Source organism: Silene latifolia, chromosome 9 (assembly GCF_048544455.1).
Source record: "Silene latifolia isolate original U9 population chromosome 9, ASM4854445v1, whole genome shotgun sequence".
Taxonomy (NCBI): Eukaryota; Viridiplantae; Streptophyta; class Magnoliopsida; order Caryophyllales; family Caryophyllaceae; genus Silene; species Silene latifolia.
The window spans coordinates 99,782,730-99,854,818 of NC_133534.1; the positions used below are offsets into that span (position 1 = coordinate 99,782,730).

Sequence of the window (72,089 nt, forward strand, 5' to 3'; positions counted from 1 at the left end):
TTTGAAAACAAGAGAAATGAACAAAGCTAAAGGAGGTGTAGGAAACTCACAATGGATTGTGGCATCCTCCAAAAAGCTTGCTAATCCTCAATTGTCGCCCATGGTGACATCACTATCATCATCATCGTTATCCTCATTATCCTGATTGTCATCATCATCCACCTCCATGGATCCGGAGGCATCACCATCATCACTTGAGCTTTGAACCTCTTCTTCCTGTTCTTCATCACTCTCAATAACAATCTCCTTCCCCTTGATAACCTTACCACTCATGCTAGCATCTCTAGGAGTATTAGGAAAGAACACTTCACTATCCGCCCAACTAGGCAAAATAAATGATGGATCAAGGAGTCCTTGCCTAGCTAAGTGTAGGAGGAGAGGATATTGGGCCCGGTAAGCATTGAAGCGGTCCTCAAAAGCTTCCTTATGCATGTGTTGCACCAATTTGGTCAAGTAATCGTTACCTACCTCAACATCTTCGGGTCGAAATTATTGGTAGGTAAACGGGTAGGGTGGAGTCACGATGGAGGAGGAGGAGGGCTTAGTAACGGCTTTCCTATGTTGTTGCATGATTATCTCGGCTTCACCGGAGAGTGGAAAAAGATAGTTTGTGCTTCGAACATTGAGACGGCAAATCTTGCTTGGTAGAATGAAGGACTTGGCATCTTTGGTGAGCCACTCAAATTTATTGTCAAGATTATCGTTCTTGACCCAATGAAACTTGTTAATCATAGTGCTCTAGTCAAGAAGGTGGCCACCTCTAACCAGTTTATAAGTCTCATCCTTGTTTAAATCCGGGTTAAAAGTTTTTGGCCAACCATGTAACCAAGCCTCCATTAACGATGAAAGCCGCTCCTTCCTTACCATGGTCAATTGTAAGCCACCTTTCAATTAGGAGTTGAAGTATGTTGTATGGTTTGGTGAACTTTTTCTCGACATTCATGGTTGATTCAAGGTAGATGCAATCGAGTTCGGTGAAATGATTAGTGCCCTTCCTTACAATTAGAGTATTTCCCACAACCTTATGCCATACCCTTATACCCGGATGGTGGAAATAAAGGGCACGACACTCATGGAAGGATTCAAACTTTCTTCCAGTTATTGCTTTCCATAAAGGGGCGGGGTCAAATTTTGAAGGCTTCTTCTCATAAGTCGAGTCGATCTCAAGACCGAACACCTTGCCAAACTCTTCCAAAGACAAATTTCTATCTACATTTTCAAGGCGGAATTCAACATTCCTTCGAGCCTCTACCTTAGTGATTTTCAATGAACTTAAAAATTCCATGGTGAGGGAGGGGTAAGTTAATTCTTGCATGTCAAATAATGTAAGCAACCCCATGGACTCGAAGAAGTTCTTGGTCCTTTCAAGAAAAACCAATTTGGCTAAAGCATCTTGACAAATAAACTTGGTAGGCAAAATGGTTTTCTTAGCAAGAGATATAAAAGCTTTCCTATGAGAATCGGATCTGAAAGTTACCTCCGGATATTCATGTAATTGCTCAATACCCGGAATAGGAGTAGTAGCTTCCTCCATAGGAATAGGAACCTCTTGAATTTCCACTCTTGCTTGTTGTACCACCATAGCCTTGGAAGCTTGAAGAGCTTTTTGCCTCTTTGAAAGATTTGATTTTGTGGGTGCCTTGTTTCCACCTATAGTCATTGCCATTGCTCTTCTCCTTGTTAAGAATGTATCAACAAAACTTTGCTTGAATGCTTCTAGTATCCTCAAGCTTCTATGAATCCCAAATTGATTTTTCGGATTTTGCCTTGAAACCTAGAAAATCAATTCACTTTTTGCGGATTTGGATGTTTGGTTGGTGTCTTGTTGATGAACGAGTATTTTGATTGTGTATTGAGGAAGTTTGGATTTGATTTGGGTGAATTTTGTTGAGGATTTTGAGTTTTGTGGATGAGGGATTTGAGGGTTTATGGGTATGTGTTTATATTTTCAAAGAAGGAAATGAGTTGGGGAAGAGGGGTTTTAATCCCGTGTTTTAGCTTCAGCAGGGGGAGACGAGCGGATTCCCTTTAGAGACGCTCGGATTGTAAGTCAGTCAGCTTTGAAGTTCCTAACTCGTGCTAAGACGAGCAGATTCCGCAGGAGACGAGCGGATTTCCCTGGAGACGCTCGGATCTTAAGACAGTGAGAGATTATAATTTTGAGAGAAGCCAGGACGCGCATATTCCAACTGAGACGAGCTTCTTCAGACTAGGGACGTTCAGATTCATAGTCAATGTGGATTTTTGAGTTCCCAGGCCTTCCAAGACGAGCGGCTAGGTGCCTGAATGCTCGGATCATGCCCAAGACGAGGGGGTTCTCATGGCGACGCTCATATTACTCATGTACCTCACGGGTTCAGTTCCATCCGTGGGGATCTTCATATCCAAAGTCATTTCTTCTTCATTTCTTTGGTCGTCATTGTGGGTGCACTACGAAGGCTCGGATAGCCTAGGCAATTGCTATCCCCACACTAGTCCAAACACTTCACATCAAGAAACATTAAAGTACCTCCCTCACTTCCTCTCATAATGATAATCTTGATCAAAATGTACAAATGTAAATCCAAAATTGACAAAGAATGCAATACAAGAAGTAAAATGCAAGTTAAGGGGTTAGAATATTTACAAATGGTGGTTTAGGGAGGACTCCACCAAACTCTCACTCTTGAGATGAGATTACAAGGGGGCATAGCCAAGGTGTTGTTGATGTTTCTCAACACCTTGTAGAAGTAGTCGAAGGCTTGTTCATTGTCATTATAAAGATCTTCAATAGACCTTTGCACATTTTGTTCTTCATGATGGTGACTTGAGTCAAGATGGTCACCAAAGCCTTGGTCTAATGTCATAGCATTGCCTATATAAGGATTGACCAATTCTTCAAATTCGTCATCCCATAGACCACATACTTCACTAGCTTGCTTCCCAATGTCTTCTCTTTGATGCTTGGTCATTAGATGTGATCAATTTAGCTCCATTTCGCCATGTAAATGCAAGGTTAGCACTCCTTTCCTACCAAAGGAGACAAAACCTCAAAGAATATACAAAATGGGCACTACTACAGATACAGGCTATAACAACGGTCAAAAACCGTTGTTATATAAAAAAGCGGACGTTGTTAATGCGTCCGTTGTAGAAGGTTTTAACAACGGTTGGCTTACTTAAGGAAACCGTTGTTAAAACTATTAACAACGGTTTTATGTATAAAAACCCGTTGTGGAAAGTGTGACACAATTTTGGGGGGAAAGTTATAACAACGGGTTTTAATATACAAAACCGTTGTTATAACTAAAGACAACGGGGTGTTATAAAATAACCGTTGTTGTTTGTTCTTAAAAAATTAAAAAAAAATTAAATTAAATATTACTAGATGCATGCATAATTACGGCTGTTAGAATTCGATGCATGCATTATTACCGACATCCTTTGTACATATGAACGGATAATATGGAATTAGAAGGGTTAGTAAACGGATTTGAAGGAGCATTATTGAGAGATATATGATGATGATTATGGCACAACTTCCTAACATATTTATTAATTAAAAAGCAATTAACTCAACCCACACACATTGCTTAGTATAAATACATTGCATATCTCAACTAACATTTCCATTATTATCTCATATATTCATCTCCAAACTCTAACTGTTAAAACAAACTCTACTTAATCTTTCAAATCAAACTCAAAAACTCTAAGAAAATGAATGATTTCATCCTAAAGACTCTTACCATGATCGAGAACAACAACAACTTCATCCGCCGGTTCCTCCATATTGAGGAAAGTTTCAGGAGCTACCTTGTGGAAGCTCGAACCGCATCGAAGCACGCCAAAGAAGATGGCTTGACGAGAGCGGAGCGATTTGCGGCTATATGACGATATAGCAAGCTGGCGAACGGAACCTCCAAATAGCCAAGGAGGAGAGGATGGATACGATAGAGCACAATAAGATCCTCCATGAAAATATAAGAATTGCATTTTTACATATGTAATTTTTTTTTTTAATTTATGTATTTATAAATATATATATATATATATATTAATTATGTTTATCTTACTTCTTCATCTTGCTTCTTCATTGTTTTAGTAACTAATTATGCGAACAATACTTAAACAAATAACATAATGGTCGATAAAAACACATATATGCAAAAGAAATAAATAGAAAAAGAAAATAATGACGATGAAAACAATGATTTGGCGAGATTTACCCGATAAATACGAACGTAATAGACGATGAAATCAACAAAGTGATGGCGAGAAGAAGCGACGATGAGAAAGTGAGAAAGAGAGAAAGAGAGTGTGTGTTTTGTGTTTGTTTGTCTGCTGTGTTTGTGTTTGTGTATTAAGGGTTGTGTTTTGTGGTTGCAGCAGACTTGTGTTTGTGTGGTTTATAATATGGAAGGTATTGACAACGGTTATTAAACAACAACCGTTGTGAAATATGTTTTAACAACGGTTGTAAAAAATACCCGTTGTCAAATATGTTTTAACAACGGGTTTCAAAAGTAACCGTTGTGATTACTTTTCACTAACTTTGCGCCAATTTTGCGCCAAATTATTAACAACGGTTTTGCATGTGTGACCCGTTGTTAAAACTAATAACAACGGTTTTTATAACCATACCCGTTGTAATTTATTTTAGTAAAATTCGCGCCATACATTCTACAACGTCTATTGTGATTTTCGTGAATAATCGTTGTTAAAGGGGCGTTGTAGTTGCCTAAATTTGTAGTAGTGGGGAAACTAAAGATAGTAAATGACCCAATTATGCACTATAAAGCATAGGAACGAGGTTAATTCGGGGACTAAATGTGCTCAAATATGAGTCACATCACAGCTACCCTAGCATCCCTTTGTTGAAGATCTTCCTCAAGCTTGCTTGGACTTGCCTTTGTCTTTGCTCACATGCCCTATAACATTAAAGGGGTTGAGAATCACAACTTGTATCTAAATACCAAAGTTGGGATTTATTTCAATAACACAATAGATTAGAGAATTTATTACCTACTGGAGTCACACTTCCAGCTTTAACATCTCCTAGATACTTTGGGCAATTGCTTTTCCAATGGCCCGTACTACAACAATAGTGGCACTTATCTTCGGAAGTAGCACCCTTTTCGGGCTTGGAAGAGCTATTCACAATAGTTTTTCCTTCCCCTTGTTGGGAGTGGGTTTCTTACCCTTTCTAACGCTTTTCTTGAATTTCCCTTTGCTCTTATTATAAATATTGAGCACATCCTTGGTCGTACTCACATTGATACCCATGTCTCTCTCGGCTTGTACAAGCAAGTTGTACAATTGATAGAGAGAGGTTTTCATGGTTTGCATATTGTAGTTTACCCTAAACTGGACATATGCTTTGATGCTATTCAAGGAATGGAGAACTCGGTCAATAACGAGTTGTTCGGGAATTTCAACCTTTTGCAATTTGAGCGTCTCAACATGCTCAATCAATTTGAGCACATGAGGGCTCACTTTTTGACCCTCTTTGATGTTGAGCTCAAAGAATGCGGAGGCCTTCTCATATTGGATAATTCTAGGAGCTTGTGAAAACATGGTCACAAGTTTGGTGTAGATCTCATAGGCGGTGCCTATTTTAATTGCACTCCTTTGAAGATCGACATCCATAGAGAAGATCAAGACATTCTTGATCGCGGCCGATTCCTTTAGGTAAGCCTCATAGGCCTCCCTAACCACGGCGGTGGACCTAGTAGTAGGTGTAGCGGGAGCGGCTTCGGTAAGGTAAAGAAGCTTGTCGTAAACTTCAGCGGCCAAGCGGAGTTGCGTATCCCAATCGGCAAAGTTAGTCCCATTCATTTCAAGTTTACATCGATCCATAAAGGATCGGAGCCAAGAAACATTAGTGAGTGGTGGAGCGGTTCCACTTGTGGAAGCGCATGAAATCGGAGTTGCCATTGCAAATTAATCAAATTGACTACAAAAAGGAATTGAAGGAAACAATTAACATTTATCATTTTACTTGTAAACTTATTTAACAAAGTTTTAAAAATATTCATTTATATAATGACTTCGCACCTAAATTATATAAATGATTCCGAGATCCATCTTTACACAAACATGGGCACGGAAAACTGATACAACCCATACTTGCATAAATTTGGTGAATTAACTCTTTAATTGATTCTACTATAGAACTCTCGGTCGATGTATTTCATAAATTTCATCTCTAGCCCCGGAACATAAGACTAGTCTTTATATCCCGCTTAGTCCAACTATATTTCGCGTGTAATAATGTTTTATTACCCCACTTACCCAATGATAAATGAAAGTACCCCGGGGAACCGAATCTACCCCAAATGTCAAAGGGATTCATGAGTCCTACTTTTTGGCAAGGCTAATCTCAATTTTAAATATGTGTGAGGTCTTGTCGATTTATTATCTATCATCTTTAAGAGAACTAAGTCGATTAATACTCGATAATTATAATTGACAATAGTCGATAAGACGATAAAATATGCATGTGAAGTTATGGCGATTTGGCAATGCATGCAAACATATAAAGCAAGCAAATAAAAAAAAAATTTCCTAGTATGGCCTTTACTAAAAAAGAAAATCTTATATTCTATTATAAATTCGGAAACCAACTGCTTTGGTCCCTTGATTCTTCATGTGACACGCCTCCCAAGAATAGACACCGCCTCGATCGGAACTCCTTTCCGAATGGCACCGTCTTTAGGGAACTCCGGAATTACAAATAATTAAATAATAAAAATGTACATTCTCCTTCCTATTATACATTTGTAAAATAAAATCAAATGAAATAAAATAAAACTGATACGAGATCATATTAAATTACAACCGAATCAATATCCCCTTGCATTACGGGCAATATCGATTAAAATTAAGGCAATACTAAGATAAAATTACATAATTCAAAATTATATAAAAGAAATATGACATTCATCAATAAAATATGCAGCATTATAATGTGTAATTAACATGCCAAATTATAGCCAAATCGCCCTATTTAAACTTATATCGTAAATATAAACCGGTTTTATGGTTATTCGCGATTTTTAACTTATTAAAATCACAAAATAATACTAAAATCAAATTTTAGTCCAAGTTAATTATCCTAACCTTTTAGGACTCAAAAATTAGTCATTACTTATTTTTTGACAATAATTCAACTTAATTTATCATTTATGCTCATTTTTTACCTTAAAATTCATAACCTTTTATGATATAAATCCAAATTTAATTACAATAATTTCAAATTTTAAATTTTAAATTTTTGAACATTATGTAATAGTTCCATGACACTCATAATGTCAAAAAACAAGGTTAAATTTTTTGAATTTGTTTCGAGAAAAATATAGTTGTAATTTATCGGTTTTATCTAATAAAACATCTAAAGCATATGAAGATTAATCTAATTAATGTTCCAACTGTATATCTAATATGTGGGATAAATATGCAACGTAAAATAATTTTCTCATGACATTTAATTTTTTTTAGCTATTTATGCTAAAATAGTCACCATTTATGTCATTTTTACACTAAAAATTCATAAATCATGCAAAATGAATGAAGTTTATCTAAAATCTTACACACAGTGAGCAAAATGTTCATGTAATAACATATTAAAATTTCATAGCCTAATTCAAAGTTTAACTAATTTTAACCATTTTACCTCCATTTATGTCATTTTTATCTCATAAAAATCATAAATGATGCAAAATAAATCAAATTTATACGAAATTTTACATAAAATAAGTAAAATATTCATGTGAGTTCATATAAAAATTTCAAGGTCAGAAACAAAGTTTAACTATTTTTAGCATTTTAAATACCATGTTATACATTAAAATGTAATAAAATTACTAAAAATCATTAAAATGAGCCAAAAATTACCATAAATCATCAAAATCAACTAAATACATTTTAGGACCAGAATACTTAACATGCAAAATAATTTCGTGGCTTAATCATATAAATCACAAATTTCTAGTATTAATTTAGGCGGAAAAACTAAGCTGATTATGCATGCAACAACCTAAGCTCTGATACCACATGAAAGGATTCATTAACCCTCAAATTAAACGCTTTTAATTATAAATATAATTTACTCTTTAAAATAGATGTAGATCTTATGCATTCATAACATAAATAAATCAAGGATTTAGAAGAAAGTTCCTTATAATGATAAAAACGGTTTACAGGGCACAAGTAAGAACACCTTTCTTACTTGTTCTTGAGCTCAAAATAAATGAATGATCCCCTTTGTATCAATATTGTGAGCACCTCCTTTTAATTACACCAAGACAAACCCCTTAAATCTAATTTATATATTAACTAGATATATGAAATTAGAGACCTTAAAATATATATAATCTAATAATATTTCTTATTACTACCTTTAGTAAAGTAAATAATATAAGATGAGAACAATTTATTTTCTAAAACTTATTTTAGAGAGATAAAGAGAGAAGAGTGAGTTGTGGAGAATGTAAGAATGAAGAATTTCAAAAGTAAAAATAATTCTTATTAGGCTAAAGGGGAGAAAAACCGGTGGAGGGGAGAGGCCAAAGGGAGTCAATGCATGCAACTTTTCTTTTTAGAGTTGTTCAGTTGACGTATAAGAATGAATCATCCCTTTATGTATTCTTATTATGAGTTTTAATAATGTGATTGCACTATTGTTGAGGACACATACTCCAACAAATGGGTGGTTGAATGAGTTGTGAGATGGTCGTTGTGTCGGGACTCTGTTTCTTAGTAATGTGGTTGTTGTGTTCCGAGTTGTGATCCTGGCACGGTACTTATTGTTTCGATGCTGGTACTTTCGCGCTGCGGTGCTGCTGTTGGTGGCGGTATTCCGGTGCCGTCCTCAATTGTGGTGGAGTAGGAGGGGTACTTGTGAGATGAACTTTTGAAATAATGTGTCAGTCTAGTATGGGCATATAGATTGTTGTTGTGTTTATTGTTGTTTTTTTGTGGTTTTCGGCTTATGGGTGAGAGTAGGGTATAATATGGAAGAGAGTTGCCCATGTGGTCATAGTTACAGTGACATCATGTTGGTGAAACATAGTTGTGAGAGGTTGTTGGGGTACTTTCGATCTTATGTTAGAGGAGGCATTTGTTGACATAGTTATGATAAGTAATTAGTGGAACATGTGTGTGCGGAGCTAGTATCATGTAAAGTTAGAATCTACAGGTGGTTCATAATCTTTTGGGGCAGTAAGTATGGAGTGTTAGGAATTAGTATCATGTAAAGTTACGAATGAGTTTGGTGACAGTAAAAAGGGAGATTGGAGGATTTCGTGAGCGTCGAACAATTTTGGATCTTGGGGGTAGGTGCGTGAATAGGGAAGGATGTGGTGTTGCAATGACGTTAAGAGTGAAATAGTGGATTATGCTAAGGATTATGTGGTGTAGGTTCAATGGTGTGCAAATGATTTGAGGTATGAGAACTGTTAGGGGAAGAGAGCCTTGGATATGGGAATGGTAGTCGGTATGAGGTTATACTCGGTGATCGGTTTTATGAGATAGTGATAATGGGAAGATATAACGGAGGATATAGTACTAGTTGAGTTAGAGGATGTAACGTTTATCTTAAGAGGAGAAGGATGCAACAGAGAGAGAGTTTGGTGGTTATGCATGTTGCAGTATATTTGGAAGTTTTGGGTTTTGGTGAAGATTAAAGGATGGACTCGTGGTTGATCCTTTTGGAAGTAATGGTAAGGTTGTAGTTAGGTATGGTTGCATTAGTGTTGACGGGTTTGAGTAGTGACGATTATGGGTATCAGCGAACTTCGAGGACAAAGTTCATTTTAAGGCCGGTAGAATGTAACGTTTTGGTTTTGATAGTCGTTCTCGCTCGCTTGGTGGAATGTGTTGGTATTGGGTTAGCGGTATTTGTGTTGTTGGCATTCGCTGGTATTATGAAGGTAGAGAGGCTATTCTATGGTTGATGCTAAGTTGAGTGACGTGTTAAGGTAGCCTTGTTGGGTGAGTTAGTGTCAAGGTTTGGGGATTAGCATTGAGTGGTGTTGGTTGGTGGAGTGGTATGTGTGCATGCTATGTAGGTATGGGCGTGAACTTCGGAGAGAAGTTCGTTTTAAGAAGGGAAGACTGTAATACCACAGGTTTCGGATCATAGGGGACTCGGTCGAGTAGGGCTTACTTGGCCGAGTATGTGTTCTTGTGTCGTGAGTTTTGGTTCTGGAGTGTCAGCACTCGACCGAGCATGTTGGTACTCAGTCGAGTACGTCAGGTACTCGGCCGAGGGCCCGGTCTATTACGGGTTATTTCCGCGGTTTTCATTAAAATGATTAGAGATGATATATAAGCCATTTGTCAGTTTCAAAAATTATTTCTTCCAAAACCTAAACTACATTTCATTCTCCTTTAATCATCTTCATCAATTCCAAGGCAAAGGTCGTCGATTGTGGGTTCTAACTTCTTATTCCATGTCAATTGCCGTAGTAAGTGTCTTATCTTTGTCGATCTATTGTTGTTCTTATAAATAAGTTAGCAAACCCTAGTGTGGGTTAATTTGGTGGTTTAGGGTTTGGTCATCGTATATGTTGTTGATTGTTGATTATCTATGTTCAAAGTGATGAAGTGTTACTCGTTATGCATTTGTATGACTGGCTGCGGCATAACAGATTGCGAGAAGGTAGGGTTTCCCTACTCGGTTTACTGTTTAATTGATTTAAGATTGTGTTGTAATTGTTTGTACGATTGATATTGTGATTCTCTGCTGTTGTTGGATTGAAGTTTGGTGTCGGTGTTGTGATGGTTGATGATGATGTTCGCGAGGTGCGTCCTCGGCTTAGTGGAGTCACTTGCGGGAGTGGATTCACGCCCTAGTTTTGCCCTCTGTGGAACCCGCCACAGGAGGGGATGTGCATATTAATGAATAGGGTTATCGCTCGTTGATGAGCGGGGCTTAGGTGGGTACGGATGCGGCCCGCCACTGGCAGGGCTACACACTTTAGTGTGTAATCAGTTACGTGATGAGATTGGGAGTTGGAGGTGGTTTGTGAACAGTTGTTTATCTTATCGTACTTGTCTTATTAAGACTATGCAGTAAACTGACCCCGTTGTTGGTTTGTAAATCTGTGGTGATCTATTCGGGCATGGCGAGCAGATTATGACAGATGATGATGGCCTTTAGCTTGGGGACGAGATGGGAGTCATCACTTCGAGTCTAGCTTCCCCTGTCATGAGATTTATCATTTTAGTTTTAGTTGTTTGAGTACTAGTGAACAGTGTTTTGGATTTGGTTTTGGAACATGTAACCGTTAATTCTTTATACTTTAATAAATATTGTTTCGGAATGGTATGTTTGATATACTAGCCTCGGGAAACCGGGATGGTGACGGTCTCTCAGGCATGGGTGGTCCTGGTAAGGCACCTTGGTATGTGGGTGTGTGACAATAGTCAGGGGCATTGGTTACTTAATCCTAAGGGATACACTATGAAAAGTGGATATCATTTGGTAAGAAAAAAATATCAGCCTGTGCAATGGCATAAGTTCATTTGGAATATTTGGATTGTGCCCATGCATAGGTTCATAGGATCGTTAATTGCATGGGAGGCTTTGCACGTGAAGGAGAAACTATACTTGTTAGACATCTGTCCTGATGAATTGTGTCTACTCTGTGGCTAAGCTACTGAATCTTATCTGAATTTATTTTAGAGGTGTGTTTACAGCAGACACATTCTGCTAGGTATGGCTGAGTTGTGCAGGGTGTCCATTCCAGCTGTTAATAATTTGCAATGGGTTTGGAAGCAGAAATGGCCAAGGGAAAGAAAGAGGTGCTGATATGTGCTTTTATGGCATATTATTACCACGTTTGGATGCAAAGGAATAGGGTCATACTGGAATATAGTCTTCTGAAACCTGAAGTGCTGCTGGTTCAGATCAGGAGAATGGTCAAGCATAGGATTAATGTTCATTATCTTAATAAACGTTTAGATAGTATTGATGCAAGTTGGTTATGTAGCATTGATTTGTAAATTGAGCTAATGGCTCTTAGAAATTGTTTGTACTGAAAAATGGATAGGTTGTATGACCTTGTTTGTGCTTAACGGAAATGCTTACATTTCACCAAAAAAAAAACAAAACATAACCTACTTATATTTTATTTGTCTAAATTCGTAGCACCTCAATCAAAATAATACTATAATACTAATAATTAATAGCTAGTGGCAAGACAAGTATTGAATCCGCATAGAGGCGGTAATATTCAGCTAGTTATTATTTAAAGTGTCTTAAAGTAACAATTTCTTGGAGATTGTTTTGGTTGATTTATAATAACTAATTGCAATAAAGTAAAGGATGTAAACAAAAGGATTAAAAGGTCTAGGGAGCGGGTTCATTAAGTCAGTTATCCGGGGGTATATATTAATCAATTGTAAGGTCAATCGAATTATCAAAGGTCATAAGATCAGTCGATTCAATTATACCCTTTAGATTTAGTTTAACATGTGGTCGCTATAATTAAACTATAACTATCTTATTATCGCAGCCTATATTAATTCTAACCCGGTCGGAGAAAGTCTTAATTCTCTAAACTAATTATCAATTCAGACCTAAATCAATTAATTAGAATAAGAACGATAATCAAATGGTAATTCATGCGATATTACAAACCATTAAATCATTAACCCTCTTCTAATCAACCTAGATCCCCTTTACCCTAGATAAAGTGGTTATCTACTCATGTTAAGAGAATTAACAACAATAGTATAAATAAAAGACATAATTAAAAGCATATGAGAAGGACAATTAAGCAATTGAATAATATAACTATATTGAATAATAATTGAAGAATGATTAATAAAGTACCGTAGCAATTGTTGAAGAACAAATTGTAGATCCGGAATAATAATGATAGCCGACTAACTTAAGAGTTTTAGGAGTTCTAATGATAATAAAAGCGTAACTTAATAATAACCTACGAGCTTAGTAGTTATGTTACAAATTAGATGACTTTTAGGAAATATTGGAAAAGTCTTGAGCTAGCTATGTACTCGATCGAGTATAGGTGACTCGATCGAGAACACCCACTCGATCGAGTACAGGTTAACTCGATCGAGTATGCATGCTTCTCAGCATTCTCTCGTGCAATCTTTACTTCGTATCTTTCACTCTTCTAGATTTCCGTGCCATGCTTCGTGTATTCCATCATGCTAATTCCGCAGTGCTCCACTTTACTCATTTGCTCCATAAATGCATCATTCTAGCATTAAACACCAAATATCAGCAGTATCGACATTCTAATGTAAAAGACATGTAACTAACGTAATTATCACGAAAACCGCATCAAAAAAAACATAAAGGGAGTCATAAAAGTATATATAAATATGATTCATAAAACTCCCCCAAACCAATGCTATGCTTGTCCCTATGCAAAGCAAACACGCAATACAAAATAGCAAACATACAAATGGTGAACGAATAATTCGAAGCTAGTGTTGAACAAATCCCAAGCTATCCATATCTATAACAAATTAGTGACCAAAATTGTGCCAATAAAACGAATTCAAAGGCACGGGTAATAGAAAAACGTAGCTTATCGGAAGATGTAACATGATACCGTAATTCAGCCAAATACCTTTCAATCTTGCAAGACAAATTAGTCGGATTCTTGAGGATTCACTCATGCACTCATAAAGGGTGAGTTATATGTAAGGTAGAAAGAATTAAGACACTCACTCAACTTATGAAACATGTTTGCATTCTAATGTGATAGAAATTTCTCCAACTAGTACGCATTCACAATAAAGAAGAAAGTACATGTATTTAGGACAATAGGGTGGCAAATGGGTAATTGGTATACAAGTGGTTTGTACCAAGGAACGTATGGATATGTGAGGCTAAGACGGTAGTCGCAGCTACACTTGCTAACCAAAACCAACTCTTACAACGATAAGCATAAACAGACCAAACTAGAGAAATCATCTCAACTTTGATAACACATGAGAGGTTATGACTTACTCTCCAAAAATGCATTAGACTCTAGCAACACCCTTATAATCTCTTAACAAAACCAAATGAAGTAATGTCTTTTTTTTTTTTTCGAAGTCTTTTTTTCTTTTCTTTTTCAGTCTTTTTTGTTCTTTGCATCATTTTTTTCTTCCATCATAAGAGATATAACACAATTGCTATAAAAATTTAAGCTAGTACCCACATTGACAATAAAAGCCCCATTCCCAACCAAAGTAGCAAAAATAGACATGAAACTCAAGCAACTACGACTGTCTCGATAAGGTAGGCAAATTCTGGATTATACCTATTAGATAGGATATAAAACGGCTAAAAGGGTTCAAAAGGCGTAAACAAAAGTTAATGTAAGGCTTATTTAAACTGTAAGAACCACCTTTCCTCATGTACTTAATCATATGAATGGGTAAAGTATCAAGAAACTAATTTCACACTTATGTAGTTTGATATTACATATTCCACAAGGAGAACCACACTCAAGCCTAATTGACAATGAGACCAGTTTATTAATGTTCCTGGCCTAGGAAGCTCTATAGACCTCAGAAATTTAAGTGGTTTACCAACATAATTTTGTCAAATCTAATTAGCATAAGACATATTATTATGGTCAAGACTTGAATTATAAGTTTTGTTTTCATGAATAACAGGTCAAAACAATGTCCATGGATATGGGATTCAAACGCAAAAACAATGCAAATTATCATCATTGCTACTCAATTCACCAAGACTCGACCACAAACAAAGAAAAACATGTTTTTGGATTTTATTAATTTTTATGGATTTTTTTTTGTTTAAATGCACACAACAACAATTAAAAGCACACAACTGAAATAAATCACACAACATAAATAAATACTCCCCCAACCCTAAATGTCACAATGTTTTTATTGTGACCCTAATAGCACAACCAACAACAGCAACAACATAAAGGACACCATTAACAAAGGGAAAAAGGGGATAACTAGCAACCTAAAGATAATACAATAAAAGAAAGTACAAAGAAAGATAGTACCAGCTGTAAAGTAGAAGCTCCCCCAAACCAGTTGCAAAGTGGGGGATGTAGTGACCAGCTGTCACTACTGCTCATCTCCATCATCATCATCATTGCCATAACCATGGATGGCCTCATCATACACATCAACCTCCCTCAACAAACCCTCAACTTCTGGATCAGCAACACGGCCAACACGGCCTCCACGTAGACCACGACCTCTAGTACGACCACCTCAGACTTCACCAGCTATCCTAGAAGAAGAATCACAAACCTCACCACCATACCCTGAGGTACCAGCACCAAACTGACCTCCCAGAGAAGTAGAAGCCGCAAACTGATCCCCAAAGCCACCAACAGGCATATCAGACCAGATAAGAGTGTATAAAGGCAGACCAAGAGTGCCAAAGTTGCGGCTAAACTGGCCAAACTCTGCTGGAGAAACATCATGAAGATGAAAAACCTGACTATCATCCCCAGGGGTAGAGTAGTAACTAGGCGAAGTACCAGTGTATGGACGCTCCTTATACATACTTGTGGCCTCCAGCTTTTCCCACAAACGCCTATTAGTTAAGGTGTTGTTTATCCCCTCATAAATCCTCACCTCCCTCTCAAAAATAGGATCAAAGTGGTAACCATAATGCATAAGATATGTGAAAGATGGAGCAACAGGCCGCGGCTAAAAAGATCCAGGAATATGTTTGGGTGGAGCTTGGCGGGCTCTACGGCCTTCTGTAATGGTAGTAGTGCTAGTATAAGGCAAAGTGACAAGCTAATCGTATACCTACCAAAAAACCAACTGGTCTCTAACAAATATAGCTAGGGAAGTCGGGATCATATCCACAGGGAGGCAAGATATTTGTTAAAGGTCCGTCTATTAGGTCACAAAATGGGGTTTTGATTGTGGTTTTCTAAATTAATAAAAGATTATGGGAAAGAGAGATTAAACAAGAGCAATAAAGATAGAAAATATAATAAAGATGATCAAATAAGAGAAAGCATGCCAGGATTTCGGTTTACCACGGTAGTCTATCGACTCAGCTGCAAATAGCCTAGACAATCTACTGTGAGAAGGATACAGGAAAGGTCCTTCCGGTACACTTTCTACCTAGAATTCCACTAATTTAACTTCAGTCCTCATTAGGGTAGTCTACTATTCATAATAGGTCTATTTAATCCAATCTTCCAATCCAGGAGTAAAATTAACCAGATTAGAGGTAACTTAAAAGCTTGCACTCAACTATGTTGATATTACAGTTAAATTGCCATGGGACAGATTCTCACAAATAAATCATCTAGTCTATTCGCTACATCGTCACAATCCTACCATGGATTCCCTAATCCCGACATTAAAGGGATTAGCTACTCATTATAATAATGGTGTCAACAATAATAATATTAAGCATACTAATAGAAGACATTATGAAATAATGATAATTAAACATAAACTGTATTAGGGAAGAAATAATTAAGAGATAAACAGGATTTAAAGCAAAGAACAATAAGATCAAGATTAATAAGGAGAGAATGATTACAATCTCAAGCAATCCGGCGTAAAGATCAATCCAATATCCAAGCAAGAGATGAAAGGGAGAGTTTAACAGTGAAGAGTATGAAAGAGTGATTCGAGTGTTTAAGAAATGAAAAAGCGTACTAATGACCTAATTAGTGAATGCTTAAATAGGAAAATTAAAGGGTTAACGAAATAACACAAGACGGGTCACTTAAGCCCGCTATCGAGTGGATTCAAACCACTCGATCGAGGTCTTCTCCGGCTATTCTTCTCGATCGAGCAAATAAAGCTCTCGATCGAGGAACTCCAGTATTCAGCATTTCGATCGAGTAAACAACAGTACTCGATCGACCCCTCGTGTCAGCCAATCCACTCGATCGAACACTGGAAACCTTCGATCGAGTGCTTTTCTTCCAAGATAGCTTCTAACTCGTCTTTGACCGCTTCCTTGACCATCCTTCACGCACTCCAAGGCATATCACTTGCTCTAGCATTCCCGTCTCCTCATTATGCATGCTAAATAGGACGAATAGAGTACGGTTCCACCACTTTCAGGTTCATTTCCGCAAATCAGACAAAACAAACCAAAGTAGCCAATTCGGGGCATTTTGCAATACATAACAGTACATAAATGCATAAAAATACGTGCAATATAAGACTAAGAACTCTATATAAAATGCACGTATCAAATCTCCCCAAACAGAACCTTTACTCGACCTCGAGTAAACTAAAAGCAACCTAATGGAACAGAAATGAAAACTCAGAGCTAGATATAACTTGTCTACGTGAACCAATTTAATGCAAGCAAAAATCAACAGTCATAGCTACAACGGTCAATACGCAAACGAGTTATAAGACCTCCATAAATAAAGCTGACCTATCGACCTTGCAAGACCAACAAAATTGGACTCTCACGTGGTCACTCTTCTCTCATAAAGCAAAGGGTGAATTATATATGTATAAGAGAGAAAGAGAAACAGTCATTCACCTAAACTACGACCTACATAACATGCATGCAACAAAAATGATAGACGATTCAAGTACTATGCATACACTCCAACCAACAATGTCCGTCACAGCCGAGGGCTTACAAATAGTATGGGAAAGTGAGGTTCAGGTGCGAAAAGGCAAAACAAATTATGGGAATGTGAAGGTAAAGCGTCAAGCTAGCTCCTAAACAAGACCATATAAGACCATCCGAATCTCTACTGACTGAAAATAAAGCACAAGTGCCCTTCACGGCACATATCCCACTAACCAAATACACTATCTCCTCAAAAAGATATAAATAAGAACAGAGGAGTGAGACGGTCACAAAATTCCCTTTTTCAATACGGTCTCATTTTCAATTCCAATCAACTTTTTCAATCTTTTCTTTCTTTTTCTCTTTTCTTTTCTACCCGCGTGATTTCAACTTCTTTTTTCATTTATTTGTTCATTTTTTTCTTTCATCACACGTTTTCTCTTTTTTCCTTTTTCATGTCTTTTTTTCTCATTTTTTCAATCATCCTTCCTCATTTTCCACCAACTCCAAACAACAAAATCGAGCCAAACTCGCAACATGGATCAACATACCACAAATGACACACTAAACTAGCTTGACTAGGCAGGCTTAGTTTTGGGTATAGCTAATGGGTCAAAAAGGCTAAATTTGGCTTAAGTGGAGCTAAATGGGTGAAAAATGTAAGAAAGGTAAATTTGCAAGCACCTCCCTGCATGTGACACTGACCACAAACCCGAATGTATGCAATTGACAAGAAATCGAATGTCTAAAAGTGCAAAAATGATAAACATGTTATGCAAGGAGTACTACTCTCAATTCCTATGTATACTGGTCATGAATGTCACCAGTTATATGGTTCTAAATCTCAGAAATTATAGAGTAGGTTGCGAATTTATCTGGTCAAGTCTACAAAGTCAGCTAAATATGAACCAAAACTCGTAGATATGCGTAAGACTCAGCTAATAATTGTCAATAAAGTGCAAGGCTCAGGTAAAAATGACAAGTTACAGTGCAATATCATCACGGAAATCAACCGTTCCGACTCAACCTATATGCAAAATGAAACGTGAATATTTTATTATTTTTGAAATTTTCTAATTTTTTGGATTTTTATGATTTTTTGAAATAAATGAAGACAATGCAAGCAAAAAATAGAAACGTTAATGCAAAAACAAATGCAAATGCAGACTCAAAGGATGCATTACCCTCCCCAAACCAAAACGGACAACGCCCTCATTGTCCTCCAGCATACACCAATAGATATATACAGGGGAACGGGAAAATACAACCAATAAATGGATGAAAAAACAATAAATAAAAGGGAGACAAAATAAATAAAAGAGCAAGAATGTACATACAAAACACAAACTTCCCCAAACCAGCCTGAAAACTGGGGAAGTGAGTAGACCAGTAGTTACTCGTCAGCCTCGTCCTCCACCGTGAAGTCTGGGTCCACCTCCTTCTCTCTCCTCCTCGCCTCCTCAGCCTGAGTCCTCGCTGCCGTATCAGCTGTGTCCTCCTCCTCGTCACTGGATGGCTGTGGGTACCCCTCAGCTGGGTACCGGTAAAAAGACGGGTGTGGCCAACCCTCAGGAACGGGACGTCGTCGCATCATGTGATACTCGTATAGAGGGAACAAAGTAAGAGCTATATCCCGCTCCATACGAGCCTGCCTGCTAAGAAGCTCAAGCAACAAACTGTCAGGACGCCCTTGGTTAAGGACCGCGGACGCCACAAAGGGTGCAGGAGGAACAAAATTAGCTGGGTACACCGGCTGTGTCTGGTCGGGTGCAGGCGTAGGAGTAGGGACCGGGGTTGGAATGGCCGTGGAAGTCTGGCCACCCGTAGAAGGTGTGGATCCCTCTCCTGTCTCAGGTCTCTTCCGCCTCTTAGAAGCAGACATATTGGGAGGTGGAGTAAGCGGAAGGTGATACATGGGTAGTAATGGAGGTAACCTGCCCTTAACAGTGGGCAGGGGGACAAGGCGAGGTAGAGTGGTGCAAGGTAAGGGTACAGACAAGGAACCGCAAATCTTCAATGTCTGATGGTCAGAAGTAAGCCAAGTCATAGACAGTATAACTGCCAGGTCAAGGTACCTATCTGTGTCTAGGTGCTGTAAGTCACGAGGAAAGACAGGGAAGATAGAACGGGCTAGAAAAGTGGCTATGCCACCGCAAACAATGATGCCCGTAGTCTTTTGCCCCACTGTATGGAAGTACTGAGCAGTCAAGTAAGAAATGTTAAGCACAAAGGGTCTCTCACTGTCAATGTTCAGGTACCCACCAAGAATTGAGAGGTCAATGTTGTTCATATTGTTAGGTTCTTTACGGCCGAAGATGGTCCCACCAATGAGACGCAAGAAGTAACGAGCCGGGGGAAGGTGGACATGCGCGAGCTTGCGCTCCTCGTAGCTAGTCTGTGCCAAGGTCCTCCACAACTGGCGGATGACCTTCCTAAGAGAGGCAGTGTCACCCGTAAAAGAAAGACCTAACCTAGTACCAAACTCCTCTAAGGTCTAGGAAAAAGTCCGGTTAAATAACCGGAAAGAAACAGAAGCACAGGTCGGGTCAGTGGCGTAGGCGCCAGAAGAGAAGGTGAAGGAGCTGAAAAACTCGAGGGTCAGCTCCTTGAAGGTCAAGGCACTCATGGTAATCAATCCCGTCATCCCCTCCCCTCTCAAAATCTCGAGTACGGGCTCATAAATACCTAACTTATCAAGTGACTTACGATACAAAAATTTAGTAGACAGAAAATCACAGCTCTCTAAGGCAAAGAAACGTTGACGATGTAAAGCATTAACGAAAATTACCTCAGGGTAGTCGGGGTGCGGGTCAAGTGAGTCGTCAACTCGGATAGTGATGGGGCCAGCAGCAGGCGTGGCTCGTCCGCGACCCCGACCTCTAGTACCTGAAGAAGAAGCCAGTCCTTAGACGGAACGAGGTACTAAGGCCGCTCGGTAAGCCGCTGTGACAGCTGGTGACCACGCAGAAAGGGTGGTCACCGTACTAGACGTAGAAGGTGCAGCTGTACTGGTAGAAGCAGAGGCAAAGCTAGCAGTAGAGCTAGCTGAGACGGAGGCAGAAACAGAGCTAGCCGTGACAGAGGCGGAACTAGCGACAGCAGCAGTAGTACCAGTAACAAGAGCAGCTAAAACAGGGGTAGTAGCAACGGTACTAATAGTCGGAACGATCGTCTCAGTCAAGGATGGAACAAAGGTCGAACTAGTCGAAGATAATGAACTACTTTCCATCCTAATCAAGTAAGCAAGGGGGAATAACAATCAATTAAACAAATTAAACACAAATTTTCCAATTTCAGTCGGATTTTTCGAATTGAAAGGCAAACCTAAACCCCAAATTACTTCATAATGGCAAAATAAAGCAATTAATAAACAAAATAATAAAGGGGAAACTTACTTGATGACGAAACCCACAAGATAAGCAAGAAAATCGACAAGAAAAGGAAGCACATTGGCGGAATTTCGATCGAAAACCGCAAACCCTAATTCCCGTAATTAACAGCGAAAAAGGACAAATTTGAAGGGGAAAGTAGAGGGCTTTAGTCGATATACTAGGAAGGTAAATAGTGTGGGTGTTGGATTTGATAATGGGTCAAGAATTATGGAGAATGTTGGGGTGAATATTGCACAAAGGGGTAAGCAACAAATAATGCAACAAAGTAATGAAAGAATAGAAGTTAAAGAAATAACTTCCTGCGTGCAAATAGCAAATCCACTCGATCGAGTGATTTGAAATCACTCGATCGAGAAGTCGGGCCTTCATTTCACTCGATCGAGCATAATTCCACTCGATCGAGAACTCTTCAATTTTGCTATTTCGATCAAGCAGCTGAAACTTGACGATCGAACCTTTCTCCTGGCATTCCTCTCGATCGAGTACAAAAAGTACTCGATCGAGTTCTTTTCTCATGTAAATCATGCCAATGCAATATAAATTCCCCAAACCTGCATAAAAACACGCAAAAATACATCCCGACAATACCAAATCACACAATACGCAGTCTATAGTTTTTTCTAACTAAGCTAAATAGTCTAAAGTCTAACAGTTCTAAAAATGTAATAAAGATGTTCGACGAAAATTTAATGTTTTACAATTTGTTACAACCGGGTATTCCCCGCTTAATTCCCAAATCATTTGAGTAGCCCAAATGAGGGCTTCTGACTGGAGGAGGTCCCTTCAGCATCTTTGACCGTCCTCTTCAATCTCCATGAGCTTGAATCTGAGCCAGTAGAGGCAGAATAATTGACGTCCACGTATGCACGAACTTTCTTCTTCCCTTTGTCTTTCCCATCAGCTTTTACATTGGTATCTCCATTTTCATTGACTCTAATTGCACTTTGATCGTTGACAACTCCGGCATCCATTCCATCTGTACCTGCAGTAAGGAAAACAAAAGAATGTTCCTCCTTTTCGCTCTCAGTCCGAGGCGGATGGGTTACAATAGCAGCATAAAATTCAACATTCTCAGCTGGAGTGTCTATATCTGAGTCAGTAGAGGATACGGCATTGCAAGGTTGATCTTGCATGGGTGCTCTACGAGATTTAGACTGATGAAAAATCAATTCTTCATCTCCTACCTGAAACGTACCAACAAGGAATTCCATTAATTACAGGCTGTTTTGATTCTTTGGAACAACTCGATGAATTTAGCAGATCCTTTTAGGAGGCACAATGACCATAGATCGAACCTATCCAATTTTTACAGTGCGATGGTTGGCTGTTCACGGACTAGTTGTACCTACCGTTTCTTTTTTGGGATCAATATTCGCAATGCAGTTCATCCAATGATAAACAAAACCGAATTCTAATTATAGAGCTACGACACAATCAAACCCGAATGAACAAAATGTTGAATTGAATCGTACCAGTCTTTACTGGGGATTATTACTTATTTTTGTACACATCGATCACCGCGCGAGCAGTGAATAAAAATGGTCTCCCTAAAATAATAGGGGTGTGAGTGTCCTCGGGGATGTCAAACACTAAGAAGTCCACTGGAATAAAGAATCTCCCAATTTTGACAGGTATGTCCTCTATAACTACTAATGGCCGTGATATACTATGGTCAGCCATCTGTACGGTAATGTTAGTACAATTAAATTTCGTAAGACCAAGTCTCCTAGCAAGAGACAAAGGTAAGACGCTCACGCTAGCACCTAGATCGCATAGCGCATTATCAATCAAATGGGTTCCTATATGACATGGAATCGAGAAACTACCTGGGTCTGACTGTTTAGGTGGCAACTTATTTTGAACTAGGGCGGTCCCTACCTCAGTTAAAGCTACCGTCTCATGATCGTTTATATGCCTCTTACGCTACAAAATTTATTTCATAAACTTTAAGTAAGAGGGTACCTGAGTCAGCAAGTCGGCGAATGGAATAGTAACATGTAAGCTTTTCAGGAGCTCGACAAATTTCCCGAACTGTTGATTAGCTTTGGTGCTTTATAGTCTCCTTGGAAAGGGCACCCTAATAGGAATCTCGAGCCCTTTGTTCCTCTCTTCCAACGTCTCAGCAGGTTCAAGCTCTTTTTCACTCAATCGACTCTTTTTACCTCTCGATCGAGTCCTTTCTGGTGATCTTTCACTCGATCGAGCAATAACAGTCTCTCAATCGAGTTCCTCTATATGCCCAGTGTTCGATCGAGGCAAAGTTCCACTCGATCGAACAGTCTCTTCAAAATTTCCACTCGATCGAGTGGTTTTAACCTCTCGATCGATTCCCTGAATATCCAATTCACTCGATCGAGCAACATTTCTATTTGATCGAGTGCTTTGTTCAACATTTCTACTCGATTGACCACCAGAAATCAGTCGATCGAGTATTTATTTCGTGCATGGCATATTTTCAGCATTATACGCCTTCCCATCATCAATAGTAGCTTCCCTCGGGTCTAATATGTCATCTAAACTCGACAATTTTGGTCCTTCATAAGAACGACCACTTCGCAAATTAATCAAGTTTACCGTCTCATGTGGATTCTTCTTAGATTGGGACGGCAGATGACCCGGTTTCCTTGTGGATTGGCTTGCGGCCAACTGAGCAACTTGAGTTTCAAGTGACTTGATCGAAAATTCCTTCTGTTGGTCACTCATCTGCAATTACTTTGTCAATGATTGAATCATTGTCTTTAACTCAGTCTGCTCACTTACCTCACTAGAAGATGAAGCTCCTTGATGCGGCGGAGGGAAAGAAGGAGGCTTTTGAAAGCCTTGTTGAGCTTTATGAGCAGGGACATAAGCTTGCTGCTGCTGCGGTGGAGGAGTTGGATTAAGAACATTTTGACTTGTCCACCTCAAATTGGGATGGCCTGCCCCTTGATTATTATAGTAGGAACCTCCTCCTTGCCTATATTGTTGAAAGGCAAGGACTTGTTCTTTGTCTGTCAGACAGTCAATAGCAGTAAGACCGTCATTGCTCCCACATCTCTCACAGGTGACAGTTTCCTGTCTAGTCAACAGATGAACCGTCTGTCGATCACCAACAGCTTGTATTTCTAATCTATCAAAACGAGCATTCATGGCTTCCAGCTGAGCCACGACCGCGTTATAGATCGAGTGAACAGTCTGAATTCCGTCCCTGGGGTTCCCTTATTCAGCACAATGGGTCGCCATCTCCTCAATAATGCACCATCCCTTATCGTCATCAATGTTCTTTTGAAATCTCCCATAGGATGAGGCGTCAAGTATAGCTCTGTGGTCATCATACAACCCATTGTAGAACTGGTTGCACAAATACCACTGATCAAAACCATGGTGAGGAAGAGACCTCACCAACTTCTTGTACCGGCACCAAGCTTCATAGAAATTCTCATCAGGTGCCTGCTTGAAACTAGTAATCTTACCCCTCAGCTGATTAGTGTGTTGTGGAGGGAAGTATCTTTGGTAGAAGGCAAGTGCGAGAGTCTCCCAGTTGGTGATACCAGCAGCAGTCCGGTCAATATCAGTCAGCCGCTCAAGGGCTGAGTCAGTCAGAGAAAAAGGAAAAAGCACTTCCTTTATCTTGTCTTGTGTTACTCCCTTAGTAGCGGGAATAGTAGAGCAATAGTCAGTAAAGACTTCCATATGCTTTCGAGGATCTTCACCCGCCACACCTCGATACAGGTTTCTTTCCACCATATTTATGTAGGACGGATATCGAAAGTGTTACCATCCTCAATTGCGAGATTAAAACCTTTAGGATTCGAGGATGCTTTGGGCTCTGAGTGACTTGCAATGTTAGGCATCTTTACTAGTTTGTTATCAGAAATGAGATTTTTTTCTTCACAAGACTGGTCTTCTGCAAATAAGAAGTGTTGTAGCTCGGGTTCGAAAGTACTCAAGTCTTCCTTTCGAATTTCTCTTTGCAGACGGAGTTTATGCCGATACAGTCTTTCTGGCTCAGGATCAGCTGGGACTAATTCCGACTTGTTCGACCTGGGCATACACAACACTGAAAGAGATAAATGAGAATTGTCTCAAGGAAAAAAAAATTCCCTGAGACGGATAAAAATAAACGAAAACAAAAACAGATAGGGCTATTGCCTCCCCGGCAACGGCGCCATTATTTGACAGGCTAATCGTATACCTACAAAAAATAACCAACTGGTCTCTAACTAATATAGCTAAGGAAGTCGGGATCGTATCCACAGGGAGGCAAGATATCTATTAAAGGTCCGTCTATTAGGTCACAAAATGGGGTTTTGATTGTGGTTTTCTAAACTAATAAAAGATTAAGGGAAAGAGAGATTCAACAAGAGCAATAAAGATAGAAAATATAAAAAAGATGATCAAATAAAAGAAAGTATGCCAGGATTTCGGTTCACCATGGTAGTCTATCGACTCAACTGCAAATACCCTAAACAATCTACTGTGAGAAGGATACAGGAAAGGTCCTTCCGGTCCACTTTCTATCCTAGAATTCCACTAATTTAACTTTCGCCCTCATTAAGATAGTCTACTGTTCATAGCAGGTCTATTTAATCCAATCTTCCCATCCAGGAGTAAAATTAACCAAATTAAAGGTAACTTAGAACCATGCACTCAACTAAGTTGATATTACAGTTAAATTGCCATGGGACAGATTCTGACAAATAAATCATCTAGTCTATTCGCTACATCGTCACAATCCTACCTTGGATTCCCTAATCCCGCCATTAAAGGGATTAGCTACTCATAATATTAATGGTGTCAACAATAATAATAATAAGCATACTAATAGAAGACATTATGAAATAATGATAGTTAAACATAAACTGTATTAGGGCAGAAATAATTAAGAGATAATCAAGATTTAAAGCAAAGAACAATAAGATCAAGATTAATAAGGAGAGAATGATTACAATCTCAAGCAATCCGGCGTAAAAATCAATCCAATATCCAAGCAAGAGATTAAAGGGAGTGTTTAACAGTGAAGAGTATGAACGAGAGATTCGAGTGTTTAAGAGATGGAAAAGCGTACTAATGACCTAATTAGCGAATGCTTAAATAGGACAATTAAAGGGTTTAACGAAATAACACAACACGAGTAACTTAAGCCCGCCTAAGACTAAAACCTCTCTATCGAGTGGATTCAAACCACTCGATCGAGGTCTTCTCCAGCTATTCTTCTCGATAGAGCAAATAAAGCTCTCGGTCGAGGAACTCCAGTATTCAGCATTTTGATCGAGTAAACAAAAGTACTCGATCGACCTCTCGTGTCAGCCAATACACTCGATCGAACACTAGAAACCTTCGATCAAGTGCTTTTCTTCCAAGACAGCTTATAACTCATCTTTGACTGCTTCCTTGACCATCCTTTACGCACTCCAAGGCATTTCACTTGCTCTAACATTCCCGTCTCCTCATTATGCATGATGAAGAGGATGAATAGAGTACGGTTCCACCACTTTCAGGTTCATTTCTGCAAATCAGACAAAACAAACCAAAGTAGCCAATTCGGGGCATTTTGTAATACATAACAGTACATAAATGCATAGAAATACGTGCAATATAAGACTAAAAAGGCGATATAAAATGCACGTATCACAAAGCAACTAGCAAATCCTCACGAATAAAGTAAGTGCGGGGAAGAGGACGAATAACAGAATCATTCTCTTCAAGAGCTTCAACAGGTGGTAAGTGATCATTCACTAGCTTCATCCACAAATCATCCTTCACCCTCCAATAATGATTAGTGCCACCAATAATAATGATGTAGCGAATACCATACCTCAAGTATTCATCATCCACTAATGGCTCATAATCAGTGACTGGCTCATAAGGAGCATGACCCTGAAAGTTAGCCAACCTTCAAGCCAACCGAGTAATAATAGCTCCACCATCCAGAGTTGCATTTTTTTCCTGTCATACGTTCTAAGGCACTAGCAATAACAACAAAAGGGATAAATTGGAATGTAACCTCTTGAAAGGGGTTCAAGTAACTAGCAAGTAAGAGATCCTCCATATAATGTACCTTACTCCTGTTATAATGACCATATAGGATATAGCTCAGTATCCTCAGAAACAACTTCAAGAAAACGTGTTGAACATCGCCTAGTGCCATAGCACTGACATCCGCATCGGTATAACCAGTAAACAAAGGGAAGTATCGGATGGTATGTAAGTCCTCAGGTACAGTCAAGTAGTCACCACTATTATGAGGATCAATTTTCAAGTACTCAGCTATTTGAGCAAATGATAAACTACGTTCAACGTTAAACAACCGGAATCGAATTTTGTGTCGTAGCTTGTCATAAACAAAAGAACTCTGAATTTCAAGGACTAATGGACGATAACAGAGTTCTTGAAGATCAAATAAACCGGCTAAACCAATTTGATAAAACATATCTTCCATGGTAGTCTCAATATTGTAAGTACGCATGATTTTACGATCAACACACCCTGTAGGCGCCATGCGACGCTCCATCAAATCCAAGAATTTGTCCCTTTGCTCTGTAACAACCCGGATTATAAAACAAAGGAAAAACGTATATTAAACGATTCATCAGAGTATAACAATGATAAAAGGGTCAAGGTGGCGGAAACACCTGACCAATCCGATTTGCTTCTAAAACCAAAACAAACAAATACATTATTAAGTGTATCTCAATTGAAAACAAAGTCCTAATTTATTATTCATCTCGCCGCACAGTACTTCCCCAGCAAGATATCATCCACACAGCAAACCATCTGAACAACCTAAGAATGGGGGTCGACAATCAGTCGGGAGTAACTAGATGCTCTCCCAGTCATGTTTACAATTATTAAATATAACCAACAATCAATAACAATTGAAGTACAAAACTATTAAACATGTGAGATAATCTATACTCATGAAGACTCAACACCAAATTACCACCAAACAAAGACATATCCAGACAATCCTCTAAAATGATGTCTCAAACGAAACCACATACTACGAGACACAAACATAACCAATCAACAATAGCAACATAAGACACAAAGCTAGCAACAAACCATAGCGAATAGGGTATAAAACGAACACCGGCTCGAGCGTATAACTGACACTCTAACCTGTCAGAGCATATAAATGATACTCTGACTGACGGATAAAATAACTGTCTCCCCGTCGGTGTGAAGTATATAACTGATACTTCAGGGTACTATGTATAGCGTATCACTACTGCTTATATGCCTAAGACCTGGCCAGACCCCTCGATGCAATAATTGTATATCGAACGACCCTTGGGACCTAGAGCGTATAACTGACGACTCTGGCCATCCCCGAACATAGACCAAATAAATCCCAAAATGGGTGGCGTTAGTTCATTCCGTCTGGTATATAACTGATACCGCACGTCATCTATACCACTAGCCAACAAAACAAATGCACAGTATACTGTTCCAACATGCATGAGCAACGTCACGACTCAGCTTATAAGATAATATAACTGATTATCCTACTTATCATGTGAACAAGAGTAACCAATGTAACACGCAAACATAACATTATATTATAATTGAACACAAGACAACATGTGAAACAAGTACAAACAACCAAGGTTATAGTAACCTTAGTCATAGCATGAACTCCAGATGCGAGGTTATACTAGCCTCGACATAACTTCAACACATATAACCTGAATTTATACTTACCACAACCATAACCTTAACACGTAACTCAAAGTTATACTAGTTCCAATTATAACCTTGAGTCATAATCTCAGGGTTACGTTAGTTTCAGCTATAACTTTAACTCGTATCCAAAGTTATAGTAGATTCAGCTATAACTTTGATTCATATTTCCAAGGTTATACCTCAAACAACCATAGCTAGAGTAACGGTCCAATGTTCTACTAACTTCAGCTATAACACTCGAATCATCATCAAGGTTATACTAGTTTTAATTATAACTTTGGAGAGCACTCTTGGCCACCTATCATGCTGCCATTAAGGTTTCGTTCGTAAACCCTAATTGCGCTCATGACTCCCATATTTAACGCATAAGAAAGATACTGTAACAACCCGAATTATAAAACAAAGAAAAAACTTATATAAAGTAAATATCTGAGTACGATACTGATAAAAGAGTCAAGGTGGCGGAAACACCTGACCAATCCAGTTCGCTACTAAATCCAAAACAACTAATACATTATACAAAGGGTTCTTAAAACTTAAAAGCAAACTCCTATTTATTATTAAGCTCGCTTCGCACATTCCCCAAGCAAGCATCAACCAGTCAGCAACAATCTGAACAACCTGAGAATGGGGGTCGTTAATCAGTCGGGAATAACTAGATGCTCTCCCAGTCATGCTTACAACAATTGAATATAATCAACAATCAATAATAATTGAAAGGCATAAACAGTAAACATGTGAGATCATCTATACTCATGAAAACCAAATACAGCTTACCAAGACTTTATCAATCTTAAACGGACGAAATCATGCACACCTAGACCATATGCAACCACCAGACCATGAACACTTACAAGACTAGTAGCGACAAATGACCCACAACAACCTATGGCACAAAGCTAGCATTAAAGCATAGCAAACATGGTGACACATAATCCACAGCAACAGAACTTATAAAGCTAGCAACAAAGCATAGCGAATAGAGCGAACGCCCGTTAGAGCGTATAACCACTGCCTCTAACTTTCCAGAGCATATAACCACTTCCTCTAGCTGACGGAGCGTATAACCACTGCCTCCATCGGTGTGGAGCGTATAACCACTGCTTCCACGGTACTATGTATAGCGTATAACCACTGCCTATATGTCTAAGACATGGCTAGACTCTCGGTAAACCGAACGACACTTGCTCTTAAGCACGATCTTCTAATGGATCATGACACAGGAACCTAGCGTCATATGAGATAACCAATCCATACCCAAAATCACATCAAACTCTCCGAGCTTGAATTAGACCAGATCGGCAGGAAGGATCGCCCCTGCAATACTGACAGGTACGTCCTTGAAAAGAACGGAGCAAGAAATAATCTCACCCGTAGGAAGGGATATAGAGCTATGAAGAAATGAAAAAGATGAGAGTCTAGCACGGACGGAAAAGGAATCGAATACGAAAGACGTCGATGCACTCGTATCAAAAGAACAAAAGTAGATAAAGAGTGAACGAGAAAGGTAACTGTAACCACATCTGGATTAGCATCTGCTTCTGCACGACTCATCTAGAACACTCGACCAGTCTTTGGGGCTTCAACCTTTGGCTTCTGGGGATAATCAACAGCCTTGTGTCACGGAGCTTTGCACCTGAAACATGTGATAGAAGTACCAGGAGCACAACTCGTACCCGGGTGGTAAGCCTTCCCGCATCTGAAGCAAACCATATCCTTCTTGGCTTGACCCTGATCACGCGGAGCATACGGACGAGCTTCGAACTTCTGCTTCTTCTGAGAAGCACTAGAGGCAACATAAGGTCTCTTCACGAACTTACTCTTTGCACTCTCCTTAGCCTCGGTAACAAGAACTGAATCGTATATGCTAAGAGCACGATCGTAAGCCTGCTGGAAAGAAGTTGAAGGAATTTGAGACATAACAGTCCGGACTTTAGGAGCTAGATTCTTCTCATAGCGACGAGTCCTTGATACCTCGTCCATAGCTACATAAGTAATGAAACGAGACAGCTTCACGAACTTGTTTGTGTACTCCTCAACGGTCATGGAACCTTGATGTAGACGAAGGAACTCCTGTTCCTTCTGCCAGCGCATCTCCTCGGGATAAAACCTTTTCTTCAGAGCCTCGAAGAAAACAGCCCAACCATATCCTGGTTGAACTTCCAGACCATCTCTGGTAAGAGCCCACCAGTTGTCGGCCTCGTCCTTCAGATAATAGGTGGCGATATCCACCATCTGATCCTCAGGACATCCAGTATCAAGGAACAACTTCTCTATCTCGCGAATTCAAGCCTCCAAAGCAGTAGGATCATTCGCACCATCATAAGTTGGAGGACGGTGACGAGCAAAGCGATCAAACACAGTCGATTGCGGATGGTTGTTGTTGTTGTTGTTGTTGATGTTGTTGTTGTTGTTGTTGTTGTTGTTGTTGTTTTTGAGGTGGTTGGTGAAACCTTCGGCCATAGATGCCAAAGAGGCCTCTAGTCTCCTGATGCGGTCAGCATCGGTCTCACCATTCACGTTACGCACCATCTGCAAGAACGAAATCTCGTTATAAGTGGTAGAATCTAAGTACCACTCCAAACAACTCCTCATACATTTTACAAACATAAGAAAACCAACCAATCCTATTGTTTCTACCCCATTTACTCTCACTCATTAACTAGGTCATTTATTTTAGTCATCAACTAAGCGAGAGTTGGGAGCGTGTTCGCTCTGATACCAACTGTAACAACCCGGATTATAAAACAAAGGAAAAACTTATATAAAGTAAATATCAGAGTACGATACTGATAAAAGGGTCAAGGTGGCGGAAACACCTGACCAATCCGGTTCGCTACTAAATCCAAAACAACTAATACATTATTCAAAGGGTTCTTAAAACTTAAAAGCAAACTCCTATTTATTATTAAGATCGCTTCGTACATTCCCCAAGCAAGCATTAACCAGTCAGCAACAATCTGAACAACCTTGGAATGGGGGTCGACAATCAGTCGGGAGTAACTAGATTCTCTCCCAGTCATGCTTACAACAATTGAATATAATCAACAATCAATAATAATTGAAAGGCATAAACAGTAAACATGTGAGATCATCTATACTCATGAAAACCAAATACAGCTTACCATGACTTTATCAATCTTAAACGGACGAAATCATGCACACCTAGACCATATGCAACCACCAGACCATGAACACTTACAAGACTAGTAGCGACAAATGACCCACAACAACCTATGGCACAAAGCTAGCATTAAAGCATAGCAAACATGGTGACACATAATCCACAGCAACAGAACTTATAAAGCTAGCAACAAAGCATAGCGAATAGAGCGAACGCCCGTTAGAGCGTATAACCACTGCCTCTAACTTTCCAGAGCATATAACCACTTCCTCTAGCTGACGGAGCGTATAACCACTGCCTCCATCGGTGTGGAGCGTATAACCACTGCTTCCACGGTACTATGTATAGCGTATAACCACTGCCTATATGTCTAAGACATGGCTAGACTCTCGGTAAACCGAACGACACTTGCTCTTAAGCACGATCTTCTAATGGATCATGACACAGGAACCTAGCGTCATATGAGATAACCAATCCATACCCAAAATCACATCAAACTCTCCGAGCTTGAATTAGACCAGATCGGCAGGAAGGATCGCCCCTGCAATACTGACAGGTACGTCCTTGAAAAGAACGGAGCAAGAAACAATCTCACCCGTAGGAAGGGATATAGAGCTATGAAGAAATGAAAAAGATGAGAGTCTAGCACGGACGGAAAAGGAATCGAATACGAAAGACGTCGATGCACTCGTATCAAAAGAACAAAAGTAGATAAAGAGTGAACGAGAAAGGTAACTGTAACCACATCTGGATTAGCATCTGCTTCTGCACGACTCATCTAGAACACTCGACCAGTCTTTGGGGCTTCAACCTTTGGCTTCTGGGGATAATCAACAGCCTTGTGTCACGGAGCTTTGCACCTGAAACATGTGATAGAAGTACCAGGAGCACAACTCGTACCCGGGTGGTAAGCCTTCCCGCATCTGAAGCAAACCATATCCTTCTTGGCTTGACCCTGATCACGCGGAGCATACGGACGAGCTTCGAACTTCTGCTTCTTCTGAGAAGCACTAGAGGCAACATAAGGTCTCTTCACGAACTTACTCTTTGCACTCTCCTTAGCCTCGGTAACAAGAACTGAATCGTATATGCTAAGAGCACGATCGTAAGCCTGCTGGAAAGAAGTTGAAGGAATTTGAGACATAACAGTCCGGACTTTAGGAGCTAGATTCTTCTCATAGCGACGAGTCCTTGATACCTCGTCCATAGCTACATAAGTAATGAAACGAGACGACTTCACGAACTTGTTTGTGTACTCCTCAACGGTCATGGAACCTTGATGTAGACGAAGGAACTCCTGTTCCTTCGCAACAAGATCTCCTCGGGATAAAACCTTTTCTTCAGAGCCTCGAAGAAAACAGCCCAACCATATCCTGGTTGAACTTCCAGACCATCTCTGGTAAGAGCCCACCAGTTGTCGGCCTCGTCCTTCAGATAATAGGTGGCGATATCCACCATCTGATCCTCAGGACATCCAGTATCAAGGAACAACTTCTCCATCTCGCGAATTCAAGCCTCCAAAGCAGTAGGATCATTCGCACCATCATAAGTTGGAGGACGGTGACGAGCAAAGCGATCAAACACAGTCGATTGCGGATGGTTGTTGTTGTTGTTGTTGTTGATGTTGTTGTTGTTGTTGTTGTTGTTGTTGTTTTTGAGGTGGTTGGTGAAACCTTCGGCCATAGATGCCAAAGAGGCCTCTAGTCTCCTGATGCGGTCAGCATCGGTCTCACCATTCACGTTACGCACCATCTGCAAGAACGAAATCTCGTTATAAGTGGTAGAATCTAAGTACCACTCCAAACAACTCCTCATACATTTTACAAACATAAGAAAACCAACCAATCCTATTGTTTCTACCCCATTTACTCTCACTCATTAACTAGGTCATTTATTTTAGTCATCAACTAAGCGAGAGTTGGGAGCGTGTTCGCTCGATACCAATGTAACAACCCGGATTATAAAACAAAGGAAAAACTTATATAAAGTAAATATCAGAGTACGATACTGATAAAAGGGTCAAGGTGGCGGAAACACCTGACCAATCCGGTTCGCTACTAAATCCAAAACAACTAATACATTATTCAAAGGGTTCTTAAAACTTAAAAGCAAACTCCTATTTATTATTAAGATCGCTTCGTACATTCCCCAAGCAAGCATTAACCAGTCAGCAACAATCTGAACAACCTTGGAATGGGGGTCGACAATCAGTCGGGAGTAACTAGATTCTCTCCCAGTCATGCTTACAACAATTGAATATAATCAACAATCAATAATAATTGAAAGGCATAAACAGTAAACATGTGAGATCATCTATACTCATGAAAACCAAATACAGCTTACCATGACTTTATCAATCTTAAACGGACGAAATCATGCACACCTAGACCATATGCAACCACTATACCATGAACACTTACAAGACTAGTAGCGACAAATGACCCACAACAACCTAAGGCACAAAGCTAGCATTAAAGCATAACAAACATGGTGACACACAATCCACAGCAACAGAAGGCATAAAGCTAGCAACAAAGCATAGCAAATAGAGCGAACGCACGTTAGAGCGTATAACCACCGCCTCTAACTTGCCAGAGTGTATAGCCATTGCCTCTAGCTGACGGAGCGTATAACCACTGCCTCCATCGGTGTGGAGCGTATAACCACTACCTCCACGGTACTATGTATAGCGTATAACCACTGCCTATATGTCTAAGACCTGGCCAGACACTCGGTAAACCGAACGACACTCGGGGAACAGAGCATATAACCACTGCCTCTGCTACCCCCCTGAACATAGACCAAACAAATCCCGCATCAACGGGTAGCGTTGGTTCATTTCGATAGTATATAACTGATACTACCGTCATCTATTCAAACTAGCAAACAAACCAATGCACAGTGTAACTAACTATACCAACATGCGTGAACAACATCACGACTCAACTCATAGGATGGTATAACTGACTATCGCACTTATCACATGAACAAGAGTAACCAAAGATATAAGCAAACATAATGTCATTAAATAACTGAACACAACACGATATGTGAACAAGTATCAACCATACAATGTTATAGAACTCCAGCTATAACTTTAATATTTAACCATTCAATGTTATAGTACCCCAACTATAACTTTAACATTAACTTTACCTCGTAACTCAATGTTATATTAGCTCTGCCATAACATTGACTTCATTAGCCTAATGTTACATTAGCATTAGCTATAACATTGACATGTGACTTAAGTTATAGTAGCCCAGCTGTAACATTGAGCCATAATCTCAAAGTTATACGACTTCATCTATAACTTTATCACGACCCCGGAGTTGTACCAACCCTGCTATAACATTGAGCCATAATCTCAAAGTTATACTAGTTCTGCCATAACTCTAGGTCTTCCCACCAACACCCACCAAGCCGCCACTAGGGTTTCCATAGGGAACCCTAGCCGCACGCCCCAAACACCCAAACGGAGCATAGGCAAGATACGTTATGCAATTTAAACAATGAAACACATACATAAATACACAAACACAATTAAACATGAAAATAAACAATCAAACACGTTCTATTTACACAAGTCAATTATTAAATCATGTAAATTACATCAATTGGCATAAACACAATTAAAGGAAAACACCTAGTTACCTTATTAAGCAATTAAATCCTAGAGATCGTCTTCAACGATATAGATGTCTTCTCCAGGTGCAGTTTCCACGCCTTTATAAAAATCATCCACGTGCCAAAGATAACGAATCTAATAAATATACTAACTAACTAACTAACTAACTAACTATATATATATATATATATATATATATATATACATATATATATATATACATATATATATATATATATATATATATATATATATATATATATAAACTATAAAACTATAAAACTATAAAGACTACGCGAAACATAAAAACTTACGAAGAAGATAGATAAATCCAAGAAGTAGGATCGATCTAAGCAAGAAAGATGATGAAGGAAGGAGGAGGAAGCGCGGCACGAAACCCTAGGAAGGGTGGAGGCACACAACACAAGGGAGGAAGAGAGGAGGAGAGAATTAGGTTTAGGGTTTAGAGAATTATGAGAAAAGAAAAGCAAGGGTTTGGATTCCCTTTCTTATTTATAGAGAAGCTTATGGGTTTATTTCAGCTTAGGCCCAAAACTTACCCATCTACATCAAAAATCACGTGAGACCCAAGGACAGATGGGTCTTCACCGTTTTCGAGCCCAACGAGCCCAAAAGACAAGAGACGGATATTTTCCCGGAAAATAAAATATAAAATACGGGAAAATAAAATTAAAGAATTATATTATGGAAATTAGGGGTGTTACACATACGATATATAATTAATACATTAAAACATATACAAACATGCGAAAAAATAATTAACATGATAATACACAATCAAACACTTACCAATCATACAGCACAATCATTAAATCATATTAATTACATCAATTGTCATAAACACAATTAAAAGAGAAACACCTAGTTACCTTTTTAGCAATTAATGTAAACCTCGATAAAGAATACGACCAACAAAGCCTTGTCTCCAACACGTGTCAACGTCCCGAAAACCGACTCTAAAGAAAGGCACAAATCGAAACCCTTGAAAATGCCATAAAAGTCATTCTTCTTCTTTACCCATTAAAATAAGTGACCCAAAACATAGGTGTAACGGTCCATACAAATAATCCCCATAAAATTATTTGGAGATAAATATGATGTAGAGGTAAGAGCAAGGATTGTGGAAATATCTTTTGTGTATGAGTTTGGAAGAAGGAAATATTTTCAACAATGGAGTCAAAGGGAGAAAGAGGAACAAAAGAGAGGAAATAATGAAGGAGGCGCCGCAAACCTTACGTGAAAAGAAAGTGAGGAGCTTGCTTGTTAGGTTTAGATTTATTTAGGTAAGAGAGGGTTAACAAGTGGGCTTTGGGTCCATTAACTATCATACAATGGATTATCTGATTATAAATTAGATTGAGCTATATTAAAACACTTGGAGAGCTTATATAAGAAAAGTAATTATTAAATAAAAATAGTCAAATCGTGCCCGGACATTTTAACCTATCCGAAAGAAGGTGAAAACGAAAAATAATAAAATAGAGAACGAAGACGGTAAATATAAATATTTCCGAAATACATCCATACACTTCGAAATAATTAATTTAATAAGGAACTTTTATAATAAGATATTATATAAAATACGGGGTGTTACAATCCAACTCCCTAAAAAGAAGTTTCGTCCTTGAAACTTGAAATTCAAATATAAGATCAAAAGAAGGTAAGAATTACAAGTGATCATCAATAAATGTCATTTCGGAATCCTAACCGCTGCGCACTCTGATACTTATTTAAGCTCAAACCAAAGAAAGAGATATCCCAATTCATCAATGTTATTATCATCCTCATTCACTTTAGAATCTCAAAAGTCACATCAAACTCCAACCATCGCAACCCTAAATGATCATTAAGCTAATTCATTCCCCAATAGTCTCTCTTATCTTGGTATGACCTAGTCGTCGTACGACAACAACATTTTCCCACATGCATCGCCTTTAAGCATGTGGTTGACGCTCATAAAGTCCATCATATCTCATATGCCATAATATCACTAAGTGCCTCACTTTCACCAAGTACACGCAACACCTATAAGTAAAACTTCTCAAAGTATAACATTTCATCTACCTCATGACCTAAAACTTCTGGTCCTCATATTTCAAATACTCATCCAACTAACTACCATTAGCCATCATTAAACAATATACATGATCTCCCATAAACGTATTGGTATTACTTCAAGTCCACATAACCTTTAACAAATACTCCAATTCTAATTTTCCATTCACCATAAGATCTGACATTAACCAAAACCTCAAAATAGGTAATCTTTAAACAAGGAAAATCTTTCGAATGAGAAAACTCTTACGTTCACGAGTGCCATTAGAATCACTTCTACTCTAATATCCTCAAAGCGAGTAGTGCTTACTCCCTATCACACTCTTAAGCTCAAAAGGTTTAAATAAATCTCGATGATTCTTGATATATATCTAGTACCCAAAGTCATCAATCCCAAACCTTAAACTCTGACTAAGCCGTCAAAATTCTATCCAACCTCAATCTCATGACAAAATCATCAGTCACACGCGGAAGACCCAATCACTTCCTCTGAACACTTATGGTCAAGAAATTCCTAACCACCCAAGGAACCATACACCTTTTGTTAAGCTAGTACCTATTGTACCACAACACACTTACCATCAATAATACATTTCCATCAAAGTATGAATAATAATATCACCGCACAAATCTTATCACCAATGCCCATACAACGACATACTTCTAACCACAATTTGTAGTTACAGTCTACTATCCACGAACATTATCATTACATCACGAATCCACCACAAGACTATATGAATCTATGTCCTTCAATCAAAACCCCATACTCTTAAATGAAACATCTTTATCCCTAGATAGAACAAACAAACATCTATGTACCCTCAATATAAAAACATCCTCAAATTTTCAGAGCTCAATATTGTAAGATTCATTAACCTCTTATTAGACACTTCTAATAACTTTATAAATTTAGTTTAGACATAAACTAATTAGATCTTATGCATGCATAACAATAAGATACAAAGTAAGAATAAAACCGATCTACTTACATTGAGGGCCGAAAGGTTATACTAATTTGGACACCTTTCAAATTAGTCTTCTTAAGAAAATCCTAGTGCTCCAACAAAACCCTTAGATTCAATAGTAGATTCTACTCCTCTAGAATTTGTACCAAGATAACCCACTTAATACTTTTACTAATTTTGTTACTAGAAATTAGTATAAGTGCCCTAAAATTAACAACTAATATTATAGTTTACTACTCCTAGTAATGGTGGAATAATATTAGTAATTTTGAGTTTTTTCTCTCTTATTAGTTCTTCACAAGATCTAGAGAGAATATGGAAAAATTATCAAAATAATTTTGTAAGAATGAAAATTGAAAATGTAAAGAATATAAAACTCTTCTTTTTTATATGGGTGGCCGGGTGGTCTTGGGTAGGATGCCGAATGCATTTTCAAGTTTCTCTTCTCAAGAGTCTAGGCATGCAACCCGATGATTAGTAGGGTATGATTATGTTCCTCTTTAATTAAATAAACAAAACACAACCATCCCCTATAATCCTCATTTACACGGCACACATGAGATAAAATGGGTCCATTTTAAGTTTGTCAATTGTCAATTTGTATAGTGTGACATATTGGACATGTTACTAGACATGTTTCTTAATAATGCATTTTTAACTTATTAAAAATCATTATATAAACAAAATAAATCACATACAAAAATTAACAAGTAATTCATGATTACAAGTACTTAAAATGGGTCTCAAAATTATAAATCACAACAACTTGCATTTATAATAAACCATTCATTCTTATTTTAATTGTTTCACAAACAATAAATAAACCTAAGTAATAAAATAATTTAAATTACTTAGACCGAATCTTATTTAATCGAATTATAATAAGATACTAATTCTTACTCACAAAATCATTCGTTCAGTTTTAAGGAATTAATTAACTTATATCAACATACAATTAATTAATTAATCAATTAAGAGTGTTACCCTAGATGTATGACCTTAAGGGATCAACTGATCACCACCGTCACACGATAGTAATGTCAAACTCTAGTCAGCCAATCATTACCGATTAATGGGGATCAGTTGAGAATAAAATATTACTTTCACTCATGCATTCTTATTATGAGATTTAAACATTAATCGCATTATTGTCGAGGACACATACTCCAACAGTCTCCCATTTGTCCGCGACGAGTGTGCGTCACCAATTCTCTTGTCCCATTACTATCTCCCACTCAATGCAAGGTGTCTTGCAGGTCGTACTTGCATTTGATCATATCATGAGTGGTTTCCTCGATCTGGAGAATAACTGTCTGACCGGAATTATCTACCGTAGATACCTTCCGAGCGTGGCCACGCATTTCCATTTCATTACTCCTCGAGTGGCCTTGAGATATAAGATAACCCTGACAGGGATGGACAATTCCTATCGCACTCTTCCCTTGAATAGCCACAGCTTATCATAACCCAAAATATGCCCTTTTGACCCCAATTACGAAGGTTGTAGAACATAAATCAAAGTTACTCCGAATTTGTGCTACCTTAGGCGAACAGTCTTTAGTCAAAGAATCGCCTCATAAGAATACTATAGTAGCTCTTGCCACGACCAGGCTATAAAATTTTCCAGAACTCTATAAGTGGTCATAAGCCCGACAAAGTGTCCCTTACAGTCAGCTTATGTGATCGACTAGTCATCTCTCATGACTCTATGGTGGCATTTAAACTCGCCATCAATCGCATCACACTCTAGATACTTCGAGATGTCACCTCATATACTTCGAGATGTCACCTCATATAAGTAACTAGGGGCGAATACTATGTTAATATAGTTCACTTTAATGGGGTTCAATATTGTCACAACAACCCATTTGGATGTAACAAAGTACAAGATGAGTTAATGATAACTGAAACGATAAATGTGATTATCACATATGAGTAGTCAATACCATATTACTACTCTATGTCTTATAATCATAAGTGTATTTATACACTTGCCTAATGCAATAAAAGTTTAGCTTGTGAACATACCATGTGTCTAAATGTTCAAACTTTATGAATTGCAATTTCCTTCAATTTCATGTTATCTCTTATAGCATGAACTTTACTAAGTACATGTCTAGACTCCATGATAGAGTCAGGTTCTTTAGCTTAAAAGAAGCTCCTGCTATTATCATATAACTTGTGATGTGGGTTTCGGTGGACATCACTACTGGTCGTTTTTAAGGTACACCACCTAATCACAACGTAATTAGGTTCCTCTTGTAGAATCTTGCAATGATTGACAATAAAACACCCCTTCTAGTCATTTTCTCCTTAGATCAATAAAATCAGCCTAGGATTTTCACAGATCCTAATGAGTTTGGAAACTTGAGTTTGTGTATCCTTAACACACAACTTAGTATACTTCCAAACTCCAGAACAGACCATTAGTTCTCCTTGAGAATTCATGACGGTTCCTAGAGGCTTACCAATGACTCTCATATGGGTTAAGTTGTTATTGACTTATCATGCTCCAAGCATGTGTTTCATCTAGGACATGTGCATTATGGCATAAATGATTATATCAATGGCGGAAACATTAGTAATCGTTTTCACGTAGACAACAGTTCTTAGGTGCAGCAAATAACCATGACTCTATCATAGTAATTCTATATTCATCGATATAAATAACCTACTTAACATGTTGATATTATTAAGATGAGGGATCATTATCAACATAAGATGCCCATCTAAGTGCCGATCCAAAATCCCATGTTTTAATAGATTCACATAATGTCCAATATCATCCAGAATTGAAAACCTAAATACTTCTTTATGAAAGACAGTATTTGCTCGTCATTTCCAATGAGTAATATGTTATGCAAATCATGAAGGATGATTGCTCCCACTAAACTTCATGTCTAAATATGACTGTCACTGGCTCCCACTCAATTCCACATGTTTCGCTTTTGACAACTCATTCGAAACATTTTATGAATTGGAATAAGCATTGCTATTCAAGTATTATTTAAAGCCATACAAACATGTCATTCACATATCCCTTTCTAAATACTCATTTGGAAAGAGGTTTTAACATCTAACTTATTCATTTTCACAATGAGTTATAGTAATGATTTTAGCATAGTTACCAATTAACATAGCTTTTGTAGACATCAACATGCCTATTTATGCAACTCTTGATCATAAAGTTCTATTTACAAATAAATCCATTTACTTGCATAGATACCATTTTAGTTTCATAAGGCTCTTAAGTAAAATGTCGAATTTTAAAATCTCTAGGTATCCAATTCATAGATCAAAATCATATTTTTCAAGAACATTTTCTTTTTGCCTTTTCACAACTCACAATTTTACCTAAGAAAGCTTTCTTTTGGTCTCCTCACGTAGACTTGAGAACGCTTTCTTTTGGTCTCTTTACTTAGATCCCATCTAGTCTAGGTTTGTGGCTAAATTTTCTCCCATCCTATCTTTAGAAAAATACATGTATTTTCTTCAAATATAGCTTTATGAGCCACAAACAACTTTGTACTTATGATAGTGAATGAGGAAAATATTACGCATGATAACTTTTAGTGACCTGTTTGAGATATATTGTAAATACATTTTAGTTCCCTAATATGTGAGTTCAATTGCTAAACATAACTTTATAATTGATCTTACATAAGTAAGTTGTTACTTTTAGTAACAATGGCATAAGGAGAATCGAATTCATAGCTTATGGAGATATAATGACTTAATCATTATAATTGTCCATTTGATAAATTTAAGTCGATAACCTTATGTTTCTCGATGCAAGTAGTGTATGATGATAAATTTTAGAACAACCGATACGATAAAGTGAGCGACTTGGGTTGCAAACCAAGTCACAAATATCCAAAATACAACCATTGTGTAAAGGAAACGAACAAATTTCCAAGTCGAACGAGGAACTCAAAATAGTTCTAAATTTCAAAATACAACATAATAATAAAGACAAAGCAAAATAAGATCAAGCTTCTATAGATCTAGCACCATGGGCGGCTACATATAGCTTCCCTTAAGTTCTTTTAGGCATGCTTGTCTTTGCCCTTGTCCTTGCTTGGATGCCCTAAGTACAAAAAAAAGAGTAAAATCACAACTTGTATTAAAATACCAAAGTTGAGATTGAAACATAAAAGATAGGGATAGTTATTTACCTACTGGAATAACTTCTCCAGCTTTGATATCGCCAAGGTACTTTGGACAATTCCTCTTCCAATGCCCAACACCATTACAATAGTGGCATTTGTCCCCGGACGAGGCACCCTTCTTGGGCTTAGAGGGGCTAGCTTCGAAAGCCTTTCCTTTGTTCTTGTAGGAAGTTTGCTTCTTTCCCTTATTGCCACCTTTCTTAAAATTCCCTTTGCTTATATGATTAATGTTGAGCACATCCTTGGTGGTGCTAACACTTAGCCCCATGTCCCTCTCGGCTTGCACAAGCATTTTGTGCAATTTATCGAGGGAAACTTTCAAGTTTTGCATATTAAAATTCACCCTGAATTGTACATATGCCTTAAACATGTTTAAGGAATGAAGAATTCGGTCAATGACGAGTTCTTCGGAAATCTCTACCTTTTGCAATTTTAGAGTCTCAACATGCTCCATCAACTTGAGCACATGAGGGCTAACTTTTTGGCCCTCCTTGATGTTAAGATCGAAGAATGCGGATGCCGCTTCATATTGAATGATCCTCGGAGCTTGTGAAATTATGGTCACAAGCTTCGTATAGATCTCATATGCGGTGCTAATCTTTATAGCACTCCTTTGGAGTTCGGCCTCCACAGAGAAGATCAACACATTTTTGATCGCGGCCGACTCCTTTTGGTAAGTCTCGTAGGCTTGCCTAGCGGCGGGGGTAGACCTTGCCGTAGGTGCGGCGGGAGAGGCCTCGGTAAGGTAACGAAGCTTGTTGTCACCCTCCGCGGCCAAGCGAAGTTGTGCATCCCAATCGGCGAAATTGGACCCATTATTTTCTAATTTACATCGATCCATGAAGGATCGGAGCCAACAAACATTGGTGAGAGTGTTCGAGCTAGTGTTTGCGGATGAATTTGGAGTTGTCATTGCGATTGAGAAACAATTTTTGACTACAAAAATAAGAAGTGAAGGAATTATTAACATTTATCGTTTTAATAATTCTTGTAAACATTTTAAATAAGTTTTTAAGCATTTATATAGTGACCTCTACCCAACTACTATAAATGATTCCGTGATCCAAATTCATATTAACTCGGGCACGGTGAGCCGATTCATCCCTAATCAACATAACTCGGTGGATTATCTTTTTAATCGATTCTACTTCTAGAATTCTCGGTTGATAAAATTACTTTAATATTTATCTTAAGCCCGGAACCCATGTGGCTACAGTCGCGAATATTTCCGTTGAGCTCAATCCAAATTTCGATGTAATAACAATTTACTACCCACTTACCCAACGTAACAAGTTTTGCACCCCGGTCAGCCGAGCCTACTTCCTTATGAAATTGGGATTCATGGTTCTACTATTTGGTAAGGCTAATTCTCAATTATTATTTAGTGAGAGGTCTTGTCAAACTATTATCTATCTCGTTTAAAGTGAACTTAAGCAGTGAACTACTATAATTATAATTGACATGGTCGATGACTCGATAAAATATGATATGCATGTGTAGTTATGGCGATTCGGCTATGCATGCAACCATATAAAACAAATGCAAAACAAAATAATAAAATCCTAGTATGAACTTCCTAAAATAGTAAATCTAATAAACTATTTACAAATTTGGAAACCAAGTCCTTTGGTCTCTTGAACTTCATTTAGCACGCACTCCAAGGCAACACCGTCTTTGTCGGAACGCCTTTCCGAATCGCACCGTCTTCAAGGATCCTCCGGGATAAATAAATTACATAACTTTTCTACTTTATACATTATAAAAACAAAAACAAAAATAAAAATAAAAGTGATACGATCACATTAATTACAACCGAATTGATATCCCCATTCATTTCGGGAAATATCAATTAAAAACTAAGGCCATACTATGTACAAATAACATAATTCAAAATTAGGTAAAAATTAAAATATGACAATCATAATAAAAATGTTGTATTAATATATGTATGAAACATGCCCTGTGATGTGCCAAATCATCCTTTTTAAGCTAATATCGTATATTCGATCCGGTTTTATGGATAATTGTGACTATTAACTTATTAAAATCACACAATATTACATAAATCAAATATATGTCCAAGTTAATTACCCCAACCTTCTTAGGACTCAAAAATTTAGTCTTCTCTAAATATTTGACAATAATTCAACTTGATATTATTTGATTGCTCTTTAAACCCTTTTATTCATAATAATAAAGAAATAATTCCCAATAAGTCATAAAAATTCGAAAATTTCAAAAAAATAATTTTATATATTTTGGAAAATTCCCAACATTCCAAAATTTTAGTTAAAAAAATTTGCCCATAGAATATTTTTAGTTTATTTCACATATAAATCACATAATACTTAACTTTAACTTTTTAATTCCAAATTAAACATAAAAATTATGAAAAATCAAAAATAAAATTTTGACTATTCTATATAAATTTACATAACCTGGAAATGACAAATTTTAAGCCCCATAAATTGAATTTATATTCATGACTATTAAAGTTGCTATTTATCAATTTTATTATATAAAAATCAATAATCACCCAAATCAAATGAAATTTGACATACAACTTTAGATCTGATGTTTATATCATATATACAACATTGGGAAAAATGTTCATGGCATAAAATTCATTTTAGCTATTTTTGCTAAAATAGTAACTATTTATGTGATTTTTACATCTAAAAATCATAAATCATGCAAAATAAAACCTTTTTATCTCAAAATTTACATACAGTGTGTAAATATTGCATGTGCCAACATACTAAAATTTTATGGACAGAATCCAAGTCTAACTATTTTTAACCAAAATACGTCTATTCAATCCATTTTTATCATGTAAAAACCATAAATCATGCAATATAAAACACTTTTATACGTAATTTTATATACAATAAGTAAAATATGCATGTGAGGTCGTGAAAAAAATTCAAGGTCGGAATCATAGTCTAACATATTTTATATTTTAGTATTTAAAAGTCATTTTACCAAATAAAATGTAATAAAAATACCAAAAAAATAAATTAAAGAGCAATATTTATACCATAAATCATCAAAATGACCTAAAATCAATTTAGGACCAGAATGTTATTCATGCAAAAAATTTCATGGTAATTATCCTCATAAATAACAAATTTCTTGTTTTATATGTTAACATTTTAACTCGGAAAAACAATGACTGATTATGCATGCAACAACCATTGCTCGGATACCAATTGTAAGATTCATTAACCTCTTATTAGACACTTCTTATAACTTTATAAATTTAGTTTAGACATAAACTAATTAGATCTTATGCATGCATAACAATAAGATACAAAGTAAGAAGAAAACCGATCTATATACATTGAGGGCCTCAAAAAATCAAACATCAAACTTGAAGATCTTACATCGCTCGCCAAAGAATCCTAGCTTCCACTACGAGATGATCACAAGTAGATCTAAAGATATTTCTAACATTTCTAAATTACCATGAAAGAATAAATAACTTGGAAACCGAAACAAAATATTTTCGCGCAATATCACAAGGCAAAAGAATACATTGTTTTAGGAAGTATAAGCTCAATGAGAAATCAGTGTGACAAGGGTAATTTACAAACAGTCAAAGAAGAAGGGAGCTGGAGTGCAAATAAAGAACAAATAGAAATAACGATAGATAAAATAGGCAGAGGACAAAGATAAAAGAACCTTTTGGTCTGAAGACGCAAATAGAAGAGGTATGGTTAACACGTGCAAGGAAGACAAGAATAGGCGACTCTAAAAAAACCAGTTTATCTACCCGAAGACAATACCTTATGATAAAATCAATAAAGTAGATAACCGAGATCTTACAAATATCGTACAATCATATTTTAAGGTAACAACGCCTCGTAACATCCTTTCGTCGTATCTCCATAATACATCAGGACAACCAAATCTCTATATAATTGCTCCTTTACACTCACTACATCCTCAGATTATCAGCTCTCAAGATCATAAACTCTCACGATCTTAACTCTCAAGTCCTTCCACTCTCAAGAACTCCATCTAAAAACACTTAATGAATCAATCCATAACAATCTCTATACCCTCAAAAGATGAACACCACGATACATTATAATCATCGCCAACATATGCAAGCCCTACAGATAAAGTGTGTGATACAAACCAAGTTGAGTACAGATTTTGTAGGAAAGAAGGAAATAGTCACTTACCTACCTACAACCTACAAAAGCATGCATGCAATCTAACATGATAGATATCTCTTGCGACCGTACATATACACTCCAACCAAGCGAGGTCCAAAACAAATGTCAAGGACTTACATATGAATGTGAGAAGAGGTAATTGGGTACGAAGGGGCAAAATAATTTGGATATGCGGAGGTAAAAGCCAAGCTAGCACCGATCACAACCAAAAGTAACCACATTCCACTTTCCAACCCAACATTGAAGATGATGCACCATGCCAAGTACGGCACACACTCACTCACATCAACAAGTACTTCTCCTCAAGTAATATGAAAATGATAAGAATAGGAGTAATAAGAGATTTCTGCTTTTCCATCTTTTATAATATTATTTTTCTCCCCTTTTTTTTGTATTTTTTTTTCATTTTTTCGGTCCATCTTTTTTTTCCTTCCTTCCAATATTCATCACAACACCAACAAAATTGACCACAACAAGACTTCCAAATATACCAACAAGACTAGCTTGACAAGGGTAGGCCATATGGAATGTAGTTGAATAAATAGGTCAAAACAAGACAAATTTGGCTAATGTGAGGTTAGTAGGCAAAACGTAAAGGAGTACTACTCACATGTGTCACCACCACAAACCCGAGTGTATACAGGTAATAAGAGACAAATTTCATACTTATGCAATTTGATGTTACATGCCATGTAAGGAGTACTACTCACATCCTAAATGAAACCAATCATGAATGTCATTGGTTTATGAAGCTCTAAACCTTAGAATGTATATGTAATGAGAGATATGGTTTGTATACAACACAAAATATAACATGCTAGCAAACGGAATATTCTCATAAAATAATAACATACTATATAAGAATGTACTTGCAACGGAAAATACGGACACGGTCATACAATTTTATCTCATACTAATCAATCATTGAGAGATTAAACATTTATAGAAGCTTAGGTGCCACCAATTAAACCAATTTCCAACCGTAAAGTCTCAAAACGTCCTCTAGCTAAAGGTTTATCAAATTGTCTGCCATTATTTCTCAGTACTACAAAATTTGAGTATTATATTCCTTTTTTCAACTTGGTCACGTATAAAATGGTGTCTAATTTCAATGTGCTTAGTGCGCGAGTGTTGCGCAGGGTTTTTGGAAATAATAATAGCACTCGTATCATCGCATAAAATAGGAATACAACCTACGTTAACACCATAATCACATAACTGTTGCTTAAGCCATAATAATTGAGTACATACCTGTCCTACTGCAATATATTCGGCTTCTGCTGTTGAAAGAGCAACTGAATTCCGCCTCTTTGAAACCCATGTGATAATGCAAGGTCCGACGAACGTGGCAATACCTGACGTACTTTTCCTGTCTAGGGTGCATCCTGCGTAATAAGCATCTGAATATCCGAAAAGATCGAAATTGCATTCCATCGGATACCATAGATAAAGTTTTATCGTGCCATTAAAATATCGTAAAATTCTCGTTACGGCCGTCATATGTGATTCTTTGGGTGATGATTGATATCTCGTACAGACGCATACGCTAAATATGATATCTGGTCTACTTGCAGTTAAGTATAGCAATGATCCAATCATTCCTCGGTAAGTTGTTTCATCAACTGACTTACCGTCTTCATCTAAAGATAATTTCTTGTCTGCGACCATTGGAGTAGACATAGCATGGGAATTTTCCATTCCGAACTTTCGAATTAATTCCTTAATATATTTTTGTTGATGAATTTTGATGCCTTCCTAAGTTTGTTGAATTTGCAGACCTAGGACAAATTTCAATTCTCCCATCATGCTCATCTCAAATTCGGAAGTCATCAACTCCAAAAAATACTTGCACAGACTGCGGTTGGTTGATCCAAAAATAATATCGTCAACGCAAATTTGAACGACCAAAAGGTAAGTACCCTCGGATTTTAGGAATAGGGTTTTATCAACAAATCCTCTCTTAAATCCACTGTCAAGTAGAAATTTTGATAATCTGTCATACCAGGCCCTTTGTGCTTGCTTCAATCCATACAGGGCTTTGTCTAATTTAAAGACATGGTCTTCAAATTTGCTATCCTTAAATCTAGGAGGTTGTTCTACAAAGACTTCTGCTTGTAGATATCCATTTAGAAATGTTGTCTTGACGTCCATTTGGAAGAGTTTCATTCCTTTATGAGTTGTGAATGCTATTAGAAGTCTAATAGCTTCAAGATGAGTAATGGGTGCAATGGTCTCCTCATAATCTATTCCTTCTTGTTGATTATAGCCATGTACCACCAAAATTGCCTTACTTCGAACTATGACCCCGACATCATCTAATTTATTTCTGAACACCCATTTGGTTCCAATTAAAGATCGATCCGTGGGTCTAGGAACTAGGTGCCAAACTTTGTTCCGTTCAAATTGTTGAAGCTCTTCTTGCATAACTATAATCCAATCTGATTCTACGGGAGCTTCCTTGATATTCGTTGGTTCAATTGTGGATAAAAACGAATAGAAGGAGCAGAAATTGTTCAAAGATCGTCGTGTTTGAACACATTTCTTAATATTGCCAAGTATACTTTCCATAGGATGTGAACTTTTATATTTCCATTTTGTTGAAGTACTTGGTTCTTCATTGTTTGAACTTGATCCAACTTCATTTGGCTCAGAATTTAAGGATGTTCCCCCTGAATCCAATCCTGGTGTTGTAGTAGAGTCGGGTATAACTTCGGATTCATCGCCCTGATTTGGATTCAATGTTATAGTAACATCATCTATAAGATTAGATTGGAAATCCTTATCTTGAGACAATGTTATAGTATCATCAATTATAACTTTAGTTTTCTTATTTTTATCTTTAGAAGACTGATCAAGCTCATCAACTATTCCTTCAATCTCATTAACCTCAGTTTCCAATTCTAGAGGATCATCTATGGAAAGACGAATGTTAGGTTCATCCATATCTTCTTCCTCATCCTGTAAGGGCTTATCGAACACGTTATCTTCATCAAAAATAATATGTATACTTTCTTCAAATCAAAGTGTTCTTTTATTGAAAACCTTATAAGCCTTGCTATGATCCGAATAACCTATAAAAATAGCCTCATCACTCCGAGGGTCGAACTTACTTAACCTATTTTTACCATTGTTATGAACAAAACACTTACTCCCAAAACAATGAAAATGAGAGATATTAGGTTTACGACCTCTTAGAACCCCACCTCCAATGAGAAATCAAGTTCATAGACCCTTTTATAACCAAAGCCAAGGTTATCAAAATCAACCCTCTTACAATCAATCCAATGACCAAGGCTTTGATGTTCAAAAATCGGTCCTCCAAATTCAAAAGAATCAACAATAATTTTTCACCCAAATGCCAAAAGATAGCCAAGCCAAAGACATCACCATCAACAACATACTAGCCCACACCAAGATGTTGGAAACTCAAATGTCTCAATTAGCATCTTCTAACTCTCAAAGACAAAAGGGGCAATTACCACCTCAAAGTAATCCCCCAAGACATGAATCGGTTAGTGCCATCCATTTGAGGAGTGGTACAAGCTATGAAGGGCCAAAGAAGGCAATTGATGAAGATATTGTGGATGCTAGTGACAAGAAAAGTGTTATGGAGAACTCTAAGCAAGAATTACCCACCATCCAAGAAGTTTTAAAGAAGAAGAATGAAGAGAAGGCTAAAGAAAAAGAGCCTATTGTGATTAGACTTCCATTCCCAAGTCGACAAGCTAAGCCTAAGTTTGATGAACAACTTGGAAAGTTCATGGAGATTGTGAAGAACTTAGAAGTCTCAATCCCATTCACGGAATTGATCAATCATGTTCCGGCCTATGCAAAGTACATGAAAGATATTCCTACCAAGAAGAAATCCATCCGGAAGCTAGAGACTATTGTCTTTACCAAAGTGAGTAGTGCTCTTCTTCAAGGAAGTTCACCTCCAAAAATCAAAGATCCGGGAAGCTTCTCTATTCCATGCACCATTGGCGACACTACAATCAACAAAGCATTATGTGACCTTGGAGCAAGTGTAAGTGTCGTGCCATACTCGGTATGCAAGAGGCTAGGAATGGGAGAGTGTGGACAACGGGGGCCCACGGGGGCGCTTGGGAGGAGAGAACAAGGGTTTGCATTTGTTGGAGTCGCCACCAATTTTTATGAAAAATTGGAACCGTTCGAATACCTCGTGTCATGTCAAGACACAAAGTATTGACATGAACACTAAGCAATCGTTACCCTTAGCATTCTATGTCTAGAATGACTCTCGTGGATGTCAATGAACACGGATGTTCACAGAGATCTGGAGTAAGGGGTGAGGGTACGTATTAGGAAGCTCTTTTGATCGAACACCTAATCCCGCCCGCCTCGATAGCGGCCTCTACTAATGATTAGGGACATCATCTATACTTGATATATCGTCGATTATATGCAAGCAATGCAACATCCAAGTTTTAATCCTAACATGTGAGAATTAGACTAAGTCGGTGGACAATTAATTTAGCATACAATTGGGTCGAAGTAGGATTTAATGCTCAATTACATGTGAAAACACGTAAATAAATCATACAAAATACAATGATAAATACAATAAAGAGAATTACAATAAAAATTACAATAATTACATCGGGTTTAGCAATTTATGTCGAAAGTACCTTTGAAACGGATAATTTGAGAAAAAAAATAAAAGAAAGAATTAACAAACGAATCAGTTCAGTGGGTGATAATACGAGTAATAGTCAATTGTACGTAAGCTAATCAAACTAAGTCAAGCAACAACGGAGTTCAGAGACAGAACTCAACCTGGAACAGGCGCAGCAGGACTGCGCCCTCTGGAAGAGGCGCAGCAGTTGCTGCGTCTGTTCCAAGGGTGAGTTCTGGTTGTGAAGCCGGAACTGCAAATTGTTAATGTAAATTGGTGAATTTAATGGTTAAGTAACATATTTACTCGGATGAAAGTGATTAATAGGTTATTTACATGTGATTAATGGTCATAAAAACAATAAAACATGGATGAGACGGATGCAAACGGATTATTTACATGAATGAACGATTGATTAATGACATGGGTGAACAAAATAGGTTAAATATGACAAATTAACGACAAATTAATGACGAAAATATATCAAAGGAGCGAATTCCATAAACCCGATATGAACAAATAGAATTCCTACAATCCGGTATTGAATTTAGTGACGAAAACCCGCAAATTTGAGATTATAAGGGATTTAAGTCGGGTTTAAGTGATGAATTATACATATGAATGAATGATAAATAATATACATGAAATTATTAGACTATTGTATCGAAGAATTAAAGAAAACAAACGAAAACAAACAAAGACGAACGAATTACAGAGGACGAAGAAAGAAGAAAGGAAGCAGGAACTGCGGCAGCTCACGAAGAGGCGCAGCAGGCACTGCGCTCCTTCAAAGAGGCGCAGCAGGCACTGCGCTCCTTCGAAGAGGCGCAGCAGTTGCTGCGTCCTTTCTCGACGGTTATCTTCTGGTAATCCGAAAAAAGGGTTTTAAACGAGGTTTTATAAATCGGTTTTAAGAGATGTTTTTGACATAAACCTTACATTAATGATGATACAAAAAGTAAATAACAATAAATAAAAGAGAGATTTACACCCTCAGACTTACATGTTTGACGAAACGGGATGAACTAAGTTATCGATTAGTGATGCTCGACTCGAATGTAACGAAAGTGCCCTCGTAAGAGGAAAAACGACTAGATTAATTAAGTTGATTGAGGTGGAGTTGGTCAAATTGGTCGGTCATGCAAACGAGGCTGGTACTCAGAAAGATCCGAGCTTACGTGGTCGAATGTTCAAGCACGTAGACGCCAAAAAGTATGAACAAAGGTCTAGAATGCAAAGGGAGAAGAGAAGGGCGGACACTCGCGTGAGAAATATGAGGAGCGAAGGCTCCTATTTATACTAATCACGTGGAGGAATTAGGGTTTTCGGAGAGACTTTGGAAGTGAATCTCGGAAAGATATGAAAAAGATACGAAAAATACGCAGAAAAGGAACTGGGAAGAGGCGCAGCAGTCACTGCGTCTCTTGGAAGAGGCGCAGCACCTGCTGCGTCTGTTCCCAAGTGGTTTCCTTCTGCGGAAGAAAGATTTCCGTGTTTAAGTTATGGAAGGACGGAATAATTTGGTTTTCCTTAATATTTTGTATGAATATTACGGGAAATTGTTTACCAAAGATGAAAGATTGTGAAATAATTATAAAATATAGAATAGAAATATCCGGAACATTCCAGAACATTCCGACTCGGGATTTTACGGTTATCAGAAAATGGAGACGGTTTTAGGCCCGGACTCCAAATGTAGTCTAATTACTGTCAAAACGACCGTATCGGCACGTAGATGACAACTAAGAGGTAGACATTAGTGTTTGAGGAATCACTTGACGATAAACTTACGAACTGTCACAAATCGTTCCGCGTACCAAGCATGCGGCCCAATCATCACCGGGTGGCTTGAGAGAGGTACAGAAATGAGGTATATACAGAGCCCCCACTTTGACCGAGGCTTGGACAAGGCGAAAGTCAAAGTATAGCCATCAGGTCAATCGAAGATTACAACCTGACGACTATGGCGACGCGAGGCGGCTCAAGGGGTCTAAGCCAAGGACCTGTCGTCGGGAACATTTTAGAGTCTGTCGACTATCGGGGAGGGTCTTTTAAAGTCCATTAGACTGCATAAGGAGGCTTGCCAGCCATAAGAAGAGATCATACCTAAGACTTCTGGATGAAACGGGACTGAAGGCGCTTCGGCAAAACTCTTTGGAGTCTGAATATAACTTGGTGTCTGAAAATACGAAGGCTTATTCCTAAAAAGGGGTATCTGAATGATATGAGGAAACGATGATTCTGAGGAAAGACAGAAGGACACAGTCTGGAACTGCTGGGAGAAATTTGCTTGTGTTCAGCTTCAAACAAACTTTGGAAGAATTCGGGGTCGATGTTGATCTCCATGTCTCGAGAGGAAATGACTGTCGGTCGTGGACTCTCGTTGGGGAACCTAATCGGGAACTATTCTCCATGTCTCGAGAGGGAAAGTTTATCCGCTTACTCTCGTTGGGAAATATAATGAAGGCGTGTCGAAACACCTGTAAAGGAACATCTGCTCGTTGTGACAAGCAAGATATTGGAAGCGATAAATAACGTATGATAGTCTGCTATTGACTTTGAAATGCGGGTCTGAACGAAAGAATAATCGTCAAACGGACCAAAAAGATAAAATAGCATTGGGGAAGAGGCGCACAAAAGATGGGCCCACAAATAACGAACTCATAACGAATTTTTGAATACTCGTATGGAGGGAACACCAGGAAGAGGCGCAGCAAGAGCTGCGTCTCTTGGAATAGGCGCAGCACCTGCTGCGTCTATTCCCAAGGGTGTATTTTCTGCGTAAAAATGCGATAAACAGAGGGTTTGCAATTCATTTGTTCGAAACATAAATCATCCTTTTCTCTCTCAAATCTCAACCATTTCCACCAAGGTTTGATCCAAAAGATTGCATTAATCATGACTAATCAAGTTATGTGTCTCATTCTTGCATTAAACTTCTGTATTTGCTCAATTTAGATCGAAAAAATTAGGGTTTTCAACCCAATTAATTCGAAAATTTGGGGCTTTTTCCCCAAATGCATTTGCCTTGTAAAATTGACACTAGAAATGGATAATTGGTGGCATAAGGAACATAACCATGTATTTGTTTCGAATTTTCGTTGAGTTTTGAGCATTTGAGTGAAATTGAGACGGTTTCACAGCTAGACCGTAAATTGCTTCGAAAATGGCTTTAGGATTGCCCATTTGCGATGAAACTTGATATTTAGGAACCTTGGATGATGGGTAAACTTCCTACCATCTTGGAATTTTGGTTTGTGACGGCTTTTTCAGAACACTTTTCTAGGGCATAATCGCCGTTATAACGAAATGCTGCTGAAATTTCGACTCGAACCCGGAACTAGGCTTCAACTTAGGCTTGACTTGACCCTAATCACCACATGAGTTATCGAGTTTATGAGAATTTGGCCAAAGATGGCGAGAAAGGAGCGATTTCAGGGCTTTCGAAGGCTCGAAAATCCCTTAACCAAGGCTCGTCGTCACGTGACGCGGACTAAATTTTCTTTAATGTTGTAGGTGATGAGGCTTCTACTTCTGGGAGAGCTCCCATAGAGATAGACGTTGTTGTTGTCGAGGAGGCTTTGGAGCAGGCTTTCACCGCCGCGGTGATGGCTGCTGGGGAAGAGGTCCATGAGGAGGAGGCTGTTGAGGAGGAGGAGGCCCCGAGGCGAGCCAACGTCGGGCGAGGATGTCGACAGCTGAGGTGGGCACCCGCGTGGGCTGAGACCTGGGAGAGTAGGCACTTGCTTTGGGCTGCAGAGGGTCACCTGTCCTACAGGACGGTGAAGAGTTTGGTAATTTTGAATTCATTACTCATCACTCACCTTCTTTCATTTCATATGCTCAAATCTTTTCCAATTTTCATTCAAAACTAAAGATAGCTTTTGTTTCAAATTAGAATAGGAGGCCGGGAACATCAGGTCATTCTCGGGATACACGACAGCGATGGAGTGCTACGAGCGGCTGTCGGCGGAGGAGCGCGCCATGATCGAGCGTGGAGCGTTCGGTGCCTTGGTGCAGGCCTGGAGGGATATCGCGAAGAGGAAGTTACGGGCTAACCTTAGCCTGGTCCGCGCTTTCTTGGACCGATTCTGGGACACGACTTCCACTTTTCACATGCCTTTTGGTGAGGTGGGAGTCACTCTGGAGGACTACGGCATGATTTACGGTCCGGTGGGGATCGAGGCGTGGAGTGGCCGGGAGGCGCCATGAGGGTGGACTCGGCCGAGGCTAGGAGGTTGATCGGCTGGAACTTGTCGCCGAAGGCTGTTATAGTGCCTGGTCTGGTGCCCAGTTCCTATGTCCGAGACGAAGACCCTGGCGTTGGTGACGATTGACGGGAGGGAGACGGCTCCTCCTCCGTGTACTGCTGAGCAGAGGGCCCGCTTGTGGCTTTGGTGGTTCCTGTCTTCGATTTACCTCGGAGACAAGGGAGAGAGGCTGTCGACGAAGCTTCTTCCCTTCCTTTCTGACCTGAGCTCCCTGGGGCGTTGGGACTGGGTCACTGCTGGTTTTGCGGTCCTCATCCGCTTCATGAGGGCCATGGTTCGCCCGGAGTTGATGGAGAAGGGGACTTCTCCTGGTGCTGTAGGACCTGGACTGCTGCTGGAGGTATGAACCTTCATTTAGACTAATTTCAATTCTTTTCCTTATCGAATTACGAAAGATCGTTATTGACTATCTCGCTTTACAGGCGTGGGTGTACTCCTATTTTCTGAGCCTCTCGCCCAAGAGGATGGAGCCGCTGAAGAGAGCCTATCCCGTCGTGAGGGATTGGGTGATGTGCAGAACGAGGAGCAAGCGTTCCTCTCAATGTGTTTACCGGCGGGACGTGAACGCTCTACAGCTGGACAGCGTGAGTGATGCGTGTCTAAAATATGATGTTTTGTACCTCATTTCACACGCATTTCAGAGCTCAATTGAGTAGTTTATGCTACTATTTCCCTTGTTTCGTGTATTTCTTCCTTTTTGTGTGATATTGCAGAAATATGAAGATTTCAGCGGAAAATGAGCCAAATCCGTCCCTAAGTGTTTAGCATTGCATTTGACATGGAGTAAAGACTCGGGAAGCGAACTTGGTGCGCATTTCAAGGCCTGAAAGACATATTTGCGAGATTTTAGAAGCGAACTACCAGCTACAGTGGTCTATAGACTGACTACATGGTCTATAGACCGTCAGAATGCTTCTCGACAGTGCAGGCTGATTCATATGGCTATATCTCGAGTTCTAGAGCAGATAATCGAGTTAGTCCAATTGGAGGTGGAAGCTTATCCTCTTAGCTTTCCAACGCCATGTAGAACGCCTGATTTGACCAAGTAACGAAGAAATGGCAGCTATTTTAAGATCGGTGCGCGCTGCAGGAATAGTCAGAATGCAATTCTGTACAACACTCTTGGTCGATCGACTGGTACAAGTGGTCGATCGACCACCCCACGACTCTGATGCGCAAATTAAAGTTAGAATTCCGAAACCCAATGTAATTAGGTTTTAAGAATAAGAGTTACATGACATTTCTATTTAACGTAACCCCTGCCTACCTTTTATGGATTCATTCATTAGTTTAGTTTTACCTAGTTTTACAGTTTACAGTTTACAGTTTTCTTTGATTTCAATAAAGTATTTCTTTTGGCATTCGGATTCTTCAATTCTTCTTTACGGTATTCCTCTGTTACTTTATTCAAATTCAGTTTGCTTTAATTCTTCCATAGTTTAGAATTGTTAGATAGTTCCCGAAACCTTATTTACTTTATTGCATTTATATTGCTTAATATTATTAATCATGTTTTCACTTATGGTATTTGTTAATTTTATTGTTGTTACTATCACTATTATGAGTAGCTAAGTACCTCTGCTAAGATGTGAGGGGAGCTATGGCGAAGATGGTATTAGAATAGGTGACCCCGCATTAGGGCTTGGTCGATCGACTGGCTTAACTAGTCGGCCGACTGAGCCGGTTAGTCGATCGGCTGGGGTAGCTGGTCGATCGACTGACTTCGTGTCTGATTAGCACCGTATAATTCGTTAAGTGCAATATTTAACAATGAGACCGAGAGGAGATTTGTTAGATGCTTAGTTTTGACAAACCCGTAGATCGAGAGATAGGGAAGGGCATTAATTAATGAATTAAGACGACTAAATTGCTAAGATCGAAAGATAAGTAATTTAGGCTTTAGGAATCACTAATCGGGGCGAGAGCTAGCATTAGTGAGACTTAGGGACTGGTAGCACAGGCCGAAAGGAGCTACTAGTTAACTTGGACCGAGAGGACTTGTTTTACCCATCTTACACGACTGTATTTCGGACATACCTAGGATTTTGTGCCATCGCAGCTATAGTGAACCGACCGTCTTAGCATTTCTTTTATCATTGTTTACATCATTTGCTTCTATTATTCGTTTATTTAGTTTATGTCATTAGATTTAGTTATAATTCTCATCAAAACCCCCACAACTATTACCCTTCGACTAGAATTAATAACAACTATTATCTCCCTACCTCCCTGCGGATCGACCCTTACTACCGCTTGCTAGTAGTAGTTTGGTTTTATAAATAATATTTTTGATACTCACATCGACAGGTATCAAATTTTGGCGCCGTTGCCGGGGAGGCAGCGCTAGTTTTAGTTGTTTTTTATTTTAGTCTGTGTTTCGCCTCAAGGGAAGACTGAGTACCTTGAGGTAGTTCTTACCATTTCCTCTAGTGTTGTTTTGTTAGGTCCTACAGGTCCTATCTACAGTACTTGAGAAGGGTGCACCCATGTTCCATTCTCAGGAGCAGCAGGTGCCGTTTTGTGGGAGATGCGGCGGAGCGGGACACACATCCGAGGCATGCAGGAACCCTAAGGAGAAGATGTTTACTTTTCATCAACTTCAGCTTGACAATTCGTATAATTACGATCCTACTTCACTGCATCAACCATATGTGCCTCCTTATGAAGCCCCACCACCATCCACTCCGTCACAGCAAGAGTCAAATAATGAAGTTGCAGAGTTGATAAGTCTAGTGCAGCTGCTTATGGTAGAGGTACAGAAAACTAATGCGACAAATGAGGTCTCAATCATGGAGCTGAAATCTCAAATTGCTACGTTAGACAAAGCTGAGATACCGAGTCAATTCCACTCTATGAATCAGCGTATTGAGACCGTACATGCAATGACGCTGAGGAGCGGGTCTGCTCTCGATGGACCCGAGAAAGCTGCTGAAAAAGGGAAGAAGAAAAAGGGCGAGAAAAAGGCGATCAGCAGTAAACATGGTCGATCGACCACATCACCCAGTCGATCGACCAGTCCGCGAAATGACACAGCTTCTGGTACTGTTGAAACCAGTCGATCGACTGACCAACATGGTCGATCGACTGAGGAAGCAGCTGAGGACGAACCATTCCATCCTCCAATGCCAGATAACTTGAGGGATTACTTGTTTCGGGGTACTACAGCTCCGAAATCATCGAGGCAAGATCCAGATGCTGATGGGTCCATTCCGATTCCAAAGTATGACCCTACGATGGTCAATGGTTCATTCCTGAGACGGACTGAAGAAGGATCAAGTTACAACAAAGACAAAGTAGTGGATTTTCAGCCTAAGTCCACTGATGCCGGTATGAGAGACCTAGAGGAGAGGGCAAAGCTACCTCTGACAGCTCCTTATCCGGAAAGACTAGTGCCAACCAAAGATGAGGTAACGTTCGATAAATTCAAAGATTTAGTGCGTAGTCTTAATGTGCAAGTACCTTTCTTAGAGCTAGTTAATCAAGTACCTGCATATATGAAGTTTATGAGACAGTTTCTAGCTAAGAAAAGGTCTTTGAATGTTGTCGAGTCTGTCCAATTAACTGAGGAGTCTAGTTCATATTTAACTCGAAAAGTCGCCCGTAAACCTATCGACCCGGGTAGTTTCTCTGTCCCCTGTAATATTGGTACCTTCTCAATTTAGAAGGCACTATGTGATTTAGGGGCTAGTGTCAGTGTTATGCCCTTGAGTCTGGCTAAGAAATTGGGATTGACTAGATTTGCTATTACTGATATGACTGTGCAAATGGCTGACCATTCTGCAGTTCGGCCAGTAGGGGTCTTAGAGAATGTGCCTGTTCAAATTGAAAAAATCTTTTTCCCTGTTGACTTTGTTGTTTTGGATATTCCTGAAGATGTCAACACTCCAATTATTTTGGGAAGACCGTTTCTGCACACTGCTGGTGCAATAATTGATGTAGGGGAAAGAACTTTGAGATTTAAGGTAGGGAAGCACTCTATTATGTTTGCCCAGTCCCCTAGGAAGAAAGACCCCATGTGGCCCATGACCTGTAATATGATTTCTGAAAAGAAATCTTATGTTGTGCTTTCTGATGTGCCTGCCCCTGTGCCTATTCCTGTTATGACACCTCCGCCCCAGAATGGGAGCAAATTGGAGGAAGATTCTTCTGTTTTGGCTGTTCCAGGAACCGGTTTGGGGAAGAAAGAATCGCTAATCGCTCCAGCTGTGAAGGAGCCCATTGTTCAGAGAGGCGGTTTGGGATGTTTGAGCTATGCAACTAACGAGGAGCCAGATGAGGAGCCCAAGAAGAAGGAGCCAGTCAAAATTTCGGAGTCGGATCTTGAGTGTGAGGAGCTAGAAGATGATGGCCATGCTTGGGAAGATGCTAGAGATGATCCATTGAGTATTCCAGGCGGAGTAGAGTGGAGTCCAGCTTTTGAGATGAGCACTGCGGAAGCTACTTCATGTAGACAGAAGCCTTGGTCGGAGATTTTCCGCAGTTTCCGTTGAATTGTTTCTTAGACCTTTTTAAGACAATTTATTGCTTTTAGACTATTTATCGTTTTTCGTGTGCGCGAAACTTCGCTTAGTTTGGTTTGCTTAGTATTTTTATAAACATTAGACTGTTACTTTGGGTTTTGCGCAATTTTGGGCGCATTATTATGTGTATTTGCAGGTTTATAGACCTTGTTAGCTCAATTTAGTGAGCTAATTCGAAGAAATCAGGAAGTTACAACAGTTATTTCAGTCAATTGACTGGCCACCTTAGTCGATCGACTGAGCGCAACAGTTCCAGGAGCCTCTGTTTCCGTCATCTTGGTCGATCGACTGGGTAAGGTGGTCGATCGACCGTTGTCCGCTGCTGTACCTGTTTTCGTTCATTCCCCTGCTGTGTTTGGTCGATTTGCGGAGTTGTGGGAGTCCTTTCTCCACTTTATTCTCCGATTTATTTATGTTTTCTTCCATTTCCTTATTGTGCACATAATTTTGCATTTCATAAATTGCTTTCTCGGAAATTATGCGCGGTACTTTTGTTTGTCGTTTCAGGTACTTGTTGGTAGCACTGCTGGCTACTGAAACCTCCTAGCTCACGCTGGTTTGGGGAAGTTTCCTTTTTGCTGCGCTTAAAGTCTTGTGAGTTTCCGAGTCCTTCTTTTATGTCAATTTTAGTTATAATTCCGCAACTCCCATTTCCTTTGCTTATTTTCTTATATGATTTTGCACAATGGGGACATTGTGTGATTTGGTTTGGGGAAGGGTTTTGCGTTGCATTCACATGTTCCATTGCATTTCTGTTTCACGTTTATTGCATTTCAGTTTGCATTTGTTATTTCATTTCATATATATATATATCAAAATTCAAATAAAAATTGATTGAAAATTTTCAAAAATTCAAAAAAATTTCATGTTTATTTTAGCATATATGTTGAGTCGAAACGGTAGTATTTCAATGATGACATTGCATTTGCATCTGTTTTTGCCTAATCCTTGCTAATTGACATGTTATTAGTAGAATCATATATGCATAGTCTACGAGTTTTTGTTAAATTATTTGCTGAGCTTGAGACTTGACTTTGATTTTTGGCAAACTATATCATTTTCTGAGGTTTAGAGCTTATAACTGGTGTCATCTGTGACCAGTTTATTTAGGATGTGAATAGTTACTCCTTATGAGGCGTGTTATATCAATATGCATAAATATGAACTTAATCTGCTTAATACCCGTATGCATTCGGTTTGTGGTTTGTTGACACATGTGGTAGAGGTCCCCTTTTCTCATTTTACCTATAAGCCTCACATAGCCAAATTTGCCTTTTCGTCCCATAAGCTACATACCATTATTTAGCCTACCCTATCCGAGCTAGTATTGGTAGTTGTGGGAATGTGTTTATTGCATCTTGGTTATATTGCTCTGTATGGGAAGGTTGGTGGAATGTTTAAAGGAGGAAAGAAAGGAAGAGAAAATAGAATTGAAAATGAAAAGAAAAAAAGAAAAAAAAAATGAAAAGAAGGAAGAAAAGAAAAGAAAAAAAATCAAAATCGCATAATTCGAAGTCTTTATCAAATGGCGATTTTTGCTCCCATGCTTTATTATTATCATTTGGGGAGTTGACTTTTTGTGGAGATTGTGAGATTAGTGCTACTCATTAGCACCGTTTTGTATTGATTTATCTGGAGCAAGAAGTTGGATGTTGTTGTAATTTGGACATGTAGTTACTAGCTTGGCTTTACCTCCTCTTATCCAAATTCATTTTTTGCCTCTTCTTACCCATTACCTCACATATCCATATTTACCTCGGCATGTGTCATGGTCACTGGTTTGGTTGGAATGCATATGTACGGTTGTAGAGATTATTTTCATATTAGATTGCAGGCATGTTCTTATAGGACGTAGTTAGGTGAGTGTCGTTACAAAATTACTTCTTTCTATCTTTACATATATTCACCTATGCTTATTTGAGTGATTTGAGCGACCCGTGAGAGTCTAATTTGATAAGTCTCTATAGCTGACGGTTTAGCAGTTTTTAACGACTCCATAACTCATTTGCATGATTCACAATGCTAATTGAATGTTAGTTGTGCATTAAATTGGTTTAGGCTTTACTTGTTGCATTTCGCTCTGAGATTGAACTCGTTCCATTAGGTTCTAAGATCGACTCTAGTTCTTGCTTGGGGACAAGCAAAGGTTTGGTTTGGAGAAGTTTGATACGTGTCTAAAATATGATGTTTTGTACCTCATTTCACAAGCATTTCAGAGCTCAATTGAGTAGTTTATGCTATTATTTCCCTTGTTTCGTGTATTTCTTCCTTTTTGTGTGATATTGCAGAAATATGAAGATTTCAGCGGAAAATGAGCCAAATCCGTCCCTAAGTGTTTAGCATTGCATTTGACATGGAGTAAAGACTCGGGAAGCGAACTTGGTGCGCATTTCAAGGCCTTAAAGATATATTTGCGAGATTTTAGAAGCGAACTACCAGCTACAGTGGTCTATAGACTGACCTACATGGTCTATAGACCGTCAGAATGCTTCTCGACAGTGCAGGCTGATTCAGATGGCTATATCTCGAGTTCTAGAGCAGATAATCGAGTTATTCCAATTGGAGGTGAAAGCTTATCCTCTTAGATTTCCAACGCCGCATAGAACGCCTGATTTGACCAAGTAACGAAGAAATGGCAGCTGTTTTAAGATCGGTGCGCGTGCGCAGAATCGTCGAATGCAGTCAGACAAAGACTCTTGGTCGATCGACTGGTACAAGTGGTCGATCGACCACCCCACGACTCTGATGCGCAACTTAAAGTTAGAATTCCGTAACCCAGTGTAATTAGGTTTTAAGAATAAGAGTTACGTGACATTCCTATTTAACGTAACCCCTGCCTACCTTTTATGGATTCATTCATTAGTTTAGTTTTACCTAGTTTTACAGTTTACAGTTTTCTTTGATTTCAATAATGTATTTCATTTGGCATTCGGATTCTTCAATTCTTCTTTACGGTATTCCTCTGTTACTTTATTCAAATTCAGTTTGCTTTAATTCTTCCATAGTTTAGAATTGTTAGATAGTTCCCGAAACCTTATTTACTTTATTGCATTTCTATTGCTTAATATTATTAATCATGTTTTCACTTATGGTATTTGTTAATTTTATTCTTGTTACTATCACTATTATGAGTAGCTAAGTACCTCTGCTAAGATGTGAGGGGAGCTATGGCGAAGATGGCATTAGAATAGGTGACCCCGCATTAGGGCTTGGTCGATCGACTGGCTTAACTAGTCGTCCGACTGAGCCGGTTAGTCGATCGATCGGGTAGCAGGGTCGATCGATCGACTTCGGTTCGTGTACGATTAGCACCGTATAATTCGTTAAGTGCAATATTTAACAATGAGACCGAGAGGAGATTTGTTAGATGCTTAGTTTTGACAAACCCGTAGATCGAGAGATAGGGAAGGGCATTAATTAATGAATTAAGACGACTAAATTGCTAAGATCGAAAGATAAGTAATTTAGGCTTTAGGAATCACTAATCGGGGCGAGAGCTAGCATTAGTGAGACTTAGGGACTGGTAGCACTGGCCGAAAGGAGCTACTAGTTAACTTGGACCGAGAGGACTTGTTTTACCCATCTTACACGACTGTATTTCGGACATACCTAGGATTTTGTGCCATCGCAGCTATAGTGAACCGACCGTCTTAGCATTTCTTTTATCATTGTTTACATCATTTGCTTCTATTATTCGTTTATTTAGTTTATGTCATTAGATTTAGTTATAATTCTCATCAAAACCCCCACAACTATTACCCTTAGACTAGAATTAATAACAACTATTATCTCCCTACCTCCCTGCGGATCGACCCTTACTACCGCTTGCTAGTAGTAGTTTGGTTTTATAAATATTATTTTTGATACTCACATCGACAGGTATCAGTGAGCATCTCACTTATATTCATTTTGCTTCTTCATTGCTTTTAATTGATCATAAGAATGAATCCTTGTTTGTCTTGTCCCAGTGGGTGCCCAGGCCTTGGGCGGATTACGCTGGAGCGCCTCCTTTTGTGGCTGAGGTCCTTCGACCTAGGAGCTCGAGCCGGCTGATGTTGAGGACGTCGATGGGTCATGTGTGGTACTTGGGCGAGCGCTTGGCTCGTCAGTGCTCTCGGGACGTGTTGACGGTTCCCATCGATCCTCCTAGGACGATGTTCAGGGAGCCTTCCGAGGTAGAGAGGGAGGCTGACTTGGCAGGCGTCGGTGGTGACGCCCTCTTTATTCCTGGCGAGGACTACTCGCATTGAAATTTTAAAAATGACTCGAAAAATATAAAACTCAAACCTTCAGGAAAGAACTTTAGAAAAGGATTTTTGCGAGTATATTCGGCTTTTGAGGTCAAGACTCGAATTTGTGAGTGCTTGAATTTTTGAGGAAAATTGATGTCGTGTTATCAATTTTCGATTTTGATTTTTGTTTTGCGAAAAAGCGAAAAAATTTCGGAATTTCGACTCACATGGAAACGATCCATCGCGGATCGGGGCGACTAGACCTTCCCCTCTAAAAAAAGAAAGAAAAATCCGTATGTTTAAAGCTGCGTCATGGAAATCGTGTCGGATTTTCTAAAACGCGAAAACAAGGAAATGTGAGTGTGAAGAAACACAAAATTTCCCGGTTCATCCCGAAGAGGCGCGAGGTTCCGGCGGGAGGTTTGAGGTGTCAGGAGAAAACACATGTTGAAAGAGACAAGTCAACAGCGGGAATCCTGGAGAAGCCTCAAAGAGGCGCGAGCGTCTTTGCGATGGAAGCCGGCTCTCCTCTTTTTCTGAAAAATGCGCTGATCGTTTTGTATAAATAGGGACGTTTGCGCTTCATTGTTTCAACATCCGAAACACAAAAACATCTCTACAAAACCTCTTCTTCTTCCACAAAAATATTTCATGGATGCTTTTGAGAACGCATTGCGACAATGGTGTCGGGATTTGTCGCCTCCCGAGAAGTATCAACTCGATTGCATGGGAGTTGGTCAATTGTTGGTGCTTCGTCAAGTCAAGGTGCAACCTTCGTTTCTTGAAGCATACTCTCGTCTTTGGGATTCGAAACATCATGTTTTCGTTTTCCCGAAAGGCAAAATTTGTCCTCTTGCCGAAGAAGTTGGAGTCATTGGTGGGTGGCCGGGTTGTGCTCCGGTGCTTCCTCCGACTCGGTTGTGCTACAAGGAGAAATTCCGTTCCATGTTGGGCTTGTCAACAAGCCAAGTCAACTTTCTTCTTGCTCCACATGGTGTGGATATGTTGGCTCTTATCAACATCTTCTCGAATCGGTTAGATGCTAATGTCTCGGAGGTGGCTAGGAGAAGGGCTCTTGCATTTTGCCTTGTCCATGTGTACCTCTTTGTTGATGTCTTGAAGAATGAGGGGCCAAGATGTCATGGTAGCATGACCCTCATCCAAGTGATCGAGCAAATGGAGCATGGTAGAGATCCATCATGGTTGGTGCTTGGAGAGATTATCCAAGCTTTGGACAAGGAAGACTCTTGTGGAGAAGCTCCCTCTTTTGGATCACCAAGGATCCTCCAAGTGTGGCTATTGGAGAGGCTAAGGTATGTAGAGCCTCCAGTTAATCCTTCTTCTTACTCCTTCCATCACCTCACTATGAGGACGAAGTTGTACCCGGATAGCTTTGCTTCCGCCGAGGCCTATTGGGCCGCAATATTGGCGGAGGAGGGTAGTCCTCATATCCGTTGGGTGGTGCCGTGGTGGCACTTGAGGTCCTTCACGGGGTTGCCCGCTTCGGCTGCTAGTCCTCGTTCTTTGATGGTCGTGGGTTTGAAGGTTGTTTCCTTCATTTATCCCGAAAGGCTCATGAGGCAAATGGGGCGTCAACAAAAGGTGCCCGCTCAAGATACTCTTGTCCAAGAGAATGTTTTCCGGAACCTCCGAGGTTGTGGAATTCTTCGAAAGGTGGTGGGCCACTCGGCCGCTTTGGGAGGTGCCAAACCCCGTTGCCATGACATGGGTGACTCCCGCCTATGTCAAGTGGTCACGTGCTCCGTCCTTGAAAGAGAGATCCAAATTCCGTAAGGACGAGGTTGTCGACATGAAGTACCGAGAGGGTTGCAAGGCCAACCGTGCCTTCTTTGAGGAGTATGTTGATAGAGCTACTCCCGATGTGATGAGACCACCGAAGAGGAGGAGTTTCGGCCCTAAGAATATGATGGGCCGTGCATTGGCTCGTCTTGGGTGGAATATGGGGTCTTGTGCTAGACCGGAGGCCGTCGCCGTCTTAGATCCGTTGAGGATCCGTTCCGAGGAGGAAGTCCATGCTAGGCGGGCCAACAAGAAGAACAAGGGGAAGATGTACCCCGAAGGAAAAGGCAAGGGTAGAATGGAAGAGTGAAGACCTCCATTACCCACTTTATTATTATGCTGTATTATTGTTGTGAGTTTGTATAATGTTGTACTAGCTAGTTGTTGTGTGTTTTGTGCTAGTTTTACTATGTGAGGTGTGTTAGTGGACACCTTAGCTTTGACAAGTTGTAGACTCGTCGTGCTTTATTTGTTGTTTGAAATTGTAATCCCTCCCATTATTAATTAAATAAGAGGATTGCTCGTGTCAAAAATTATGAACGCTTGTTTCTTCCATCCATTTGGGAAAGGCAATTCGTTTTGAATCGTCCTAAACGTTTGCACTTGGGAAAGTGGTATTTTGTGGAAAGGGAGAAAGGCTCATTTTTGTATTTTGTGGGGAAAGGGAATGGTTTTCCCTTTCTCTTTTTGATGGGGATGTTTTTTGTATGTGGGTAATGTTTTTTGATTGTGGGGACGGTTGTATCCTTCTTGTGTAAGAAATGGCTGCCTACGTATTCACCGGGAGAGGTGAAATCAAACTATGATCGTAGTTCAGGGTGTTTTGTGAATTTGATTTGGGTTTTGTGGTTGTATCCCTCAGGCATAAGAGGGACTGCCTACGTATTCACCTGAAGAGGTGAAATCAAACCATGCTCGTAGTTCAGGGGGTTTATTTTTGTAGTGCAAATGGACGTTGCCTTTGACGGATCAAAGGACATTTGAAACGGGCAAGGTGCTGTAGCTTAGACTCGATAAAACATGCAATTTCAAATCAGAACGTATTGAGGAACTTGACTTGAAAAAGGTTGAGGTTGGTGGCTAGTTGCAAAACTAGGCTAGGCTGTTGGTTGATAGGGCTCAAGGGTAGTATTTCTTGAGTTGGTCTAGGTTGGTCGGGTTTGTGAAGTCCCCCCCAACTAGGTCACTCAGTCTCAATGCGCCCCCCGAAAGTATTTTCTTGACCAGGTATGGCCCGGCCCAGTTGGGTTTGAATTTTCCCCTCGGATCGACGGGTAATGGTGGTCGAACTGACTTGAGGACCAAGTCGCCCTCCTGGATGTTTCTGGGTTTAACCTTTTTGTTGAATGCCCGTTGTATACATCGTTGGTATAGTTGGACGTTGTGCAAGGCGTTGAGTCGTCGTTCGTCTAGAAGAGTGAGTTGTTCGTACCTTCGACGGGTCCATTCCGCCTCAGGGACTTGACTCTCCAGTAGGATGCGTAGAGATGGGAACTCTAACTCCACCGGTTGAACCGCCTCCATACCGTATACTAGGTAGAAGGGTGTGGCGCCTGTCGGTGTTCGAATGGAGGTTCGGTATCCCCAGAGTGCGAATGGGAGTTTGCTCGGCCAATCGCGGTAGTTGTCTTGCATTTTCTTGATAATGGTAACAAGAGTTTTGTTCGCTGCCTCCACCGCTCCGTTGGTTTGGGGACGGTAGGGGGATGATCAATGTCGTTTGATCTTGTATTTGTCCAGCAAAGCCTGAGTTTCCGCCCGGAAGTGAGAGCCTTGATAGCTGATGATTTCATGGGGTAACCCATATCGGTAGATGATGTTGTTTTGAATGAACTTGGCCACTTGTTTGGCGGTCAAGACTGCATATGACTGTGCTTCCACCCATTTGGTGAAGTATTCGATGGCGACGAGGACGAAGCAATGCCCCTTGGTGCCTACCGGGTTGACTTTCCCGATGATGTCGATGCCCCAGGTTGAGAATGGCCAAGGTGACGTCATGGTGTATAAAAGGGATGGTGGTATATGTTGTATGTTAGCGAAGATTTGGCAATTGTGGCAATGTTTGACGTAGTTACGGCAATCGGCTTCCATTGTTGTCCAGTAGTAACCTAGCCGCATGATTTTCCGTGTAAGCATCATTGCGCTCATGTGAGGGCCACATTCTCCGCCGTGGACCTCTCCCATGACTTTTTTGGCTTTGTGATGGTCAATGCAAAGGAGGAGAATTCCTTGGGGTGTTCTTTTGTAGAGTTGATTTTGGTTTATCACGAATTGCGAGGCAAGTAAACGGATGGCTCTTTGTCCTCTTTGATCAGAGTTGGGAGGAAATTCATTTTTGGTTTTGTAATTGAGGATGGCTTGGTACCAAGGTTCATTATGGCTTTCCTCGTCGTCGATAATGGCACAAATGTGAGCTGGCTCGCTCCTTCTCTCGACACATAGGGGCATCAATGTCATGTCGTCAGGCATGTTGACGAGCGCGACAAGTTTTGCCAGGGCATCGGCAAATTGATTTTCCTCTCGCGGCAAGTGGAAGTAGTCGACTTGGTCGAAGACCTCGGCCTCTTGATTGATCTTTGCTCGGTAGGGAGATAAGCTGTCAGATCGGATTTTCCATGATCCAGATACTTGATTGATGATGAGTGAGGAATCGCCATGGACCCTCAATCTCTTGATGCCAAGTGTGATGGCTGCTTGTAGGCCGATGAGGCATGCTTCATATTCAGCGGCATTGTTGGTGACGGCGAAGTCTAGCTTGACCGAGATCGGAACATGTTCTCCCTCTGGTGATATTAGAAGGATTCCTGCCCCGAAGCCTCTCAGATTAGATGCACCATCAAAGTATAGGTCCCATGCGTCGGAGTCGGCGCAAAGGATGTCTTCGTCAGGAAGTGACCATGTGTTGGTCGTTGGATCCTCATTGACAGGATTTTCCGCTAGGAAATCGGCAACTGCTCTTCCCTTGATAACCTTGAGGGGTACAAACTTGAGATCGAATTCAGACAGCATGAGTGTCCACGTAGACAGCCTTCCGTTTAGCACAGGTTTTTCGAAGATGTATTTGACCGGGTCCATCTTGGAGTAGATGTGGACTGAGTAGCTGAGCATGTAATGCCGCAGCTTCTTTGTTGACCATACTAGGGCAAGGCATGTCTTTGCCAGTTGGGTATACCTCGTCTCGTACTCAATGAACTTTTTGCTGATGTAGTAGATGGCTCGCTCCTCGTTGCCAACTGTTTGTGCTAGCATTGCTCCCATGGTCGTGTCGATGTGATCAGTACGGGGATATAGGAATCCCCGGTTGAGGTGGCATAGGGACAGGCGGTTTGGATAGGATTTCCTTTATCCTGTCGAATGCCTTCTGACAGTCGTCGTCCCAATCGGTGTGATCGGAGGCACGAAGTTTCTTGAATATTGGTTCACAAATCATAGTGAGCTTGGCAATGAACCGGCTGATGTACTAGACCTGACCGAGAAATCCCCGAATCTCCTTCTCGTTCTTAGACCGAGGCATTTGTTGAAGGGCTTTGATTTTGGTTGGATCAATCTCAATGCCTCTTTTGCTGACGACATGTCCCAAGAGTTTTCCGGAGGTGACCCCGAATGCACACTTCTGAGGATTTAGTCTCATGTTATATTTCCGCAGACGAGCGAAGAATATCCGGAGGGCACTGATGTGGCCGTCCCGTTCTTATGATTTGACAATCATGTCATCGACATATACCTCTACCTCCTTGTGCATCATATCATGTAGGAGAGTGGTAGCGGTTCTCTGATAGGTTGCTCTGGCGTTGATGAGGCCGAAAGGCATGACCGTGTAGCAATATGTACCCCACTGCGTAGTGAACGCAGTCTTGTGCATGTCTTCCTCAGCCATTTTAATCTGGTTGTACCAGGCATACCCGTCCATGAATGATAGGAGAGCATGTTCGGCAGTGTTGTCCACCAGAATGTCAACATGTGGCAAAGGGAAGTCGTCTTTTGGACTTGCCTTGTTCAGATCCCTGAAGTCGACGCAAACCCGAATTCGTCCGTCTTTATTTGGTACCGGCACAATGTTGGCCACCCAATCCGAGTGTTCAGATACTTTGATGAACCCGACTTTGAACTGTTTGTCCACCTCTTCTTTAATTTTTAAGGCCCACTCAGAACGCATCCGGCGTAGCTTCTGTTTCACATGTTTAGCCTCGGGCTTGATGGGTATCCGGTGCTCTGCAATTTCTCTCTCAATCCCAGGCATGTCTCTGTAAGACCAGGCGAACACGTCCTTGTATTCGTGGAGGAGGTCAATGAACTGTTGTCTCTCTGAGGGATCCAGGGTTGTCCCTATCCTAAGTTCTTGAGGTGTATTGTCGGTTCCTACGTTAATAGGCTCGGTTTCCTCAATGATGGGGGTTCTGGTTTCCCGTTTGTTAAGTTATTTGGCTAAGTGGGGTGGGTAGTCACTCAAGTTAAATTCCTCATAGTCATTCAAAATCGCATTGCAGTTAAATTGAGATGAGTCATAAGCAAACTTCGCGTTCATTAAGTTGACACGAGCGAAAAGCTCGGAGAGGACAGACATCTCGTGGTCAGTCAGAGGCGACACGATAGAGGAAGTGGCCCCTGGAACAGGCTCCAGGTTGTCACCTTTCATGGGAGTGGGGGCGACCTTAGTAGACTCAGCCTCTGAATCAGCCATGACCTTGTGATAAAATAGTGGGAAGGGGACCTTGACTGGGACTTCCGGAGTTTTAGTAGCTATAACAGACTCTGACTCTGACTCAGACTCAGACTCGGATCCTTCTTCACTTCCCTCCTTGATCATAAGGCCTTCTCCAGTTGTGATCTTGAGAATGCGGCCTTGGCGATCGGTCCACTTGATGGTCTTCCTCCAGCCCTGGGTGGCTTTCTCCGGGTCAGTATCGGAGATCAAGGCGGTTGGATCCAACTGATTGTCTTTCAGGGCGATGTTGATGATGTCCTTATAGTCGAGGTGTTTGACGTTATCTTCCCTAAAGAGTAGTGTGACAGCTTGTCCGTCGAGGCATGGTGACAGTTTGGACTCGGTTGATGCAGCTTCGATGTTGTCGGGGATAAAGTAGCAGTCTTGGAAGACTTCCACTCCCGGGTATCTAGCTCTGGCCACAAAGTCATAGATTGGCTCCGGAAAGCCGTGGTAGAGTTCAGACTCTCCCTCAGGGACGAAGTATCCGTTGAGGGTTAGGTGGTATGGACGGAGGATGACTCCATGCTTCTTGCGTTTTCGGATTAGGAGGTTCATCTCCCGGATATCTTCGTCAGTAGGTTCGTACCCCGCCCAAAGGGAATGTTGGGGACCTTAGCCTGTTTCAAGGGAGGCAAAGGGTCCTTTAGTGGATTGAGCGGCAAACCTGGGAAATAACCCTGACGCATCATGATACAGTTGATCGTGAGGTTGGTGAACGGGTCACCATCAGAGGTTGCCGATTCATCGATTCGGCGTTCTGACTTGGAAACCCCACATTTCATTGTCGTCCTCCTCAATGGCTTGGGAGGCTACCCCTCTTCTCATAACTGCTTTGATTGGGGAAGCGGGGATCGTGATCGTTTTCCCGTTGAAGGGGACCCTGGTCTTTTGGTGGAGCGTTGATGTGACCGCCTTGACGGCGTGAATCCAGGGAAGTCCCAAGAGCATGTTGAAGGACGCATCGATGTCGACCACTTGAAAACTGGTTTGTCTTTCTAAGGGTCCGGTTGCGACGGTCAAAGTGACTAGCCCAGCGACCTTGCGACGAGTGCCGCCGTAGGCACGTACTCCTTGATTTGTTGGGATTAAATCAGATTCCTTAATGTCCAGCCTGTGGGCAATTTTGAGAGGAATGACATTCACGGCAGAGCCGTCATCCACGAGGACCATCGGTATATTTTTCTGGAGGCATTGTACGGTGATATACATGGCCAGG

General features: G+C 39.7%; 1 non-coding gene across 1 annotated transcript; it reads left to right on the top strand.

Moving 5' to 3' along the window:
- The first annotated feature begins 24,253 nt into the window (after nt 1-24,253).
- On the top strand, nt 24,254-24,359 carry LOC141603833 (small nucleolar RNA R71). Its single transcript, XR_012525681.1, has one exon. It is a non-coding gene; the product is annotated as a small nucleolar RNA R71 (small nucleolar RNA).
- Nucleotides 24,360-72,089: the final 47,730 nt, after the last annotated feature.